The following is a 72,089-nucleotide window of genomic DNA, read 5'->3' as shown; positions in this document are numbered from 1 at the left end:
GGTTATGAGCCACTGGTATACTAACAAAAGGAGGAAAAAAACCCTCTCTTCTTCTCTAAAGGCCTCCTTTTTAGGATAAGGTGGCATAGAGGATATATAACTGCTCTTTACAATCTCTCCCTTTAAATATGTTCTAGTTGACAACATTGGCTGATAAGGCTGGGTGAGTTACGTTCCATATGACTTATCCAGCCTGTTGATAACCAAGTCTCTATTCATCTTCTCTGATAATAATACAGAGAATTAACCTAAAATTTTATAAGCCAATTCCACAATATTATGAAAACAATTGGAGGGCCCCATAATGCTGTCTCATCCTGAACCTGATGATACCTATGATACCACTTTAATTGCCTATTTCTTTAGCATGGTGAATGCATAATAAGAGTTTTTCCTGCTCTGCTTTTTGCTTCTAATTCTTACTGTAAAACTGTTGAAAAGAAGCCAGCAATATCCATGCTATAGCCTGAATGCTGTGCTGCTTTGAAGTTTCCTCCACCAGATTAATTAGTCTATCACCTCAAAACCTTTAAGCTCAGTCTCACACAAAGTTTCAGGGCATGGACAAAATGAAGACAAGTTCTGTGCCAGAATATATTAATGACCTCTGGTTCAGTAGAGTCTTTGTTCCCCAAGAAACCTCATCAGCACAACCTTTTACTCTCTCTCTTCTCTCCTTCCTTCCTTCCTTCCTTCCTTCCTTCCTTCCTTCCTTCCTTCCTTCCTTCCTTCCTTCCTCTCTTCCTCTCTTCCTCTCTCTCTCTCTCTCTCTCTCTCTCTCTCTCTCTCTCTCTCTCTTTCTTTCTTTCTTACATGACAATAGTGGAATGCCTTAAACTCATTATTACCCATTTACAGCACAAATTTTCTTAACTGTGTATATAAAGTGTGTTCATGCCAAAATGATGCCATTATACATGTACTCCTTTTTTGCATTACAATTCTTAATACACATATATACCACAGTTTTTCATCTCTGTTTATACACAAGGTATGTTGACACCAAATTCAAATCTTCATACATATATTTTGTAAAATGATGACCATCACATTCCCTCTTCCTTGCCAATCCCCTTCCCACTCCCTTTCCCTCTCACCCCTCTCCCCTATCTAGAAATAATATTCCTCCCATGCTCTTTTTCCCTACCCAGCTTTGAGTCACCCCTCCTTATATCAGAGAAAACATTTGGCATTTGTTTTTTTGGAATTGGCTAACTCTATTCCTCTTCTCGGACTATACCCAAAGGACCTAAAAACAGCATACTACAGGGACTCAGCCACATCAATGTTTATAGCAGCACAATTCACAGTAGCTAAACTGTGGTGACAAACTAGATGTCCTTCAGTGGTTAAGTGGATAAAAAAATGTGGCATTTATACACAATGGAATATTACTCAGCAATAAAAGAGAACAACATCATGGCATGTGCAGGTAAATGGATGGCGTTAGAGAAGATTATACTTTCTGTATTCTTATCAGCATTCTGGTCTCCTGAGTCCTTACTAGAATTTCCTAGTAAGCTTCAGTGACAGCATTCTAGAGTTTCTCTAATCTTCATCCCCAAACTATCCAAACTCCTCTCATGGACCAATTTCTGAAACTTCTGTGCCACACCATCAGGCATGTCACAACAATGACCTTACTCTTGGCACCATTTTTTTTTTTTTTTGTGTGTGTGTTAAGTCAGATTTCTATTGCTGTAATAAAATATTTGAGATAAACAACTTAAAAGGAGGAGATACTTATTTTGGCTTCTGGTTTTAGAGATTTTCAGGGTAACTTTACCCTGTTGCCTTTTGGCCTGTGGCAAGGGACATTATCATGGAGGAAGTGTTTTAGACGAAATGCTTACCTCATAACATCCAGGAAACAGAAACAGAGTGGAAGAGGCTCAAGGGAAAAAATACATCCTTCAAGGGCACATTCTCAGTGATTGACTTCCTCCAAAAAGGCTCTATTATCCAAAGTTTCTAACACTTCCCAGTGGCCCATTAATCCATAAATGCATTAATTCCTTTCACAAAGTCAGTGCCTTTATGATCCAATCACCTTCCAAAGGCTCCACCTCTGAGCATTGCTGCTTTGGGGATCAAGGCTTTAGCACATGAGCCTTTGGGGGACATTTGAGATCCAAATCACATCACCAGGGAAATCTATTGTAGTTCAATCTGATCCATTTTTGATGTAGGAAAATGGTTTAAATCATGAGCTGAAATCTATAACTAAAAAAATTAATAGGAAGTCACAGATGGGGTGAACTTTTTAGAAGGTAAAACAGAGCTATCATTGCTGTAGAAATGGTATGATTTATTTTTTCTGTGACAAATTGTAGTCTCCCTTAGGGTAGAGAAGCTTTGTAATCATTTTTATTTTAAAGAGAGAGAGAGAGAGAGAATTTATTTTTAATATTTATTTTTTAGTTTTCGGTGGACACAACATCTTTATTTTATTATTTTATTTTTATGTGGTGCTGAGGATCGAACCCAGCGCCCCGCACATGCCAGGCGAGTGCACTACCACTTGAGCCACATCCCCAGCCCTGTAGTCATCTTTTCATGCATAGGAAGGACCTGAAACAAGGTTAAGAGTATCAATAAGTTTACTAATACAAATCTCCTGAAATAGGATTTTGGGGAAGAAACAATAGTTCCTATGTCAAAATACATGCATGCCTATGTGTGAACACAGTGAACAAATAGGTATAATTCAATGTACAGGGTCAGTCATAGTATAATAAACTATGTGGGGTATGTGGTCATAATTATAAAATTAAAAAGGACCTTAGAGATCTTCTGTTTTATAATAATGAAATTTTGTTATGATGAGAGAACATAACTGAAGATCACATCCTCATTCTGTGTTAAGTGGGGGATGAGACAAAGTTTATGTTTAACCTTTCTGAGGGAATTATTAAAATAATTTTAAATTCTTGAAGTATAGAAAGGATAGTGCCGAATCTTTCCACCCCCATATCTTTTAACTTTTAGAACTTTAGGAACATCTTGTGCTTCATGGGGTAATTTTTGCATATTTTGAGAGTGTAGTTGAATGCTTTTCTGGTTGAGCTGATGCAATTTGAGGGTGGAAATTGGTGGTGTTCACTGGAATAAGACACAATAATTTATAAAGATTGTTAAAATTTTATTAATTTGTTCAAGTACAAATTGAATATTATAAACCATGTCTTTAAAGAAAGTTAAACAAACAGAAATTTGAGGAAAACATTTTCTGTAAATTCAATAATGTTGAGTGGATATTATACTCTGAGGAAATGTAATATTTCGTACAAATTTAAGGTATTAAACAAATCATCTTTAATTTTGGTGAATGTAATATTAACACACATTCTATGAGTTAGGCACTGTTCTTGGCCTTTTAAAATGTGTAATTTATTATTCATAACAGTACTGTTATCACCTTTGTTTTATATATGTGTAAAGAAAATGAGTATCCTTTAGAAAAGTCAAATACTTGCTCTAGGTCACAAGGTTGGTAATGTATGAACTATAGCTTGAATAGAATTTTCTTGACTTGAATGCTCTTTTCATAATAGGCTTCTCTCTCCCTGGTGAGTTTCAGTTGAATTGAATTTATTGTACAGGGGTGAGTAGATGAAGGGTACTATCTCTGGGACTAATGCTATCCTTTTACTAACTAGCTGTGACAGGGTCAAGGTATTATATCGCTCTGCTTTTTAATATGTACATCTGTTAAAAAAAAGGAGTTTTTAGCTGAAGTTTCTTATTGCCCTAGAAATATATTTAATTTTTCCAAAGTTTTTCTTACTTTACACCTATCTAAAAGATAATAGATTTTAATTATTTTCTTGGTATTGGAATGTGTCTTTATAATCACTGCTTTCCCCTAAAGCAATTGTCTTTGTTGCTCAGTCTCATAGGTTATTATTTCATAATCTCTGGACAGTTTACACAAGTACAAACAGCGAGAAAATTTGAAAATATTGTACCTAAGGGTCAGTAAATAGTTTAGATTTAAAAATATATCCTGTTTATTTACACTTATTGCAACAGTGCTTTGTGCTATGACTAATGTGAAATCTAGGTGCTGAAAAACATGAAAGAACATAACAAGAATAATAACATCTTACATTTATGTTCATCACATTAATTATATAAATACAAATTGAGGGAGAACTGGCACACTTCAAAAAATAGAGAACTTAATTTACCTATTCTTATATAGTGCCAGAGTTGTGGCAGGCTAATAAACCTGCAAAGAACAATTAGAAAAAAATAGAAAAATGAATCTCAAACATGGACTTTAAGATCACTGTGATCAGCAACTTCAAGAAAATAGTGCAAGATGAAGACTTACCAGAAAAATTGGAGTCTTAAACATTAATGCATAATTTATACACCATGAGAATCACCTCCTTAAAGTGTATAATTCAGTGGATTTTGAGTATTCACAGATATGTGCAGTATCATCACTAATTCCATTATATTTCTACCACTCCAAAATGAATCCCAGTGACCATTATCAGTCACTTCCCTTTCTCCCATTCCTTCCACCCTGGACATCCACTAAGAGTTTCTTTCTCACTAAGTTTGTCCATTTTTGACATTTCATATAAATGGAATAATATAAGATGTGGCCTTTTCTGTCTGCCACCTTCTGATAAGCATAATCCTAATGTTTTCAAGATTCAATCATATCGAAGCATGTATCAGTACTTCACTACTTACTATGGATGAATTGCATTTTATTCTATAGATAATATTTGATTTTGTTTTTTCACTGATAAACAGTTGAATTATTAACATCTTTTAATTATTGTGAATATGTTGTTACAAACATCCTGTTAGTTTTGTGTGAATATATTATTTTTCATAGGCATATACTTAGGCATGAAAATGCTGGCTCATATGTTTATATGAGGAATTCTCAAACTATTTCCCAAAGCACCATGCCACTTTTTATAATTTCAACCAAGAATACATGAGAGTCTTGTTTGGCAAATCTGTTGTTACAGCAATTTAGTAGGAGTGAAGTGGCATTTAATTGTGGTTTTGATTCACATTCCCTTAATTGTGAATGAAGTTAAGCATGTCTTCCTGTGTTTATCATTCATAAATTTACCATGAATAAATACCTATCTAAATCTTGTACTGATTTTTGATTTGGCTTGGTTGACTTTTAAATCCTGAGTTAGAAGGGCTCTGTAGAGATTATAGGCATGAATCTTTTGTATAATTTTCAATTTTTTTCTCACATTCTGATTCTCTTTTGTTTTCTTCATATGGTTTTATAGCATGAAAATGTTAAATTTTGGTGAAAGTAAATTTATCTTTTTCTTTTGTTTGTGGTTTTGGTGTGTGTCTAAGCAATTACTGTCTATTGAAGCTTGTGAAAATTCATGCCTACCTATCTGTCTAAAACATAGTTTATGTTTAAAATGTAGTTTCAAGGTTAACATGCCAAAATTACTTGCATTTCTATAAACAACCAAGGGAGAAACACACAATTATATGTTTAAACTGACGTTGTCTACACTATAATAATAAAATGAATTTTAAGAAATAAGTCTATTACTAGATGTACTTTCCTTGCAAACTAAAAACTAGTATTGAGAGAAGTTAATAAAGCTAAAATATGGAGGGCTATGCAATCTTTATGGATTGAAAGCACAATAAACAAAAATGTCAATTTTGTAATGTGGTCAATTCTTTTTAAACTCTGCAAATATTCTATATACTCAATATACTATGGATAATTTGCAGCGCTTTTTGTAGAAATTAATAGATTGATTCTAAAAGTTCAATGGAATTGCAAAGGGTCAGGCAAATTTTGAAGAATGAATTTTGTGCTTACTTTATAGGGTTTGAAGATTTATTATAAAGCTACAATAAGAAAAAATGATATTAGAACAAAAAATATGATATTAGTGTGAATTGTGAAATACGAAAGTAGATCCCCCAACATATGGTCACATGCTTTATTACAAAAGTGACATGCCAGTATAGGGAGAAAACCTCTTAATTAAATAAAATTTTACATGATTTGCCAAACACTATTCAACTGTTCATTTATCAGTGAGTAAAACATCTTAACCTCAAATCTGATTCCAGTAGAAGGAACATGTATTTCTTACTTGCCTCTATTTTTGACAATATTTTTGTTCTATAATTTTAAAAAATAAAGGTGACCAAGCCATAGGACCAAGCAAGAGCTGACAATATAAAAAGATATGCTGTTCTTAAGAAAAATCCAAAGTAATCCTAAATTGATGGTTGTATTGGTAAAAGATGATACACCAAGAGAAAATTTAGAATGATGTTAGATGTATCTATTCAATGTAGCAGGAAGTGCTTTATGAAAAATTAAGAAAGTTCTATTTATTTCTAACTTAAATATTCAAACTAGAGATGCATAATCTGTATGTGTATTCATTATATTCATATACACATTTTTTCACGTCACATAGCAAAGGGATATTTTATAAAGCATACTGATTAAGTTTGGACTGAACAATAACTTAAAGGGTGTAAAAGTAGATGGATTTTTTTTCTTTTAATGCAAAGAATCAAATAATACTTTTGATTATCAAATAAATATTTGCAGGTATCAAAAATAATAATCAGATTTCAGGTTTCTAAATTTTTGGCTCATGACCCCAAATGAAACTTTACATACTCTACAAATGTAGATATGCATAAATTTAACATATGGTTTTAGACCCTTTGTTTTTTATCTATAAGCACTGCAGACTACAAACTACAGTTGCAAATTATGAGCACCTACCCTGATAAATTAATATAGCACACAGCTGAGACAACTAAGCAACACTGATAATGTTACTGGCTTTGTTACAATATTAAACATCATTAAGCATCCTACCCTGCATGGTTAATCAGTTAATTCATTAAATTGTCGCAATAGACATCAAGTATTCATTATCACCCAACACTGTGCCAAGTACTGCGTGCATAATCTTTGAAACTTTTGGAAAAATCCATAGTTATTGCTGAATTTTAGCATATATTAAGTAACCCAAATTACAGAAGATCCTTAAAAAAGTGATTCACATATCTTACTAACCTACAACAGATAGGGAAAAATGTTAATTTTTTTCATACTTATCTGTATAGAATCTGACAGTAAAATCCTAGGAACTCTTAATTTTCCAAAATAAAATTTTATTTCTATCCATACCATATGTTGTTTCATCTGATCTTAAACCATGATTTGAACTTACTGACAACAAGGAAGGAGCAGAATCAAGTGAAGAAGGCAAAAAAATCTTCTAGTGATCTGAACTAATGGTAACATCCCAAAGAAATATTTGCCCCTAGAATGCAGCAATGTGAAATGACTCTAAAACATTGACTGCAGTTCTTCCTCTGATGTTATTTAGATGTATACATAACAGGTTATCAAAAGCATGCATTGATATTTACTTTTTACTGTGGAAAAATCTGGTCTGAACAAAGAGTAGAGGTTTTTGTTTAACAAAGTATTTTGGAAGATGGAAAATTTCCACATTACCACACAGGTATAATCATTTTATAATAATTCAGAAGCTACTTTAAGATTTCATATTGTGAGCATCAAATTTTACTAGTTGTAGAAGAACAGAAACAGCAATAAAAATATTAATAGGACACTAGGAAGATGAGAGCTTATATTAAATTCATTCATTCTGCCTATGACCCATCCATTCATTAATCAGTTTGTTCATCCATCAATCTATTCATTGCTCCATCCATTTACATACTATGAGATGCATGGAGATATAATGGTGCACAAAAATGTATGTGAGAGAGTCGTGGGACTCTCACAAGGAAAAATGTAACAAAATACACAATGACTATAATAGGTGATGGGATTTTAAATTATCTTTATCCTTATAGACTTTTTATATATTTTATTTGTCCTTATTAGTTATCCTTGATAGTAGAATGTATTTTAACATTTTATACATAAATGGAGTATAACTTCTTATTTTTCTGGTTGTATGTGGTGTAGAATTACACTAGTCATGTAATCATATAAGTACATAGGGTAATAATGTCCCATTAATTCAACTGACCTTCCTACCCCCATACCCCCTGCCTCCCCTTCACTCCCCTCTGCCTAATCCAAATTACCTCTATTTTCCCCTGCCACCCTCTATTGTGAATTATCATCTGAATATCAGAGAAAACATTTGGCCTTTGGTCTTTGGGGATAGGCTTATTTCACTTAGCATGATATTTCCCAGCTTCATCCATTTACCTGCAAATGCCATAATTTCATTCTTCTTAAAGGCTGAGTAATATTGTATTGTGTATATGTACCACATATACACAATGTGGTACATATACACAATGTACTTCCTTTATCTGTTCATTTGGTGATGGGCATCTAGGTTGGTTCCAAAGTTTGGCTATTGTGAATTGAGCTGCTATTGATATGTCTGCATCTCTCAGTATGCTGACTTTTAAGTCCTTTAGGTATGAACTGAGGAATGGGATAACTGGGTCAAATGCTGGTTCCATTCCAAGTTTTCTGAGGAATCTCCATACTGATTTCCAGAGTGGTTGTACCAATTTGCATTGCCACCAGCAATGTATGAGTATACCTTTTCCCCCACATCCTCACCAGCATTTATTGTTACTTGTATTTTCGATAATTGCCACTCTGACTGGAGTGAGAGGAAATCTCAGTGTAGTTTTAATTTGTGTTTCTCTAACTGCTAGAGATATTGAACATTTTTTCATATATTTGATTGATAGTATTTCTTCTTTTGTGAAGTGCCTGTTCAGTTCCTTTGCCCACTTATTGATGGGTTATTTGGTTTTCTTTAGTGTTAAGTTTTTTAGTTCTTTATATATCTTGGAGATATGCTCTATCTGAGGTCCTGTTGGCAAAGATTTTCTCCCATTCTTTAGGCTGTCTCTTCACATTCTTGATTGTTTCCTTTGCAGTGAAGAAGCTTTTTATTTTGATCCCATCCCATTTGTTGATTTTACTTCTTGTGCTTTAGGAATCTTGTTAAGGAAGTCAGTTCCTAAGCTGACATGATATAAACTTGGGGGTACTTTTCTTCTAGTAGGGATAGAGTCTCTTCTATTGCCTAAGTCCTTGGTCTACTTTGAGTTGAGTTTTGTGCAAGGTGAGAGATATGGACTTAATTTCATTTTGCTACATATGGATTTCCAGTTTTCCCAGCACCGTTTGTTAAAGAAGCTATCTTTTCTCCAATGAATGTTTCTGGCACTTTTGTCTAATATGAGATAACTCTATTTATGTGTGTTTGTCTCAACACACCTTCATGTTTAAAACACTAGAAAAACTAGGGATAGCAGGAACATACCTCAACATTGTAAAAGCACCAAACAGACAGATCAACAGTATAGAATAGAAGACAGAGACAAATCCTAATCCACTTCTAACCACCATACTTTTAACTGATATTTACATTTTTATTATTTCAAATTTGTTTCATGTATTAATTTATTTGATACTTGTAACAAATCTTTGAGAAAGGAACTATTAATATTTCTGTTTTATAGATGAAGAAATAAAAGCACAGAATACATAATTACCTAATTTCATTTTCTTAATAAATTGAAGAATCTGAGCTTAGGCAGTACATCCAAGCACTGCATTTTCAGATCCCACAGCTGTATTTTCTTTTAATAATGGAAGTATGTTAATTCAATTAGCAATAGTCCAATGGAATCCACAAAAAATTAATAAACATAATTTTTACTGCTTATGATAGACTGGTCAGTACTGATAACTGTTTATGGACATGTTCTCCTTCAAGCCTCTCAATAATCAAACAATTAAGCATTTATTCCTAGAATGAAAAGTGAGCTATGGAATAGTTAGATACCCTGGCTGAGATCAAACCGCTCAGAAAAAAAGAGCAGGCATTTGAACCAGGTCTGTTTTATTCTAAAACCCATATTCTTGACCACTTTATCCGACTTCCTCCAGTAAAATATACTTATTAAAATAAATATTTGTGTCCAAATGTAATAAATGTATCCAACAAAAATGAACCCAATTAAGGATTATGTAAAATTTAACTACTGAATGAGGTAGAAAGAAGTGATGGGAGGGGAGGGGAGGGAATGGGGGGATAAAATGAAACAGACATTATTATTACTGTGTGTATACATGTGACTTCATAACCAATATGATTCTTCAACCTGTATACTCAGAAAAATGAGAAATTATATCCCATCTGATTCAAATGTATGATATGTCAAGGTCATTGTACTGTCATGTTTAACTAATTAAAACAAATAAAAAATACATAATATCAACTATTAAGTTAATATTTAAAATAAACTTTTGATGATTTGCATTAATATAAATACAAAATAACCTTGAATTTTATCTTTTCCTTAATTGTGCAAACCAATGACTCTGGACTATCTACACCATATCAAATGAGGTTGCACTCTTGGATGGATGCCTAAGTCTTTCTCACCTGGTGCTCTCATCTTGAATAAAAGTGTGTATAAGCAGAGGGAATCAGCAGGCATCTTTGGTTAGTATGCCAACATTAGAATACTAGCAGATTAATATTTAATAATTAACAAAGTAAATGGCAGCCACAAGAGTCAATATTTTGCAGGGAAAGTAACTCAGCCTTCTCTGAAATGAGGATGTCACTGGCTGCCAATAAAAGATTTAAGATATCTGTCTGAAGCAAGAGTCTCATTCTAACAGGATGAAGGAAAGAATGTGGGCAGAAGCCCTAAAGCCAAGCTTGCAAAGATTATTCCCAAGACTTCCCAATCAATGACTAAGGCTATTAAGGCAATAGCCATTATTGCCCCTCTCTCTACCATGTGTTAGGCTATTAAGAACATAATCTGTATTTTATATTCAACTTTATAAACTTAGGTCCCTGATATCAAGGAAGAAGTAAATGACATTTGCTTCACAAATAAATGATAAATTTCATAATAAAAACATCACAGGCTTGCAGATTTCCCAGTCTTGAGGTTTTTAAAATAATAAATGTTCAGTACAAAACACTTACATGATTTCTAAAATCAGATAGTTCATTAAGGATATACATGACTCTAGAATTCAGGCTTATTTACTCCTAATACACTGATTAGCTATACTTTTCATTATAAAATGCAGATACTACGAGCACACATTTTGTCAATTAACAATATCTATCTCTAAGAAGTTTATAATATATTTTTCTTTCAGCGCTAATGCTGGAATCACCTACCACATAAGGTAAGAATCCTGTTGGTTATTTAATTTCAGTTTCCTCGAGTGTGAAAGGAAAGGGTTAGATCTGATGCTTGCTTGCTAAGTATCCTTAGAGTTCTACATTTTTGTAACTCTACATTTATATGTCTTAATTTTGGCCAAAAGAGTTCAAAACACATTATAAATTCCATATGAAATAAACAACTGGTACTGAATATTATACTAGGTTTTTTTTTTCCTTGAAAATTAAGTTAAAGAATTGGTATGCTATTCTTGGTGGCAAAATTCTTTTTCTATAACATACTCACTTACTTATACTGAATTGTTTAAGTCTCTAGGGAATAAATGACACAGATTTTTAAAAATTTACTTTTATCTGGTAACATTTTCATTACCTGCTGATTTACCTATGCATGTTCAAGTGGCAGATATGAATATTTTCAAAGATTTTTTCAATGATTAACAAATCTGTCCCAAACTATGTTTGGAGTAGTATCCTTTTATAACAAACTTTAAAAATATCAAATATCATTATTAGTTCTAAAGAGATTGCATAAGTCATTCTTATATCTTAGATAAGCCATCTCCAAATAGAAATATAACAGAGTCCCTGAGGGAGAGACAGGATAGTTTGAGGTATTATAATCATCAAAGGAGGTATAGGTTGAAAAGGTTGAGAGACCCTGTCACAAAGAAAAATTATCTGGACAGCCCTGGAGATCTTCCATTAAATGGAAGAAGAAAGTTCACAAAAGTTAATTATTAAAAATTAAACCAAGTCTAGAACAAATGAATTTTAATAACTACTTTCAAAGAATGATTACTTTGTTCATTATGAATTTCAAAACAAGAGTTTGACATATATATGATATTATGTGAATCTTGAATATTTTCATGAGAGAATTGAGTTCAAGTCTCACCTCTGTCACTTGGATAGTTTCCTTCATTTTTCTGGATTTCAGTTTTCTTATGTAAAAATAATAGCTAAATCTTTGTTCACTGCCTATAAAGTTCTACGAATATAAAATTTTAATAAAATTTTATGCCAATTTTTGGTAAAAGTATTTTATAGCTTACATATAAAAAGAGCACATAATACTAGAGAGCTAAAGTTGTCTTTATATGGTGAATGGAAGTTCCTGAGTTTAAGGTTAGCAGACAAGTCATCAGTACTTTAAGTCTTGCATCAGAATCACCAGTGAGAGAGCATCATCATCCTGAAAATGTTACTCTGTAGATCCAATAGTGTATCTGAGCTTCTGTAGTGTGAGCATTGCTATGCATCTCTAGTTAAGAACCATTGTTCCACATTCTCTCTTGAAACATTTCTTGAGTTGAGATTGCAGACAAAACCTATGCTAAAAAGGAAACAAATACAAAGTTATAATTAATATCAAAAGACCACTTCTTTCAGAGACGTTTGCAGATCAATTCAGTTTTTCTTGTGACTTTCACTGGATCAGAGCTTATAGATCTTAAAAATTTTCACTGTTTTTGCATAAATGTGTGATAATAAAAATAGCAGGTAATAAAACAGTTTGTACTGAGATAGAATATGCATAAAGAGGAACACACATATTTTAAGTTCTGAATGTTTACATATATAATGTATAATTTTTTATCATTATATATAAATTTGATCTCATATATCTTCTCAAAATCTACTCACCACCCTTTTTACCCTTTTTAGAGAGCATCTGCCTTAGGAAGCTGACATGAATGACCTATAAAATCCCCTGTGCCCTCTGGTCAATGGGTATCCTTGTTAAGACATCATAGAAAAGAAGAATGAATTTGATGTATTTTGCTTTTGGATCACTTTTGGCAAGGTCATCTCCAGTGACTTTGTCCCTTTACATGTTCTTTTCCCAATAAACTCTTTATGGCACATTTTTGCTTTTGAATTCTAATAATTGCTCCTTTTCCTTATCCCTTGAGGGATGGCAATAGCTTTGGTACAACTGGCCTCAGTTTGTCACACTACCCCTTGTTGCTTTTCTGTCTTTACACCCTTGAAAATAAACCCTCCTGGAATTATCTAGGCCATCTATGTCTTATTCATTGGGATCCTGACTTATCTGTCTGTTTTGTTAAAGCTGCATTTGAGAGCCAATCCCCCATTTTTTTTTTTTTTTAACAAAAATCAGGTTGGGATGGATGAAGATCCCAAACTTTGTAAAAAAAAAAAAAAATCTCCTGCTCTGCCAAAAACACCTAAGCATCTGAGGAAGAGTGTAGTTCAAGCTATACTGAAATTGAAATGGTAGTGGATATAAGAAAATGAGATGTCTATCTGATCTGATATGGAAATAAACAAGGAGTTGTGAATTTTAACTAAATACAAACATCAAGTCACAAAGCTGAGGCTAGTAGTGTTTGTTTCTTAGCATGCTCCAGAGACACTTGATCTGCAACATTACATTCATCTGGCGGCAGCCCATTAATAGAAAAATAAAGGAAAGCTGGAAGGCATTCATAGGGGAGAAGCAAAATGATAAAAAGCAATGGAGTGCTGCCACGTGACAAGAGATGAAAAAGATGCTATCCCTGTGCTTTAGCTAAGTGGTGAGGAAGGTGGACATGACAACTGTCTATAGTCATGTAAAGGCTGTAAACTCCAAAAGAGAGGCACTGCTCTTTGTAGAGATGGATTAAAAAGAGAAAAGTTTAGATTAAGTAACAGGACTATCTCCTAATGCAGAGACGGTTTATGATTTGTAAAGCTAAATACTACATTATTTAATCTTTGAAAAAGACCAAAATGAAACAAGTTACAAATAATTTCTTAATATTATATATGTAGATTCCCTATAGCACATCTATCTTTCCACCTGCCTTCATCTCTGCCTATCAAAATCTATTGATATATCTTATAAATTTGCCTTTCACAAACATAGGAATAAGAATAATGATTACTACCTGTAATGATTACTATAGATTTTGTGCTAGACATTTAAGAAGCTTCTTAATTTACTGTAAACATTGTCTTGGAGCAATCAAGAAAACTAAGGATTAGAAAAATTGAGCAACGTTCTATAGGTTGTCCAAGTAGTAAGCAGCAGAATTTATGATATGAACCCTGGGGTTTTCATCTCATTGAATCACTGGATAGTACCTTATTACATAGTGAATTTTCATCATTCTATTATTTATATGCCTATATGGTCTCTTTTACAAATTCTATGAAGTATTTGGTAGCTAATTAACTTGACTACATGCAATATATTTAGGTATCTTAGAATAGGTCTGTTTCTGGTTATCAAACTTGCAGGCAAGAGTAGCCACTTGCCAATCTTGAACAAATCATGTATTCATCATCATTCTAGCTACGAGGATAAGGTAAAGGCTAAATAATTTCATTTTCTTCTCTTCCTTGGTATCATCCATTTTTCACTTTGAAAAAATAATTTCTTCATCAACTACTATATGCAATGCAAATTATTAGTTATAACATAGTTATGAAGTTGTATTTTGAAAGAAATTATGCCATTGGGCTCTTTCATTGAAAAAACATTCATCACCTCTCACACTTCATATTTTTTCAATTTAATTTAATTTGTAAATACTTGAAAGAAAATCATACTCATGACTAACATTTCAAATACACAGACTACTGTGGAGAGCAAGGAATAGACAGAGCCATGTTTACCTTGCAATCTTCAACCTCTGTGGTTAGAGGTGAGCATGGCTAACAATTTTATTTGTGTGTGTGTGTGTGTGTGTGTGTGTGTCTTTCCAGGGATTTTCTATGCATGTATCTGTGTACATTTTTTTTTCATGTAGCTAATTATCTTGGTTATCTCTTCATATCAGTACATAAAGCACTATTTTAGTCTTCTAATGACTGTTAAACATTCAATTGCAATGGAGTAACATTATTTATTCAGTTTCCATTAATTTATATTTAGATAGTTTCAAGAAACTTAAACAATCCTGCTATGAATATATATCTACATTTATTTTTGCATACTTCCCATACTGATAGGACAGATTTCTTGCTGGAGCATTTCAGGGTTAAAACATATATACATTCATTTTTTTACATGTTTTTCTCAAATTGCCATCCGTAAAGTGGGTTTTTACATTGGCACAAATAACATGAGGGTCCAAATAGGCTGTTCACACTTTAAAATTTACAATGAACTCCAGGATGATATGGTTTCAACTTCTATATTGTGGGCATAAAATGGCAATTTGCCAAAGATGAATATTTTATTTTACATTAATACTTTATTCTTGAGGTAGACTAACCTTTGTCCACTTATATTTTCAAGTCAATAACATGACTTATGTGTATTTTTCCATGACTTAATGAAAAGAAACTAATGTTTAAAATAACAGATTTGGTTAATTCTTTGTTCTGGCTGCTTCTCAGACTATTTCTTCTACCTGGAAAAATCCACTTCAGTCTTGCATGTCTAAATTCCACCTATTCTTTATGGTTTGTTTCAAATGTTCTCTCCTTTATCTAAATAATGTTTCCTTCCTCAGAAATTTCTACACTTCTGTTTAACCCTTTTCTAGTAAACATTTTACATTTTAAGTCTCCAATCACTGTTGCTATCATTATTAACAGACTTCAAATCTATAAATGTTCTTATACTCCCCTGTCTCCCTTTCCCGGTTCCATGGATTGATTTAAATTAAACTATAAGTTTAGTATTATTTTACTAGTTTTATTTCCTTTTAAAATGTTCTAAGTTTTTGTTTTTAAGATCAACCAATTAAAATATTTTCATCCTAAATTTTCAGAATTTCTAACAGTGAACAATGTTCTATAAGTGCCTCTTTGGAATTCAGTTAATAAACAAATGCAACTTTAAATACTGAGAGTTAAATCTGACACACTGGCGAGAGCAAGCGTGGATGCTATCATATTAAAGGCTTTTGGAGGCAGGCTAGCATAGTTTACACGCCATTGAGCCTATTTATAGAGCTGACTCCTTTTTGCAATGTCAACTGTAACATTACACTTATTTTAAGCCTCAGTATCTCAAATATCAGCCCCTACTAGTTGTATAGTTCTCTCTTATTTGATATCAGAGAGCCCAATGGAGCCTTCTGAAGTACCCAGTCAGATTAGCAAAGATAATTTTTTAGAAGTTCCTAATTTATCTGATTCTGTTTGTGAAGATGAAGACGTTGGAGATAATTTCAAGCCTGGCTTCTCTCCTCAACCCAGTAGACGAGGTTCTGAATCTTCTGAAGACATGTACCTGGACACCCCAACTTCAGGTACCAGAAGAGTTTCATTTGCTGACAACTTTGGATTCAATCTTGTGTCCATTAAAGAATTTGATTGCTGGGAATTACCGAGTGTTTCAACCAATTTTGACTTAAAGAAGGATGTTTTCCATACTGAAGAGTATGTACTATCTCCACTCTTTGATTTGCCTTCTTCAAAAGAAGATCTCATGCAACAACTTCAAGTACAGAAAGCAATATTAGAGTCAACTGAATATCTTCCTGGGTCTACAAGTATGAAAGGCATTATTCGAGTTTTGAATATTTCTTTTGAGAAGTTAGTATATGTGAGAATGTCCTTAGATGACTGGCAGACACATTATGACATTTTAGCAGAATATATTCCTAATTCATGTGATGGTGAAACTGATCAGTTCTCCTTTAAGATTTCATTAGTTCCTCCTTATCAAAAAGATGGCAGTAAAGTTGAGTTTTGTATACGTTATGAAACTTCTGTTGGTACATTTTGGTCAAATAATAATGGCACAAATTATGCACTGGTTTGTCAAAAGAAAGAACAAGAGCCAGAGCCTGTGAAGCCACGGGAAGAAGTTTCTAATAGACAAATAAAAGGCTGCTTAAAGGTAAAATCAAGGTGAGGATATATCTTGCAATTATTTGTTATTCATCATCTTGAAAGATTTTAATGCTGTCCTTTATATCACATGCTGTAGGAAATAGTTACTTTAAAAAAGATATACTGCCTGCTATGTAAAACAGTGGTGTCAGGCTTAACAAGGTCAATGCTAGTCAAATAGTTCTGTTATTTCTTCTATAAATGTGAAAAAAAATGGGTATAAAGTAATAGATGGTAGGGGAACTATAATATGTGTATTACTTGCTTAATGAGTTATAAATTAATTTTAAACCACGAAATTCAGACTCTTCATAAGCTATTTATTTTGACATTTAAAGTATATTTATTTTTAGTACTTTTAAAGTGTCTGTGCTCTACTTTGAAACATTTCTGATTAACATAAAACTATATATTCAGTATGTACATAGTTCTCAGAAACTTGTAGACCTTTCCCAAAAATGAAAACAAAATATTTTAATGACTAACTGAGGCATATAGGGAATTTTGGAGTGATACATGTTAAGTTAAATCATAAGAGATAATACTTAAATTATAAACTAGCAGAATGATGTTAAGTATGTGAATGATATATAAATTACATATAATTTATAATTATAACCAAATGTAAGATTATGGGACCTAAATTAGTATAGTTTACTAAAAGTAAATGGAGCAGAATAAAATATGACCCAAATAGAAATAAGGATATTCAGCTATATAGATTAGAGATTTGGGATGTGACCCCTCATTAGTAACCCTGCTCTCCTATTAATGTGAAAAAAAAAATTCCCTGGCATTCAGTTCTCCCGATAGTGCAGTGTTGGCTAAGTTCCATGACACTGGGTTAGTAGATAAAGTATTCAGGAGGAGTTAGTCTCCTTCTGCTCTGCACAGTGTCCCGAAGGACAAGTCCACACTGCTCCTCTCGCCACAGGCAAATATTTGATTATCCTCTGAGTGATCTATTCTAACTGTCCCTAAACATAAAGAGTTTAGTAACTGTATCAGAAATAATGTAATACGATGAAAAGGGAATGGTAGTAGGAATGAAAACACCCAGATTTTAGTTCTCTATGTAGAATTTAGTGAAAAAAACCTATAAGCTATGACATTGGAACTTTTTAACCTCTTTTTGTTTTAATGTATACAACAATAAATAGTAACTACTAAATGTGTTGTTTTAATGCATTAATGAACTAAATGTAGTCTAGGTTGAAGCAATTCCGGCATATGAAGTATTTCTACTTTCATTTTCTTTTAAAGTCATTTGAAAGAGTAACTTAATCAACTTTGTGAATTGTGTCAACTCTCTTAGTCCAAATCCAACTTTTTCAGATTTTAACTGATGCTGTTAAGAGAGCTAATAGAATCATAATTGTATTTATGTGAAAACAATAGTTTAAATGTTTATAAACTTACTCAACAGCATACTCACTGTAGAAACAAAATAATGGTATTTAGCACACTAATTTCTCTACATACACTTGCATATATTAAATACTTTATGCATGAGACAGTCATCAGTGAATATCTGTTAAACATGCTGCAGGTTGCTCTGTAAGTGAGAGAAAACAGAATTTAAGAAAGGTATAGCCTTATTGTCAAAGGGTTCATAAAAGAAGCAGCATTTAACTCAGTGGATTTTCCTGCAATTTAAAGATGCAGCTTTATAATGAAAAAGAATCCACACTGAACTGTAGTTTAGGTAGGGGATTCCTTTGATAGATTAAATTTGGATACCAAGAGCAAAATAGAGGCCTAATATTCTACCTCAGTCATGATATTATTGGAACTTCTCCTGGTTGAAGATATGTACAACTATCTATACCTGCACAGACATTTGTATTCAGAACAGTCATCAATGGACTCATAGCGGACACCATTCAAGTTTTAATATTGCTTTGGGGAAAAACCTGAGAAGAACTAAACCACAAAATGGTCTAAAGGCCTGTAAAGTTTCCTAATGAGTTATAAAAATGGAAAAAAATCTCTCTCCTTCAAAACCACAAATACATTTTCTGCACTTCTATAACTTAAAAATGACCAACATAATTCAAACCACACTTGGAAAAAAGCATTTGCCTCTGGAGGAGGCTTTTTGTGCCGAGTTTCAGTCCAACATGAATTTTTACATCTGATTTATATACCACTCAAAATGGAGTGTATAAAGGAAATCCTGACAGATCCTAAGAACAGCATGTGCCATAATAGAATATTTATACAGCTTTTCCATGATATAATTTATATGCAATGGGGTTTCAAATATTCCTAAAACTCACACAAGAGAGCATTATCAAATTTCTAAATGAATATAGCAGTTGGATTTCATTGTGAAGAATTTGAGAATAGAGAAAAAGAGCACACCTTATTAGTGTTATTTCACAAAATGTGTACTTGGCTAAAATTAAAGTGAACAAACACACTTGATAAAAATTATAGATTCTACAATGTCTTCCTCCTTCCATATAGTTACAATATCTAAAAGTGTCTCTTATTGAGTGTTTGTACATTTGTTATGTAATTGGAGGTCATTTCTTTCAAAGTATAAAAACAGAAGAGAAATGTATGTGAATTTTTGCTTCATACATGCAAGTAGATTAATAATATTGTGCAACATAAGTCTGAGTTAAAATGAAAATTGTCTGTCCTGGTGCACAGAGCAACATCTAACTTCAATTACTCTTAATGCCAAAGTTAATTTGCTATCAGGATCCTGAGATTGTATCTTCTGAAAGTGTCAATAATCCCTTGTAATAAGTATGGGATGAACTGTGGGAACACTATGCGGTAGGATTTCTGTTATGTCAATCATTCATCCAAGCCTTGTGTTTTCTCTATGGAGATTTTTCTCAGGTCAAGTTTGGCAAATTTTCACATTGGTGTGGACTTTCTATTTTCTTTTGATGCTTGTTAATTTAACCACTTTGGACAGAAAGAAATATATATAGGGAGAGGAAAGCATAGTCTGTAACTGAGAGGCATGTGACTGAGAATGACCCAAAGGTATTTAATTGCACTGAAAGGCATGCATCATGAGATACTTGTTAAGTATCACCACATATCCAGCACTGGACTATGTGCTAGCAAACAAACTAAGCTACTAAACGGATCTACATTCCATGGGGTTTGTTTGAAAATGTATGACAAGAAAAACATAGATATAAATCACATTAAATGCACATAGATAAATAAGCAAAAAATAGCATGCAGAAATGGTATACTCTCAAAATGAAAAATTATAGACTTCATAAATATTTTTGTGTTTGATTTCTAACTTTACTATATGTGAACTTGGGCAAGTTAAGTTTGGTTTCCTTGTCTATTACTTGGGAATAAAAGTGGCTGTGCCCCATAAGGGTTTGAGATTTCCATGAGGTAATACACATAAACTTTTGATGTAGTGTCTCAAACATAGGAAGTTATCAATGAATATTGGCTGCCATAAAAAGGCAATGCTAACTCAAACTTTAGGAATATTTGAGAAACTCTGTTAAGGCTTAAGCTCCCTCTAAGTCCATTTCCCATTTCTTTTCAGGTTTCCTGAATTTTCAGGTTTGAAAAGTCATTCCTTTGTCTTTTGCAAGATTTTTTTTCCAGCACTGGGAATTGAACCCAGGACTTTGTGCATGTGAAACAAACACTATATCACTGAGCTACACCCCCAACCCTCTTGCAGCTTTGGAATCAACAAGCAAACTGAACTGTAAATTTTCCTGAGATATGTGTGACCTTATGTCTGGAGTACCTTAAAACTGGAAGAGAACTTAGCAACCATTAAAATTTTACACATGAAAAATGAAGTAACAGACTAGAAAGTGTAAAAAAGGCATTACTTTTGGCATGGAAAGGATGTGCGTATTAATACCAGCAAAACATATGCTTAATAACTATGTGGTTACGGACCTATTTATTTCTCAAAGCCTCAGTTAAGTTACTAGTCAAATAAGGGGTTCTAAAGTCTGTGTTGTGATGATTAATGTAAAATGAGATTATATTTTTAAAGTTTCTCATAAGAGTGTTGGTTGCATATAATCATCAAAAGCTAACTATCACCATGGTCATTATCATTACCAAACCTTGTCCAGCTAACTAATTTCCTGATTCTTGGACTTGCACTGTTTCTCCAGACACTGTAGGTTTCCTTGTTCAAGTTCCAAAACAAATTGAACACATGTTTCTTAAGGACCTGTGTGCCAGGTCCTATGTTTAGGCAACAGTGTCCAATTGAGAAGTGTGCCTAGAGACATGGGCCTATGAGGACAAGGAAAGTCCCCAAGACAGAGGAAAACAACAAACCCAAGCTCAGGTTTTCTGGGTATACAATATAAGCCACATATCTCAAAATATAATAAGAAATACTTATATTTTAGCTTTTCTCGAATGTGTGATCTATAACTGACCTTGAGTGATGGCTAGGAGAGTGGCCTCCTCAGCACCTTGTTTTTTTCTCCTCCACCAGCTTAATGTATGTTCTCAACTGTTGGGTACACAGGTTGACTTCATCTGGTTTTGTATTTTATTAAGTGAAACCAATTTATTATTTTAAGCAAAGAAACAGCATGATATAGGTGTTGGATGGTTTTTATAACCTGGCCAGGTTAATGCAAATATAACCCTAGATGACTTTAATGCCAAGGGAAAAAAATGATTAGTACTCAATATTTCTTTTTTTATACTAGAGTAATAGAACCAGGCACATTCAGGAAAGGGACAAAAAATTTTTCTAAAGCATATTTTAAGAATGTGGAGAGTTTATCTTCCAGGATGGTAAAATTGTTAAAACGAGGCTAAGAAAAGCATTGGAAAATGGGGCACAAGATATGGCCATGTTACAAGTTCCAGATAGAGCCATTGGATTGTGAGACTTCCTTCATTTACCAGTATAGCATAATCTGGGGTCCTGGAAATAGTCCAAAGAGGTGTAAATATCTCCATGAGACCTCTGGGACCTAAGGTATTCCATAACTAACTCATTTTGAGTCCCTGCTAATTGTGGAAGCTGGGTCTGTTTAAGGGGGGGGGGAGCTTTGGCAAGGACTTATGGAAACATAAAACACAGCTGCACAGGCCCATCAAGAGGGTGTTGGAAGCTGCCAGCTGGTTGACAGCAAGAAGCCAACTAGCCTAGAATTTCCTTGGAGGTCTACCAGGGCTTCACAGCTTCCTGGTTTTGTGGAAATCTGTACCCCCATTAGCCTAGACTATTGTGGGATTAGTATGAAACTTTTTGGAGAGAAGAGGAATGAGGGATTCTTTTCATTCAGGAATTCTCTCAACCTCTTGCTGAAAGAAAGTGCTATGGATGCTGTGGTTGGAGTGGATGCTCCTTCCTGTAAGCCTAACTTACTCACCAGAAGCCCATCTGCAGCCTGCAAAAAAAAAAAAAAAAAAAAAGGAACAGGGTCCAAGAACTCTGAGCCAAAAATGCTCTAGGCAAAGAAATGATGGCACCATTGTGAAGTAAGCCAGTGTAGTTTTTCAGTTTCCTCTAATTCTGTTAGCTGTGATTCTTGTACCTATTCCAGGTTCTTGCCCCAAACCCCTACAGGAATAATGTATGGGAAGTAACCTCAGGGTAGATTCCTGGTGGGCCTGATTGCCCAGTGTCCTGTCAGATTTAAGAGATAATCTATACTCTGATACCTCACTTTGTAATCTTGCATGAATTTACGTGTATGTGTGTGTGTGTGTGTGTGTGTGTTTATGTATTTGGATGTGTGCACACACCTCACCCCTCCCTTAAGTGCAGACATCTTCAGAATGGCAGGGACTATCTCTGTCTTACATACCTTGAAATTGGTTTCACAGAAGGGTTCTGAGTGCATTTTGAAACAATGGAAATGGATAATTTTAGAGCAGAGAGTACCATAGGGTACAAGGCAGGTTTGAGTATATAACTGGTAAGGGATCCAAAGGCTCTGGGGTCTGGAGTATGTCTGTGTATTGGTGCTTGTGGATTCCAAAACTAATGAAGCATAATGGGAATAGCAGAGGCTTTATAGTAAGGCAGATTTGGGCTTTAACTCTAATTGCCAATGATTCGAACTTGGATATTATATTTTGTATCCATTTTATTAGGGTGCAAAACAGGTATGATAATTTCTACTTGACAGTGCTGCAATGAGAACCATATTAGCTACCATATATGTGCATCTATCCCAATGTTTGAATCAGTGACAATGTGATAAACTCTTGTATGCAGCTGGTCCTACGTCTAAGATTAATGGAGAAATATTTTCTTCCCTCATTATCATTTCAGCTGCCAGGACCCAGGCTAATATAAATAGTTTCAAAATTAGTCATGTTCAATAAGCTCTTGGGCACTAACCAGGGAAACTAATGTTTATGCTTCTGTGGGGACAAATGATTTTTAAATTCCAGCAATTTCTAGGTTACAAAAACTTTGGAAAATTACCTGTTCAAAAGTTAGAGACTAGGTCTATTTTTAAAGGAACTACCACATGGTTTTTCTTAAGATGGTTCTTTTAAAGAGGATTCTTTTGGACCAAAACATTGGCTTCATACAATTCAACCTACCATAACATTATACCTATGGCTAGAATATGAAGCTTATATAGTTCTTTTCCTCTAAGAAAATATATGCTCTATCACTGCATTTTGGTTATTCCTCTATTAAATTCCTCTATTTTAAAGCATTCTTTGTATTCTACCACTATATGAACAGGAAAAGCTTCTCAGGACACATCTCTCAAATCTTTTCAGCTTTCTGTTCTGTTGCTCTGATAACTTTCCAAGGGTAAGCAGCATGGTGGTATCATTATCCATTAGATAAATAACAATTGATTTTGAAAGCTTAATATAATGCCATCCTGCTGTTTAAAATTTTTTATGAAGAATAGAAATAAATTACTGAACTGGACTGTTTCACTGTATTGTTTGATGATGTAGACTGATTGTACATTAAACAAACATGTCTTAGGAAAATTTAATATCCCCACCCCCAGTTACTCTGAAAATGATCTGTGTTGTCCATTAGTGCTATTCAATTCACAATTATAATTGTAATATTGTAAGACAGTGGCTCTCTTTGCGCAGCTGTGCACTTGAGTTTTGCCCCTTTTGAAGTCTGAAGTAGCAAATGGTCAAACTACTTCCCCTCCTCCAAAGAGATATTTGTTAATCATGCTGGATAGTGACAGTGCTTTTCCTAACCATGTGAAAACACTTCCCAACCCATGATAGTATCAGGATTTCTAACCCTAACTACCAGTGGTATTCTGATTTGTTTTACAAAATTAAGCCAAGGTACAACCCTAACCTGTTGACTCTAATTCTAAAAGAAAAACCTCAAGCTAATTTTCATTGTTAAAATAATTACTGCAGATGTCTTAACCCAACTGCAAACCACAGAATTTCTGTTCAGGTAAATTTCAGCTTCACAAACTGTGCATGGAATGAAGCTAGAAAAATTTATTTTACCAACAACTCCTTTTGGAGATTAAAATTTGTTATTTCATAACATATTGATACAATTTAGTTTATTTAAGCACTTAACAGTAGAAAAAATCTTTTTCAGATGTAACAGAAAAAGAGATTGCCTTCCTCATATATAATCTTAAGGAGGTGCATAAAAAATAATTATCAATGTTTCTGATCTTAATACAGCACTGAATTTCTCTTCTTTTATTTTTCCCTCCCTTCCTTCCTTCCTTCCTTCCTTCCTTCCTTCCTTCCTTCCTTCCTTCCTTCCTCCCTCCCTCCCTCCCTCCCTCCCTCCCTCCCTCTTCCTTCCTTCCTTCCTTCCTTCCTTCCTTCCTTTTCTTTCCTTTTTTTTTTTTTATCAGTACTTAGGATCAAACCCAGGGCCTTGTGCATGCCAGGCAAACTCTACCACTGAGCTACATCTCCAGCCCAGGGCACTTGATTTCCAAGCAATTTTCCTTGATTCATATTGTAGAAGAAACTATCTAATTCTGTCCTTTGCTTTCAGGCAGAATTATTCTGAAAACCACTGGAGTCAAATGATTGTATGTCTCTTTTTAATTATCTCCTGGACAATTGTATTCTTTAGTAATGCATTCTGTAAGGAAGTTCTATGTCTCTACTATAGTCTTTCATATTATTCTGTCTTCAGTTATTCATTTACTCTTTCAGTTGAATTAAATGTTGAAATTCCTATACTTTATACTCAAAGCTAAGCAGAATTACATGGTTTCTCTCATTGATTTCTACTTTTCCTGTCAAATAACCTCAATAACTTTAGATTTCCCCCCAGAGGCTTAAGCTAATAAACTAGTAAACTAGTTCGTGACATTTTAATGCAAAAGTCAGAAAGTAAAAACCCATCACTAGCTGAATTCTTCTAGGGGTGAATAATATCCTTATTACAGGGTCTTACATTTTTTGGCTCTGCTGTGTCAGGGGCAGCCAATGGGTTAACAGCTGGCTGGCTAAGGAGCTTTCCTAATCCAGCACACTTAGCTTTCAGTTCTGAGTATTGAAGATATTATTATTATGCTATTTCTTTGGAAGCCAGAGAATGGAAGGAGACCATTTTATAAAATTAGAAATTTAAAAATACTTCAGAATGTTATTGTTTTTTCTTCAGTGCTATCTAAAAATATAGCTATATTAGAATTCCTGAAAACCTCTTAGATAAACAAAGAATAACTTAGAATTATAGTTATGCTATTTCTAGACATCTAGTTATTAAATAAAATTCCATTTAAGAACATAAAGATATTTAAAAAGAATTTGAGTAAATTTGAAAAATCAAATGTAATGCAGAACAAGTGAAATTTAAATAAGCTTAAGTCTATTCTTTTGTAGAAAAGGTTAATATTATTTACAAGCACAAATCATTTGAATATATGTGAATTTCCTGATTGCATGTGTATGATGTGTCTGTATATTTGTATACAATTTTAAGTAACAGCTCTTTGTTCTAATCAGTGAATATATGTAGATAACTAGAGCAGCCAATCCAGTTGATAATTTATTTAGGAAATTCCACTGCTTTTTCTGTGGAAAATACACTCATACACACATATGTACATGTAAGATCTTCATTCAGTTTTGTGTGTGTGTGTGCACATGTGTGTACAGTGCATATAAAACATTATTCAAATAGTGTATATTTTCTATATTAGTAACATCTCATTCAAAGCTATCTTTGGTAAATCAAGTCACATTTGCTGACAATGGCAGTTATGCAAACATTTGAGTTACTTGTTTACAAATCTCATAAAACTTATTTAGCTCAACCTGAGCCCAAGGCCTATTGTTGATCTATCCACATTTTGGGGCTTGCATTACTTTGTTATGCTTCTTTTAAATTAACAATATTTCTGGCAGGATTTCCCTATAGAGTGGCAGCCTATAGAATACAAATTTAAAAAGCTATCCTTAGATGAATAGGTTTATGCTTGCCATTATTATATCTGATGAAACATATTTATAGATAAAGAAAATAATATTTAGCAAGAGATTTACTGTTTAATATTATAATTGTATGTCTGGAAGGAAGAAGACCTTTGATGTACTGTCCTCTATATCAGTTTAGTCAGAATGTTTACAATGGTGGCATTTCTAGGTACTCCCCATACATGACTATTTTTTTTAGATCTTCACATTTTATTTTTATCACTTTTGAATTTTTTATTTAAATATGTGTAGTTTTGATAAAAGCAAAAATTTTTGTGAAAAAAATCCTAAAATTATTTTACTCTAAAGCATTTCCGTAAATGCTTAGGCTATTTTCAAATAAGATCATGTATTACTACACTTAAATCATGAACCAAAAAAATACAATTCTGTGGCTATATTTTGTTGGTCATAACATAGGCAGGGTGCTGAGAAGAAGCATTTGGACTTACTTGGTTAAATTATAAAAAATTATATGTAAAGATGGACAGAGCCAAACGTGTATTTTTAAAGTTTTCAATATGTAAACTCTAGCTCTTCCACTTGTTTTTACTGTTTCAATCCATGCCACTAGCCTACTTGAAAGCTGACTTTTCTTGTCTCTGACTATCCTATTCCTACTTTCTATCAAGGACAAGTTCAAATTTTTATTTTTCCTCCTGAAGCTTTCTTGGTGTCTCCAAATTATTCAGATTCTTCCCTTCCTTAAGAATGGCATTTAATGCCTCCATCATTCATCTGGTGTTTAGTCAAATATTGCCCTTTTCTTCACTTAAAAAAAAAACCCCAAAGTTATAATTGTCCTCTTCTTCCCAACTAAATGCCAGGTTTATGAGGTCAGAAATGTAATGTAATGTATATAACTTTTTTTTTTAACTTAAGTCCTACAATGAGGTAGTGATATGTGTCTGCCACACTTTAATGAATACTATTTAATTTTTATTTTGATATAATTTATATTTATAGAAAATTCAAGAAGAATATAAATAATTCTCACATTTGTGCATATTAATATTTTAAAACTATATAGTAGAGGAATTCAGTTGCTTTGATTCTTATAGGCAATTTTTTTTTTACTTTTAAAAACTTCAAGCAGTGGTTACTTTTTAGTTTGTAGCCAATTGCTGATTTTGCTGAATATAGAATATGTTTAAAGTATTCTGAAAAATATTAATGAGCTTTCTGGACATAGTGGCACATACCTGTAATCCTACCTACATGGAAGGCTTAGACAGGAGAATTACAAGTTCCAGTCCAGCCTCAACAACTTAGCAAGACTCTGTCTCACAATAAAATTAAAAAGAAGAAGAAGAAGGAGAAGGAGAAGGAGGAGAAGGAGAAGGAGAAGGAGAAGGAGAAGGAGAAGGAGAAGGAGAAGGAGAAGAAGAAGAAGAAGAAGAACAACTTGACTGGAAGTGTAGTTCAGTATCAGAGTGTCCCTGGGTAATCTTCAGGACTACACTCATGTGCATATATCTAAACAAACTCAAGGGGAATACTGTTGGTACTACAATCATTAGACATAATGCTTTAAAAACTTTTAAAATTATGTTTTGCTTTTATCATAATAATAAGAAGCAAACATGTATTTTAGGACATTAGCATAAGGTCTGAATAATCATAAAATTTTATTGCCAAAATAATAACATGCTTCATTTTTAATGATATATCAATTAACTCTTATATCACCACACTTAACTTCTCAGAGTTCATTAATAATTTTACTGTAGTCCCCAATACCTTCCATAACTCTGTGTATAAAACTTGAAGTCCCTATCCAAAGTACAAATGTATTATTGAGGTAGCTGATGCATGACCTTGATAAATTTTTTTTCACCATTTCAGAATAACTGTTTCAATTAAATTAGCTAAAAATTAAATTACAGACATTTTGTATTTTCCCATAAACTTTTAATATATAAATCTGAATAGGTTTCCATTGAAAATATTATTTGTAAGTTTGGATTAAAGATTTTCTGAGAAGAATTTTCTATTGTTTGGGTCTTGCTGAATTGTTCAGTGTCTTGCTAAATTGCCAAGACTTGCCTCGAACTTACAGAATTTGTGATCCTCTTTCCTCAGCCTCTCTTAGCTGCTGAGATTGTAGATATGCACCACCACACCTGCTTGAGTTTTAGATATTTCATCTTGCAATAATAGTCCTGTAGTAAGGGCTATTTCCTGTTGTAATTAATTTTGATCCAAATTCTTTCTTTAAAATCTAAGGTTAATATTTGAAATTAATATAAAAGACTAGTCCAAGAAGTTTGGTCTTTATCCTCTTGGATGGATCATGGAAATTATTTAAATATGTTTTCTTCTTTAATAACAGTGACATGAAAGAAAAGAATTATCAGAATATCAGTAGAGCTGATGCTCTTCAGCTTGCAAAATGATAGTGAAAAAAAAAAACATTCATTCAACAAATATGTATCAAATGCATATTACATTCCACGAACGATCCTAAACTCTGTGGATATATCCATGAAAAAAAAAATGACATCCTTTGTCCTCATGTAGCTTATATTCTAGACAGGAAAACTAATAATAGACTAAATAAGAAGCAAGTTATGTTAGAAGATGATAAGTGCAATTGAGAAAATAAAATGCAGAGAAGAGTAGGTAGAATATGGAATATCTTCTTCCTTAACTAAAGGATGTGCTTCATTGAAAGGTGATGATTGATCAGAAGCTTGAAAAGAGTCAGCCATGAAGTTATATGGGAAAAGAGAGCTCTGTGCTTAAGGGACTGGCTGGTGCAAATTCTCTGAGGAGAACATGAGCAAGAGTGTTTAAAAAGTAGCCAGGGGGCCAGTGTGACTGAAGCAGAGTGAGTGAAGGTGAGTAGGAGATGAAGTCAGAGAGACTATCTGGAGCATGTGGACAGCATTTTTACTCACTATAGTGTTTAACTGTTATTCTGAATGTAAATGAAGGGGTCTTTGAAGAATTTTAAGCTTACCAGTGACAGGATATTGCTTTTATTTTAAAAAGTCTGATGCTGGCTGCTGTATAGGAATTATACAATGCCTAAGTGTTGGATTACAACCTGCTCTGCTTACTCATCAATAAATCACACACTGAGGCCAGTGTATAGAGTTGGGAATTGTATTTTAGAATGGGGGAGTTGTCCATCTTTGGTTCCACCATTTTCAAGTGATGAGCCTTTCTCTTCTAATTTTCTTTGGGTCTCCTGTGAACTCCACAAGAGTCATTTTCCATGAGGGTGACTTCTACCCAAAGGGTATCTGAGGGTAAAAAGAGTACAGGAAAGGCACAAATGAACACATACAATTAGGGGTGGTTTGTCTTTGACACTAAACTCTTCTGAGCCCCTTTTCTTCTTTCCTCTGGCCTTCTGGGAGTTCAGATCCTTAAAACATGTCTTATAGGTCCATCTTTTTGAATGAAGAACCTGGTTAATAATTGTTAGAGTAAAGGTGGAGTTGTGTAATAAGCTACTCAAAGAAGAAATCCCACAATTAGGTTATCTTTAAAAAGCACTAAATCATTGTAGCTATTATTTTTTTTATTTTCAAAATATTCTCATTATCTTGAAAATAGACTTTAAGTACTAGACAGATTGAATAAGTTTATGTAAATTGGTATTTATAAAAAAATTCCTTAAAATCAGCACTATGTACATAAAAATCAAACTAACCATTGAAAGTGATTCTGAAAGACAGCAAATATAATCTTGCAAGTGGTTTCACTTATGTACCATGTCATGAAAAGACTAGAATATGTGTGGTTATGGCATTTTTGTATGAAATATTATCTTGCACATGATCAAATCCAAGCATATTACACTCTTAGTATGTCTGTGGACTTGAATTTAAACCATTATATTCTTGTTCTGCCTTCTTTTTTTTTTTTTTTTTTTTTTTTTTTTTTTTTAGCAACTATCATCTCATCTCTATTATTTTCACCCAAGACTGATTGTTTCTTTTATGAGAGCTAACCTACTTGTGCACATGACCATACACTTTAGGGCGATTGCATTTACCATAATTGTTTGGGCAATTTGCCACTTAGTATACCAACTGGAAAACATTTTGCTAGTCCAAGTACAAATCTTCATAAACTTAGCCGATTTTATAATAAGTAATAATTGTTAACATAGAAATGATGAATATCTTTTATCCTCTCCCCCCAGAATGTCTAGGTTTCTTTATAGTTTTTTTAAGCAAGTTTAAATTCACTGTGAATATGTAAGTCACACAATGAATGAAAATTGTTTTACAGCTCCAACAGTAGCAGAAATACAATTGGTGTACAATTGACATGAAAGCCTGTGCTTTTGATTATGTATACCCGTCTCCTCCCTAACTCTATCCCAGGATATTTTTAGCAAGGAACTTAATTTCATCATAACCATACCTTCATGTACTGAAAATCAGTTGTGGCATAGTAGTATAAACCAGTGCTTTTCAAACTCAGCTGTGTAGAGAAAAGGGAAAAATAAACCACCCATCCTCAGGCCCGACCACAAAGACTTTAATTTACTTGGTCTGGGGCAAATCCCTGGCACAGGTATGTTTTAAAGTCTCTCTGCATGTTTCTGAGGAGCGCCAGGCTAGGAATGGATGGAGTAAACAACATAAATGGTGTTCTGAGGTATAATTTTAAAATACTGATAATCTGTTAATTAGTTGCAATATCCACCAAAAGAATAATGCTGTTTATGTCAAGGGAATTTAGTAAATCTGAATGAAATCATACATTTGATAATGTGGCAAGAAACATCATAGACATGAATAGCAACATTAAGAACAGTGAGATGTTGAGATACCATAGATACGCTTAATAAAATATTTATTAAAGTTCACCTCTGTGGTGAATTGGAGAAAAGAACACATTTCTTTGAGGTAAACAACACTATTCAGCATGGTAGGGTTAATTTCCATTTAAAAAGGAAGCATCCATTTAAATGAAGCAAACATCAGTATTTATTTTTTCTGTTTGGAGACATAAAATGGTAAGGACAGCTTTTAATCACTAATAGACTATTGCAATAGAGAAGAAAGTGTGAACTGAACTGAACTCAAATTTGTGCAGAGTAGACTGGACATTTTTAACAGAAAATGAATGAGCAGAGAGGGAGGCAAACAGGAGCTTGGAAGAGTTGGTCTATATAAATGCCGATTAGGTTAGCTGTGTCTGTTTGTTGGCAATTGTTAGGATTCTGACCTTCCACAGAGACTGGGAGAGGCCCTATCCTTCTGGATGATTACATTGTAAAGGAATTCGGGTCCTGGAGCAAATGCACTCTTCAATCAGAGGGGATGCACACACATTTCAAAAGGGAGAAGGAAGGATTCAAATTTGTGAATCCTTTGTAGTAAATGCTCTAATAAATTGTGAACAGAGGCTCATCTTCAGACTTTTGGCTAGAACAAAGAGTAAATTCTTTTGGCAGTCTTGATCTTTCTCAGGCAAACTACGTTTATCCTAGGGATGTGCCCTTGAGCTGATAGAAACTATATTAGTATTTGCTTAAGTTTTAAATCTGTGGAGAAGCAGGTAGACAGAATCTCTCTCATCAAATGCCTAATGGTACTCCGTCTGCCTGGAATATTCTCCTGCTCCTGCATCTTCTTCTGAGTAATCATTGAAGTTTCATGTCTCAGATGAAATATTTTCTCCTCCTGGAAACATTCCATGATCACCTCCCTTCCCTAAATTTGGGTTAGTGCTCTTATTATTTTCCTCTAGAAGGAAACATACCAGTTATGAGATATGCAGTCGTGGTTTTCAAATACTGGTTTGTTTTTATCTTTTATTAAATTATAAACTTCATTAAGGCACAATTCTTTCAACTTTAACCTGAGCTAGTGGTGTTTAACTTCTAGCCTAATATCTAACACATTTTAAATATTTGTTGAGTGAATTCGTGTTGAGTTGGTTCCAACATTATTCGGATTTAGCATGGTGTTCAATTGGTGTACTGAGTCTTTTAAATGCATTTGAGAGCAGTGTTCTGCACAGTGTTGATTATAAAGTCCTGCTGTCTTGCTCAAAGTGTGGCCAAGATGTTCATTTTGTTAACATAACTGCATCTCAGCAGAACTTGGCTCCTGTACCCAACACTTTTAGCAGTTTCAGTATGTGGCTCAACTTCCTCAGTAACCTGATCCTTATTCTTCCCATTTGTATGTGGTTTCTAGCTTATCTTTCCTTAAACAGCATATTTTTTTGGTGCTAATTTCCAACCACAGTCCCTTTTAGCCTTCCCCACTTCATTGTCTTAGGATTTTTTTTTTTTTTTTTTTGGTATGAACTTTGCTCTGTTTTATCAGGGACCCAAAATGCAGTCTTGGTGAGCCATCTTGCATTTTTGAACTCCTTCTTACTTCCTCTATCATATCCAGTGGTAGGATCTAAAGAAAACGAGATGGTACTGTGACCTTTCTAAATCAGTTGGGCTTCTTTCTTTCAGTTTACATATTCATTCATCATCTCTGAACCTGGGTAGGACCAATAACTGTTGGGTGTTTTCTGGCCTTTAGTTATGAAATTAACATTAGCCAGAATACAAACTATAATTAGTTGCTTGTGACAAGTATATCAAATGTTATTTATGTTAAAAATAATATTGCCTCCTATTTAAAGAATGTTAAATAAAAACTAGGTAGTATCTCTTCAAGGCAGTGAAGTTAATTTAAAAGTTATATTAATGATTTTTATGGGGAAAGGATATTAAATAAATATGAACTTCTGTAAACAAATTGCAAGAGTTTAGGCCATATGGAGTTTACAAGGAACTGTTTCTTCTGAAATTTAGTAGAGAAATAGCAATAAAAATTATTGTATTTTAGATTAGATTCAAATAATAAAGTGGAAAGAAAGTGAATACAGGCAGTACATAAAGTCTCAGATGGAAAGTTATGCTGTAACATATTTTTCATAATATGGTATGTGGATAAGCTTCAAAAGACACTTTAATACCTTTCCATAGATTCTGTAGGTTATTTTTGCAGGAATAAAAGTTTGATCCCCTTTTTTATAGAGTATTTTTTCTAAGACTGAACATCTTCAGTGATATTATTTTTCATATAGTTTGAATAGCAACTGTGAACATTAATTTCATTATTTTTGCATAAATGCAAAATCTCATCACAATAATAAGAGCTGATACTTATAGACACTGCTGTGTTCTGGGCACAAAGTGATTTAAGTCCATTTTCTCATTTAATGTGTGACATGGGTATAAATATTTACTTTTCCCTGGCTTAATTGCTCTTTTTTTTTTTTTTCTTATATTCTCTCTTAAGCTTCTCTCTGTTTTCTTCATTCTTTTTCCTATTCCATTGCCCTTTCCTCTCCTACTTCAGCCCAAGTTATTCAGCTGCTGGTTGTATTACTCATGTTTCAGAATTCCATTTTTTAAAAAACAGTGCTTTCTTCATTTTGTTCTGTCATAAGCCAAAAGTCAATTTGACACTGAATAAATATGTAAAATCATATTTTATCCTAAATTTTGACTGATTTAGTCAAAATGCTTCCAATGGTTCATGTGTACAAATCTGCCTTAAATCAAAGAAACGGGCTGAAGGGGAGGAGGTTTTTGAAGGTGCAGTGGTAGGATTCTACACACGAGTTGTAGAATCCTTTGTGAAGTGTCTGTGACAGAAGATGGAAGAAAGACAATAGTTCACAAAAGGTGAGGGTGAGGGGTTGGCAAAGAAAATGTGCAACACAAAATGTGGACATTTGAGAGGTATGCCTCAGTGCTTTGCATTAATAATTTGTATATTAAGAAGTCACAAGTCTTCACATTAATGAATCTCTAACTAGTCTCTGACACAATAGACTGATATGTCCCTGGAGGAGTCATTATGGCCTATCATGTCAATGATCCGCATATTAATGACTCTCTTATATGCTCATCAACAGGTAGCCTAATAGACTTCCATTGAGCTCTTTTTCATTTGCTTTTTAAATGTGTCCTCTTCTCCCTTCCTTTTGTAATACTATTGTGAAGAATTGACAAAAAGGTGCATTAGGGTAATTTTAACTGTGACGTAAGTTCACAAAAGCATTAAATTTAGAAATAATGCTTTAAGACTTACTGAGCCTGCCTAAAAAACTTTTCAAATGCTGTTAAAAACAAATCTAGTGTGATAATGGGTCTCTTATTTGGATCTTAATGCAAACCATCTAGCCCAATTTACCCTATTTCTGTTTTCCTTGATGTATTAATTTATAATATGATTAGCATAAGTAGAGCTAGTTTAAAAACCTGTTTTTGAAATGGAGTTAATTGAAAATGGAATTGAATACCAACATACTTCATATCATAGAGGCTACTAAACACTTATTAAAACTAAAAAGCAGTAACTAATTGTATAAAAAATTAAAAGTATTACAGGAAATACTATATATTCATTTATTTGATTGCATAGCAACCCAGAACTGTCTCATGATCTAAGAAATGATTTCCTAACGTTTAAATCAAAATAACCACAAGGCACTGAATATCTTAACATTTCCAACTTGCTTTGCTATATTTTAATTTTTGTTAAAAATTTCCTAATCATTATATTGAAGAAATGGCATTTTTTTAATACAAACACAAAATCTGTGATCTACCATAAAAGCAATACTGAAGAGTTGTTTTCTAGTATTCATCACTTAAAAAACACTTACGTTTCTGTCCATAGTATTGGCAGGTTGTGGCTGAGGAGTCCTTCATGCCAGATTTTTCTATAGGTCTTTCTCCACTTAAAATTCATGAATTCTGCTTTTAATTGCATCTCAGTCCAAAGCAACCTGCAATTTTTTTGGTGGGGAATCCACACTTTTACCTTCATGATTCCATTTAATCATGCACTGGCTCTTCACAACCTAGTGCCTCATTAGAAAGCACGCATCTCCCAGAATTGTACATGGTGCTCCACTCAATGACAGAATAAAGTACCAGAAGTATCTTTCTCCCTGATTCTTTGGGGTGCATTACAAAAAATAGCACCTTCCACTTATGTTGTAGAGGCTTTAGCCCTGTAATTCTTGGTAGAAAATGAAAAGTTAGAAAATGAAGACACTTTGGAAAGGAGAATTACCAAAGACTTTTTTCCAACAAGATGATGTCCTTCAATTTCTTTCTCTGCTATTGAAATTTCCTGCATCAAGAAAGCAAAGTACCATCATTTTCTAGTGCAAGCACCAAGGCAATATAGTGTTCTAATTTATAAATTGAAAGAAATGAGTTTTAGAAATGTAATAATTCAATATTATGCAAAATAGGCAGATGACTCATATAGACACTGAGGTAGTAGTATGTTTTTAGCTACTTGAGTGCTTGAGCAGTTCAGTATGGTCTCCACAAAGAATTTGTGGTCTCTCATGGTTTGTGATTACATTTTAAATGTAATAAATTAACTCAAAGATCTTATCCAATACATTTTATTTATTTAATTAATTGCAGAGATTGATAATTCTCCAATATTTGAAAAGTTTTACTTGGCTATAAATAAAATGATATGGAAATACATCTCTGTAACACACAGCAGAAATAATAAGACTACGTCACAAGTTGTACAGGTCAGATTTCTGTGGAATTAAATTTGAATTGATAACAATGACTAGGATTTAATTGAGAATTTATCTTTGGCTACATTGCAGTTTTAAATTAGCAGTTATTTCCATTGATTCTGCCAGCAATTGTGTCTTAAAATTAAGGTATTTTTAAATTAACATATTCTAAATTATACTCCTATTCGAGCTCTCAAGCAGAAAAGTGTGCTATTTCATGTTAAAACTGAGAGGAAAATTTGATTCCATTTTGAACAATACAGGGTGATGGGTAGTGGCTGCCTAGCTGTGTTAAAGTCATGAGTTCAATCTGGGTTTAGCAAAGGAAGCCCCTTTATCTGTTATCAGTGTCTGCCATGGGTGCTGGAGAGGAAGGTCAGCATGAGCAGAGTTGTATTTGTGATCCCTAATCTAATCCCGAGCTTTCACTTTAAAGATAAGGAATGTGAAGCCCACAAAAACCAATGCCCCTTACCATGTCAGATATTAGTCCACAGTATCAGCATATAAAGGGAATAATAAATCCATTAAAAATTCTGGTGTTTCCCCCTAGAGATTATTTCCTGCTTCTTTCAATGGCTGTTAATAATGCAGAATTATATTCATTCTGTTTTCCTTTCTGGCATTATCATCAAGGAACTGAACTTAATGCATCTTTTCATCCTAAATTCCTCCTGCATAATGCCTTTAAAGTTTTTCCCTTAGACACTTCTGTTCACAATTAGACAGTTATCTCAATTATCTCTCTTTTGATCAGATATTTCTCTTCTGTTCTGTTTTAGTCTTGATCAAGAGAACACTGCTACTATGGCACCAAAGGAAAAACCTTGGTAGCTGGAGTACCTGGCAAATATATTATGAACTTTACCTCTCGTTAATTATGTCTCCACTTTCCTTCTTCCTCCAATACATAAGCAGTTAGGAAATGTCAGAATGCTAAAACACCCGCTTTTAGGAAAAAATCAACATAAAAGCATGAAAAGAAACAGTAAGCAATAAGCAATTCTTATACCCTAGGAAAGCTTTTCAGTGTGTAGATTTGTATGTATGCAGTTAGGGCCAAATGCTTATATACTGTTCTTCAATGACTATTAAAAAAACCTTAAATGAGTTCATAATTTCTGACTTAAATGATCATTTATTTTCCTTTCTTTCTTGGGAGAGAAGAGGGCAAAGGAAATCAAATGAGACCTTAAACTTTGAACAAAACTCACAGGTCTGAATTTCATGAGTATTTTAACATTTACTGTCTAGTTGTTTATCATGGAGTGAGAGGTGATGCCCAATAATTCCAAGTTTGGTTCTCTTTAAACAGTTCTGAACATTTTCAGGCAGTGTTAAGGAGTCACAAATGCACCATACATTTCTCACTTGGGAAATGATCTCTATTTATGCCAGCTTTTTGATTCACTTTGGAACAGAATTACATTTCGCTGCTCACAACCTAATCTTGCCCTTAGCTCTAACTGGTTGGGTAATTCTATCACATCAGACTTAGATTTCATGGAACAGGTCTGTAAGAGGTTTCGCTCATACTTTAAGACACATATGGGGTTTTAGCATGATGGTTTATAGAACCTTAGGAAAAAACATATTAATTATACTAAAGACTGCTACATTTTGACAGTGTTAAAATTAACCATAACTCCAAATGAAGAAATACAACACACCCAGACACTGCAGTAATATTAACATGGTGCCCAAATCCTGACACTGAATAAATCAATTGAATTATAAAGGAGGTGTGAATTAGCATTCCAGTGCTCACTGTATTTGGAGAGGATACTTTTAAATAAAAGTTATTTTTACTGGAGATCTACTCATTTCTTTTTAGAGTGCAGACTTTGATTCTAAGCATATATTTAAAAAGTCTAAACAAGTATGCTATCATGGGCTATACATTTTACTCTTAAAAGTACCTTGTGAATTAAAGATATGAGAAAACATGATGAAAATTAAAAATACAGAAAATTTAAAGAAAAAGTGGAAGGATGATTATGGGTTTCTACTTTAATATAAAGCTGATGATAAGTGTGGTATTTACTATAGTTGGCTAATAATAAGTAATAATAATAGTAAACTCGTTAATTACTTCCACATATTGAAAACTATACTTAGTAACTATTCTGTGTAAGAGAGTAAGCAATATTTTGGAAAAAAATAAAGCATAAGCAGATGAAATCTGTGGTTCGACATCACATGGTCAGTAATTGATTTAGAAAGTATTAACTATTAGGAAAGAAACATTTGCACACCAGTTTTTCTGCTCTTTTTCAAGTCTCTTACCCTCTATGAAAAGAAAACTGACCTGCGGACCAAGACCCTTGCATTTATAGCTTTGCCGGCTAGATAACTTGTATAACTTCTGCCACATTGTTTAACCAGGCTTTAACTTCTTTTTCTGTAAAATGATGGGATAGGACTATATAAGTATGAGGTCCTTTACAAATCTGAGATCCTATGTAAATTAGAAGAATTTGGCTAACCTTTTTGAAAAACAAACAACGTGGTACTCAGAGATAAAGAATCTATGATATACATTTTGAATAATTAACAGCTGACTGAGAAATACAGTTATTGTTTGCTTATTCTTGTGTTAGGTAGGTTGAAAACCTCCCCTGTCAATGTTTTGTCATTTTATTCTGGGGGCCGGTACCTAAGATTGGCCTATTCTTCAGTGTGCCTCTTTTCTGGGTATGTGTGAGTTATGTATACAATTAATTTCTTTCACTCATAGAACTAAGTTCATTGTCTATCTTTATCATAATTGAGTATGTCTTACTGGAAGCCTGAGGCATAGGGAGGCACTTTCTGCAGCTCCTTCATGATGTCTCAGAAGTTCTGATTGCAACCCTTTCTACACATGCTCTTGCACCAATGTTTCCAAACAGGAGTGCATCTCACCAGATCTAGTGATTCAGTTGAAGATGCGGGTTCTCATGTCAAAGACACTAATTCATTAGATCTGGTTTCAAACTCCTGAAGCTTTGAAACAAGGACCATATCGTTTTCAAGTAGGAAGCCTATGAATCATATTTTTGGAGGCAATGTTTGGATTTAAATTTATGCCTTTTAAGTGAGATGACTACCAATTGATGCCCTGGTTTTTCATGGTTCACTTTTTTTCTACACTGTAGCTTGAATTGATGTAGTTGGAATAATTCTTTTTCCTGATAAGGTATATGCATATGATGCCTTAAATGTGAAATTGCTGCTAATGCTACATCTTATTTAGGTTTCAACTTAGAGGTCAAATACTACTGGAAACTATTTTTACCCCCACTCTGCTATTCACTGAGCACATACTTATATACTTGTGTGTTATTGCTTTAATTGTTTACTCTCCCCACTATTGGGTAAGCCCTTGTGGGAAGGGACTCCATCTTATTCACTGTGGTCTTATGCAACATTGGGGAATTTGTAGGTATTCAATATAATATTTGTTTAATGATAATTGAGTGGACAAATAAAAATGGATTGTTATGAATTTAAAACTACTGTGATACCTCAAAAGCCTAACTATTGGCTGGAAATAGTTCACTTCTCCCTATAATAGCACATATTTAATATTTACTGCATATTATTACATTAAATTTCATTATTATGTCCCACTTTAAAAAAATAGGAATAAATTCACCTTCAATTGTAAAGATGATACAAACCTGATATTGTGAGTTGTAAAGGAAAAAAGACAATATTGGGAATTGTTCTTTCAACAAGCACTAGTATCCATTTCTAATGTGCTCAAATACCTTTTAAGATAAAGACACTTTCTGCAATAATACTTGTCCTGTTACCTTTACCTGTGCTTGTCTTCCTAAACTCCCCATTTCAAGTTATGGTGGCTCCATCCTTTTAAATTCTCAACCTAGAAACCTCTGTTCATCTTTTCATTCATCCTAAATAGTGGCAAATATGTTGCAGACACACTTTGTTATTAAATTAGTAATAAGTATGGGAGATGGGTTTGGGGCTAGAAGTTCCATCTAAATAAAGGAAATAATTTCCAAAATGCCAGTCATTAGAGAGGGAAAGTAGGCATCACTAAATTCAATGGACTTGGTGCTCTGAGCTACATTGTTGCTTATGTTGCAAATCTGGCCTTCATCATATTAGGAGATTTTCAACATCATAATACTATATTCCATCTCCTCATCTCGTGAACAGGTACATTATTTTAGAAGTTACAGAGATTGGGTTAGGGGTTCTGATTGAAAGCAATTCTGGGAGCTGTTGTAACATTTGAGAGTGATAGCATTTGTGGGAGAAGGTAGGGAGAAGGTTGCAGGGCTCCTGAACAATTGAGAGGCTTAAAGTTCCTATGTGATCTTGGTTTCATTTCTTGGAAACCCATTACTGTAGAATGCCCGAATCTAGTAACAAAAATTTCAAGGACTACTTAGAATTTAATGGACTTGGGTTAACAAATTGTGGATTGGGAAGCATTTTATTTCCCTCTGTGAAGGACTAGAATAAAACTGAAAACCTAGGCATAAGTTGCTGATCCACTGTAAGGGCTGTGAGCCAGAGATGAGGGGACAAGCCTGAGTGTGGTGTCTACATCTGTGCCTACGCGTAGGTCACTAACCCCCTAAGACATCAGAAGGCAGCCTGCTGACTAACCCAACACGTTGCTGACTTGTAATGCAGGAATTCTCAGTTAACCACCAGACTTAACTTTCCCTGTCTTAGGTCTTGGCAGAAGCAACACTGCAGATTTCTAATTCTCATAAATGCAACCAAGGTTAGGCACAGAGAGGAATTTTTAAAAATTATACATAGGAAATTGATCAACAAGTCATATTAATGCCGCATTAAAATTTGTAACTCAAATTTGGTTCTTCTCCTCCCTCCTCGTTACCCTCATTCTTAATTCTCATTATTCCTGCCTGAATTGTTGCAGGTACCTGGTGACAGTCTTCCTGCTTCACTGTGGCCCATACATGGCTCTCCTTTACAGTATCTCTGGGGTTAGGTGCCTTACCTATCTCTTCCTCCCTCCTTCTTTGTCTCTCTCTTGCTCTTACTCTAGCTCTTAAGTTTAACTTCTTTACTTCCACTCCATAGGTTAAAAAAATACCTAAATAATTCAGCCCCATTTTGTCTGTCTGGTTAAACCATTTACTGTCTGGCTCAAACTAACTCCAGTGGAGTCCCATGGATGCTTCCTCCACAGTTCAAACCCTCTGAACATCTTGCATCTGGGTGGCTTTTACTGTTGTGCTTTCTTACTCTCATGTTTAACCACTTGTTCTTTCCTCTGCCTAAAATGACCTTATCATTCTTCTCTAATTGGGAGCCTCTCACTGATTCCTAAAAACTAACTCAGAATGTTATTTCTTTGTGAATAATTTCTTGATTGTTCTGACAGTGTCTTCATTTCTGGCCTCTCTTAGCTCTAAGAAAGTCATTGTCCTGTCTTCTTTTTTGTTATTCTAGATATCACTTATTACAGTAATTATAATTGTCTATTGATCGATCTCTTTCCGTCATTGCATTTTAGATTCTCTGAGATAACAGGCTATAGAGTATTCATCTTTGATTTACCAGGGCTTGTTACAATCCATGGTGCACAGCAGGATTCAAAATATCTTTTAGAAAATGGAAAGATCCTCTTATGATAAAATAATATAACTATATGTATCATGATTTATGGTACACTAAACCATAAATATTTTGCTTCACAAAGTAATATATCTTTTCATAATTTTTAATTTCTAAATTTATAAATAATTTAAAGATTGTGGGCAATCATTTGAATCCAGAATTAAAATAATTATCCTGAACTTTGGAAAGGGTAATATTTTAAGATTTGGAAGACATATAAAAACAAATGTGCTTTAAAATACTAAATCCTTTTTTGAAATTCAACTTTAATGGAGAGAGAAGAGAAGACCAATATCATGATAATGTTGGTGAGAAGTAAAAAGGAAAAGGGAATATTATTCAGCAATAAAAGAGAATAAAATCATGGCATTTGCTGGTAAATGGGTGGTGTTGGAGAAGATAATGCTAAGTGAAGTTAGCCAATCCCCAAAAACCAAATGGTGAATGTTTTCTCTGATATAAGGAGGCTGATTCATAGTGGAGTAGGGAGAGGGAGCATGCAAGGAATAGACGAACACTAGATGGGGCAGAGGGGTTCGGGGGGGGGGGAGTGAGGGCGCAGGGGATTAGCAATGATGGCGGAATATGATGGGCATGGGCATCATTATCCAAAGTACATGTATGAAGACATGGATGGGTGTCAACATACTTTATATACAACCAGAGATATGAAAAATTGTGCTGTATATGTGTAATAAGAATTATAATGCATTCTGCTGTCATTTTTTAAAATCAATTAAAACTAAAAAGAAAAAGGGAGGGATAGAAAGGATAGCTTACTTATTCAATAGCACTTATGGTGCCACTATTATGTGCCAGGCACTGTGTTAACCACTGAGAATACAGAAAAGTAAAGAAGTCACCTGTTCAAAAAGGACTCAGGGAATATAAAGGGGAGATGGGAAATATTAAAAAATGCATTTCACTTTTAACACAATTATATATATATATATATATATATATATATATATATATATATATATATATATATTTATATATTTCTGGGTCCCTTTTATCATCAATAATCAAGTTTGTCATCTTCATCAGATTTACTTAAGGTGTTGAATTAAACTCTGATATGCTAGATCATATGACTGACATTTTGAATTTCAGAGTAGAATTTTATTTATAAGCATCATCTAATTTAGTCTAGAAAGCCAGTTTGAAAAATATTTTGACTCACATGTTGCCTAGGAGTAGATGCAGTAGTTATGGATTATATAAATATTAAATTTTAGAGAAAGGCACCTGTCAAAATGTTTTCCAAAGTAGATTTCACTATTTATTCTACCACCAGCAGTGTGCAAGAAGCCTGTGTCTCCAAATCATCTTCCACTTTTGGTATCTTTTAAATTTTTGCCAATTAAATGCATATAAAAGGCTATCGCCTTTTTATCTTGATTTTCATTTCTCTGTTCTCTAGCAGGGCCCATCATCTCTTTGTGTTGATTGATCATGTCCTTTCTGTTTTGTGAAATGTCTGCCCTCTCACTTCCAAATGAATTGTTTGTGCTTTCTTATTGATTTGGAGTTCTCTCTGTGTATACTCTTAATTCTTATTTGTGTTGACTTTGTGTAATATAAACATCTTCTCCTAGTTTGGAATTTGTGTTTTTATAAAGTCTTTTAAGACACCATATTTAAATTTTCATAGAGTTACACTAACTGATTTTTGTGGACTACTTTTTCTTTTTTCTTATGTATGAAAATATTTCCTACTCTGAGGTCTAAGATATTCACATATATTTCTAAGAATTTTAAGATTTTTGACATTTATGGTCTTAATCCATGTGGAGTTAAATTTTCAAGATGCATTGTGCCAGTTTCATCTTTTTCCATAAGGGAAGTCATTTCCCCTGTCTCCCTAAACTGACTAATCCTTTATTTCCCTATCGTTTGACATGCTACATTTGCCATATACCGAGGTTTTAGATAATGTCTTATTATGTTACTGAGCTCTAAGTACTGTTTTGTTGATCAGTCTGTCTTCCCCTTAACCAGTACTTACTGTTTCAGTAGCTAAATCTTCGTAGGAACTCTGAAATCAGCTAAGGGAAGTTCCTCCTCCTATTTTTCTATCTTTCAGAAATATTCCAGCTATCATTAGTCCTTTTTCTCCCTTTGGACTCATACTTCCAAATTATGCTATAAAGTTTTTAAATTGTGATTAGGATTGAATTCTTAGATCAATATGGGAGAGAACTAATATCTTCCTAATATGTCTTTCCTATCTATGAATATGGTATATTACTTAATTTTTCTAGATCTACTTTAATATATCTTAATATAATTTTATTCTTTTCCCTTTAAGAATTTTGTACACTTCCTATTACTTTTTGCCTACATGTATTTCATATAATATATAAATTTCATTTGTTTTTACTTTTCTTCCTTGTGTTTACCTCTGAATGCAAACTTTTCCCTATATATCTGTATTTGCATGTTTTTCTAAGACACTACCATAAATAAAGTACAGTTGAATCCCTAAACATTTGTCCCTAAAATGGGTTTAAAAGGCAGACTCCTTTCCTTTTGACTCTATTACTTTAAAAAAAATTATTTTAAAGAATGAATTAGGGACTGGGGCTGGGGGCTGGGGTTGGGGCTCAGCGGTAGTGCACTTGCCTGGCATATGTGAGGCACTGGATTCAATTCTCAGTGCTACATATAAATAAATAAAACAAAGGTCTATCAACAACTAAAAAAAAGAAAATATTAAAACAATTGAACATATATATATAATATATATATATAATATATATATGTGTGTGTGTGTGTGTATGAATGATAGTATTTTGGCTAGATAAAAGCAAAATCATTCATTAGATATGATTTTTCCCTCTACAAATGAGATTTTCTGTATTGTTATGGGAATAAAGAGGAAGCAGGAACAATTAAATGCTCTAAATATGGTCTCTAAATATTTTGAACACATATACATTATGTACTTGGAGAAGGAAAGGTAGGTCAGTTTGTTGTTGGATTCCATAAAAATAAATCATTTCATAGTTATATGCTTCATTAAGCAATATAAATTTATAGTTCAATTCAGTATCAATTATGAAAACTGTATTTTCTTATGAAATTATTTTTACATAAACATCATTTTCATTTACATTGCCACAAAAGATATTAAATGTTTTTAGTAAAGCTAAAATAAAACATTATAAATATATACAAATTTGAGATTGGCTAACTTCACTTAGCATTATCTTCTCCAACTCCATCCATTTACCTGCAAATGCCATGATTTTATTCCCTTTATTGCTGAGTAATATTCTATTGTGTATATATGCCGCATTTTTAAAATTCCATTCATCTACTGAAGGGCATCTAGGTAGGTTCCACAGTTTAGCTATTGTGAATTGTGCTGATATAAACATTGATGTGGATGTGTCCCTATAGTATGCTGTTTTTAAGTTCTTTGGGTATAGGCCGAAGAGAGGGACAGCTGGGTCAAATGGTGGTTTCATTTCCAGTTTTCAAAGGAATCTCCATACTGCTTTCTATATTGGCTGCACCAATTTGCAGTCCCATCAGCAAAGTATGAATATACCTTTTTCCTCACATCCTCACCAACACTTATTGTTGTTTGTCTTCATAATAGCTGCCATTCTGACTGGAGTTAGATGATATCTTAGAGTAGTTTTGTTTTGCATTTCTCTAATTGCTAGAGATGATGAGCATTTGTTCATATATTTGCTGATTGATTGTATATCCTCTTCTGAGAATTGTCTGTTCAGGTCCTTGGCCCATTTATTGATTGGGTTATTTATTTATTTATTTTGGGGGGGCTTAGTTTTTGAGTTCTTTATAAACCCTAAAGATTTGTGCTCTATCTGATGTGTGAGGGATAAAAATTTCCTCCCAAGATGTAGGCTCTCTATTTACCTCACAGATTGTTTCTTTTGCTGAAAAGAAACTTTTTTAGTTTGAGTCCATCCCATTTATTGATTCTTGGTTGTAATTCTTGCACTATAGGAGTCTTCCTTAATAAGACCTAATCCCACATGATGAAGATTAGGGCCTACTTTTTTTTTTCTATTAGACACAGAGTCTCTGGTTTAATTCCTATGTCCTTTGATTTGAGTTTTGTGCATGGTGAGAGATAGGGGTTTAATTTCATTTTGTTGCATATGGATTTCCAGTTTTCCCAGCATCATTTGTTGAAGAGGCTGTCTTTTCTCTGATGCATGTTCTTTGCACCTTTGTCTAATATAAAATAATTGTAATTTTGAGGGTTAGTCTCTGTGTCCTCTATTCTGTACCATTGGTTTACCAGTCTGTTTTGGTGCCAACACCACGTTGTTTTTATTACTATTGCTCTCGCCGAATGTTTTCTTTGATATAAGGTAACTGATTCATAGTGGGGTTTGGAGGGAGAACATAGGAGGAATAGATGAACTCTAGATAGGGCAGAGGGGTGGGAGGGGAAGGGAGGGGGCAGGGAGTTAGCAATGATGGTAGAATATGATGGACATCATTATCCAAAGTACATGTATGAAGACATGATTGGCGTGAACATACTTTTATACAGAGATATGAAAAATTGTGCTCTATGTGTTGTAAGAATTGTAATGCATTCTGATGTCATGTATTTAAAAAATGAAATCAATTAAAAAATAAATATATACAAATTTGAATTACCTTCTTAATAATAGAATGGAAAAATTTGCAATTTTCTCATGTTTTTGTTGAAAAAAAAATAGCCGTCCTGGGATTTGGATTAAAATTATCCATGCAATGAAGACTAGACTCTATTAGGCAAATTTATCAGCCATCACTAACTTTCCAGATTTCTTTTGTTGCAGAAAAGTCATTAGGAAAAGTCACTAGAAGAAATTTCAGCTAAGACTATACCAGAAAATATGGACATTTGGCCAAATAGTGCTGATACATTGACTTAGGACTTCACAGTGCAAATGGGCATTTTCACTAACAATATTTTTTCTTCTGCATGTTATAGAAAAACCAAATCCTAATGACCTCACAAATATAAACAAATGCACATCTAAAAAAAGTACTAATCTGTTGAACCAGTATACAGAATATAGTGGAAAAAGGGAATGTAACCTGAATCATTTTAAGGAAAGAAAATATCTGCTTGCATTTGAGCAATCTGCAAGTCTTGGTTATAAAATGGCCAGTGGCAATACACATATGAAAACTTTTAATGGAGTATAAATTTAGCTGCCTTTCAGTTTTTAGTTAGCTTTTTAAATTTTTTCCTTCTTTTCTGGAGTGAGAGTAAATGTTATATCAATTCAGTTGAAAAAAATTAGATAATATAAAATACAAAATCAATAGTTGATATCTTAGAAAGTAATTTCATGACAATAGCTGGACTACCAGTGCATAAGACTTCATTATTTAAACCAAGAGAGAAATGTTCTCACTTGTGCTTATTAAATTCATGAATGATAAAATAATTTACATTTATATGCATTTTCACTATAGTTATATAAATTTTAATGTGAGCAATGTAATCTTGATTGGAAATATGGCATTATTGGAATTATTAAACATTTTTACAAAGTCAGTATTTGCTATTGCATTATTCTAAAAGATCAATTTTATTTAAAAATATACAAAGTAATAAAAGAAAATGTGAACATGTTTTATAATGTTTATTTGGCTTGCTCTTGAATTGAATTTCACCCTGTATAAAAATATTTAGAAGATGTAGTCCCAGGGCAAATGTATAACATTGTGTTTTAATTTTAACAGTAAAGAAGAATCATCAGTAACATCAGAAGAGAATAACTTTGATAATTCAAAGATTACAGGTAATATTCTTATTTATTTTTTTAAACAGAATTTTTCTCTTTTTTGAAAGCCTACAATTGAAACAACCTTATAAAGGTGCCATTGTATCAACTTTACAGATGCTTATATCCCAAGAATCGTTTATTCTCATGAGGACAAGGAAGACTTGGAAACCAGTAATCAGAATGTAAAAGACGTAAACAGGGAACATGATGAACATAATGAAAAAGAATTAGAGTTGATGGTAAGTGTTCTGGTTGCCACGGTATTAGAGAAGATGAATCCATTTATGCTTCAAAGATGCTGCAATGCCTGCTTTTCAATAGCTTCAACTAATATAATTTGCAAATGTGAAAGCACTGTCTATTCTTTCCTTGCATCTCTAGCTTGATCAACAAGGCACTTTGATTTCAGTATGTTGCTTCTGGTCTCTGCAGTGGTAAATTAATGACATTCATTTCTTATCTCTGTACCAGAGGCTCTGAGTAATAGTTTACAGGAATTGTAGGAGAGGTAGCACTCTCCTGATGTGCATTTCTAATCTTTGTGACACGTGTACACTTAGCACAAACTCGTCTGTAAAATGAGAAGGCTGGACGAGATGATTGTTAATGTCCTGTCCAACTCTACAAGTCTATAATCCTTGCATTTAACAGCATTTCATTTCACATTTTACTTAGTTCCATCCTTGTGAGAATCTCAAAGTTCTATATCATTGTAAAGTATTAAATTACCAAGGGAGAAGAAAATAGCCTGTGCCATAATTTTTAAACAGGAAACAAATTCAGTGCTGTACAATTTTGTATTAAATTTGTTATAAATTTCACACTTGGAGAGCATTCAATCTATTGGGGATTTTTTGGGGGGATGGTTTAGATAGCACTTTTATCATAAAGGAAGAAATAGAAGTAAATGAGTCACATAATGCAATTTATCCCTTATTGTATTTGGTTGGAGCTCATATCATTGGGATACATGGATTCATAATCATCTAAGATTAAAATGACATTTGCCTCTTCGAGTGTCAGTGCTGAAACAGAAAAGAAATAGAGCTTATCTTTTCCCCCACATATTCCACCTTTTCTATAGTGATATGGCAACTGCATCACTAAAGTATGCAATTTACTTTGCTCCAACTTTAAGAAACTACAAAGTTGTCACCCATTCTGAGAATTCTCACCAGCTGAAAGTTAACATCACCATTTTTTTCAAACTACAGAATATAATGAAAGTACCCTGAAAAATCACATACTTCACCAATACACCTCATTACAATGAGCCGACTCAAATAAAAAAAAAAAGTTTGTTTAGAAGTTACTGAGATTGTACGTCCAATAAATGAACAGGGAGCAGTAATTTAGATGCTAATTTGCTCCATGCTGACGTTAATGCATAAAACAATGAAGCTCTATAATAGATGGAAATACAACCAAATCTGTGGAACCCACAGGCATTGGCTTACAAGACAGCTGTGCAGTTGACAAGTAACATGAGCCTTATGTGAGAAGAAGGGGAAAACGTAAGATTTGCATATAATTATTGAGATCATGCAAATGTCAGTTATGAGGAGGAAAAAAAAAAAAACAGGCATCTCACTGTTAAATCCTGACAGTTGGCATCACTGAAGAGCTCAAATACATTTGAGTACCAGTTGGCAGAGGGTCATTAAAACAGAATTTGCAGAGACATTAACTCCCTCACTTTTCTTTGAGTGACGTTTTGCTATTAATAGTTTGCAGAGGCTTTGCAGAAAACATATTAATAAGAGAAACTGTAATGGGGGCACCTACAGCAAGTGTAAATGCAGCAAGGGGCACCCAGGAAGCTGCTCTCTAATTGATTAGCATGGAGCTATCAATGTGTATATCCTAAGTGAGGAGAAAATGCAATGACAAGCAAGAATAGTGAATAATACAATGTGATATTCGGAGGCTGGGAAGGAGAGTGATTAATTTGGTCCCCTTTTCTTACTAATCTCATTCCCAAGTCATAGCCTACAAGGATCTCCCCAAAACATCAGGCTTCCAGAGTTGGTATAAATTTTGCAAATGAGGTGCATCAAGGAAATCTATCAGATAATTACTAACCAAATTAATAAAATATATTTAGTCAGATGGTCATTATTTTTGTTGTTTTTATCCCATAAGATAAATCAACGCTTACTAAGAACTGGAAGTGCCACTTCAAGAGACGAAAAGAACACATTTTCAACAGATCCAGTTGATTTCCCAAATAAAGCTGAGGGGTTAGAGAAGAAGCAAATTCATGGTGAAATATGCACTGACTTGTTCAAAAGATCTTTGTCTCCAAGTTCATCAGCAGAAAGTTCCTTAAAGGGAGATTTTTACCACAATAAAAAATATTCCTTTGGAAATGAGGATAGTCATCCAGCTTCAGAGGAAATTGCTTCAGATTTGGGAAAAATCAAGTCATCACTGGGAGAAACCAGTAGTGATGAATTAGTGCAATTACATACTGGCAGCAAAGAAGTTCTAGATGATAATGCCAATCCAGCCCATGTGAGTGGCAGAGTACAAATATTCTGTCCCTCCTCAGATCGACTATTGGCAGAAAACCTTAATAAGAATCATGAAGGAGGAGTTAAGAAAATTGAAATAACAGATTGGGAATGTTCAAGAAGAGATTTCCATTCAGATACATCCACATATATGGAAGAATCAACAGAAAATGTAACTTCCAAAGAAGGTTATAGCAACAGTATGGATGAGAAGAAACAAAGAATACACTTAGGTGTTCATGAAAAACAAAGCAAAAAATTTCAGTCAATCTTACATGACCAAGAAGGAAAGATGGGCCACCCTGAAATAAGTGTAGAAGGGTTGGAAATTAGGAACAGAGACCTGGTTCCTGTGCTAGGCAAAGATACTACAGTTCTGGCCCAGACAATCACATTAGACACTTTTCCCTCACCAAGGAAAAATCCAAATTGTGAAGACGCTGTATTCACAAGTCCAGAAAGAGATGAAGGCACTCCTTTAGAAGGGATAGCCAGTCAAGCTTGCTCACCAAGAAATGGAAATGGTTTAAGGGATGATTATCGTTTCCAAATTGAAGAAGAAAAATCAGGTTGGATTAATCCTGAAGATCAGAATAAGAATAAACAGCCTAAACAATATTGGAATGTTCTGGAAAGTCAGGAAAAAGCAAGAGAGAGTGAGACAAATATAGCTGAGCAGATCAAAGAACAAGCAGATTGTGAAGACATGTGCAGAAAAAGAGATAACATTAGGAATTTGAAAGCTACTCCTAGGGAAGAATTGTTTACCTGCCAAGAAACAGAGCGTTACGAACTGTCTTCTCTAGCTGATCATGGTATTACTGAGAAAGCAGAAGCAGGAACAGCTTATATAATTAAGACAACATCAGAAAGTACTCCAGAAAGCATGTCTGCTAGAGAGAAAGCAATAATTGCTAAGCTACCTCAAGAGACAGCACGAAGTGACAGGCCCATCGAGGTAAAAGAAACAGCGTTTGATCCACATGAAGGGAGAGATGATGATTCACATTATACCCTTTGTCAACGAGATACAGCAGGTGTAATCGATGACAACGACTTTGAAAAGGAGTCACGTTTAGATATTTGTAACGTACATGTAGATGAAATGGAGAAGGAGGAAACCACATCTATGTACAATCCCGGGGAGGCACACGACAGGGAGAAATGTGGCACTGGAAATAACACATCGGTTGAAGAATCTTCACAGGCCATTACAGGCAATCAAAAAGAAATGTCAAAACTGAATTTACAGTTCGGAACGTTGTCAACAGACAAAAAAAAAATCCCAGAAAATAGAGATCTTGGACAGGTCCAAGGATTATCAAAGAAAACAAATTTAGATGCTCTGGTTTATTCTGCTTTTAACTCAGACACTAGCAGAGCTTCTCAGAATGTTTCTAGCCACCAGACTAAAGTGTCAGTGCCATCTTGTGAACAGGCAATTGCTGTAGAGAGTACAACTGCGACCATGACTCCCCATTCTATTCCTACCAAATCTGAATATAATTGTAATCCAACCAGTGAAACCCAGGATCACACTGTGTCTAAACCCAAAGAATTTTCCAAAAGTTCAGAAATAATGATATCAGATGGTAGAAAAGAAAGATGTATAGGCCAGAATTTTCAACCAGGAGAATGCAGGATGGGAAAATCTCTGGGGCCAATGATTTTAATCAGTGAGCCTCTGGAGAACACAGAAGAGGAAAGGCATGAAAATGAAGGATTAATAAACTCTGGACAGTCGCGATGCTCTTCTAGTAACAAAGAATCTGATAGCTCTGCTTCTGCTAGTCTCTCTGTCCAGGAAAGTCAAGCTCAAAGCAATGAGTCTCTACTCTCAAAATACACCAGCTCTAAAATATCTTATTTCCTTTTGTTTCTGATATTTCTTGTAACCATCTATCAGTATGACTTAATGATAGGCTTGGCATTCTACCTTTTATCATTGTACTGGCTGTACTGGGAAGAGGGGAGACAAAAAGAGTCTGTCAAAAAGAAGTAACCTTGGCACTTATTATTATTCTCTCTTAAAAGATAAGCTATTTAGCCCCAAACATTTGGATTGGTGAAAGAGACTATTCATTGTTCAAAGAGCCAGTGCAGTTTTTCTCTTGAAGGATCATTTAAAAAGGAATGCGTATGAAGTTTGCGCCTTCATATCAGTAATTATTCTATATAGGACCATTATGTTTGGATCATTAAATACCTATATGAATATGAGATCTGAAGCACGTCAAGTTGAAATTAGGTACAGCTGTTGCTCCTTAGCAGGCTATGAAGTCGCAATGCTTCATGTCTCTTCACTACTTAAAGTGCTATTTCTTGCATTCATTTCTTTTGCAGTAAAGCTTCATTTTTTTTTTTTTTCCCTGAGAGCACTTTTCCCCCTATGGCTTTTAAAAATAGATAAAACATGAACAATGAAAGAAGATTTTTTTTTCTTTTGGTCCTTTAAACTTGACCATGAAATTTGCATTTACTGCTGTATCATTTATCAGTACATATTGATAGATCAAATATTTCAAATTTCATTTCATAATTATAAGAAAAAATCATGCATATTGAAATATGTAAACTTAAATTGAAAAAGTACACACATTATATTCACATGAATTAGACTTCATACACACACCTTATACCTTTTTATGCCTATGAAGTCAGGATGTTTATAAGCCAAATTTGACCAAGACTGAAACAATTGGAAAATTATTTCTCTATTCTGAAAAATTTTGTGGATGGCCTGTCTTTAAGTGATGTTTTTCTCTTATAAAGAGAGACTGTAATATAGCTGAACAATTTCAATGTCAACTATTATTCAGAGTGGAAAATTTAAATTAAAAGTTCCACAAGCATTGTTTCAGAATGACTTTGTACCTATAAAACATAAGGCATTAAATGATAATAATAAAAAGATATCCAAATGAACTATGTATTCTATGTGTTACTACTTTTGCCTTCAAACAATTTTTTAAAATCTTTTATCTTTTCTCATGGTAAGGCAATGAATTATTCCCCAAGGTGCATTTAGAGAACAATCTCTGGTGATATTCATGATGTGATTAGACGGTTTTAAGAAGATAATTCAAAATTTTAAGTAGGTAAATAGTTAAGTGTGGAAATCTACTGGAGAAGAAATGAAAGTCAAGTATAGCATTGACTTTGTCTGTTGTAGTTTCCTATGGCAAAAGAAGTAAATAGGAGAACTAGTCATTTTAGTTAGGGATAATGCAAGGATTTATATACAATCTATTTCAACAACTATTTGTTGAAGGACTATAATCTACAAAACCCTGTGTTCTGTTCTATGGTGGAGCTTTTCCTTAAGTATTATCCATAGCTACTCCTAGTTTTAATTACGTAGTATGGTCCTTTTAACTTGGCTGCAGGGATGAAAGCAAGTCACACAAAAGGAGCCTATGGAGATGATTCCTTTTTCATAGGAACATGTTTGATACAGCACATAATATTGATCTTCAGAGGAAAAGAGATAGTCTATTCACCTGTAATGGTAAATTCAGTGAGTAAAATCTGCATATATCAGCCCACTATCATAAGTGTATTTTTGAGAAGACGAGAATCAAACACTTAAAACTGACTTTTAGCTGGTAGTAAATGATTTTCTTAATTTTTATTAGGTACACAACTATTTCCCAATCTCCTAATGCATGCAACTCTCAAGTCCCATTGAAAATAAATGCTTGACTTTAAGTTGAGCAAATATAAACATCCTGAAGTAGAACTTAGGGCAAATATTTGATTGTTTGATAAAGCATATTTTCAGTTACTACAAGGGGAATACTATAAATGTACCTGGAAATTATCTCCCAAACTGCTGTCCTGATATTATGTTGACAGGTCCAAATTACAATGGAGTTAAGTTTAGCATTTTTCCAGTTCTTACTGGCTTGGTGTTTGAATTCTACTTTTTAAAGAGTTTTAGTCAATATGGCATCTCATTAATGCAAAGAATACTACATTACTTTATGAACACAGGTGCCTGAGTTGAAATTATTCCCTTCAAAGAATAATATAACCTCTTTTATCTCTCTTATTTGACTTTTCATAACATTACTTACCAAATCTTCTCATATGTTTGTAATCAAACAATAAGAAGTTTCAAAGGGTTAAAAATAGTTGGGTAATTCTTTGCATGCCATAGAGAAATAATTGATGATTGAACTGACTTTCCAAACATTACTAACAAAGAACTTGAAATATAGTCATAAGAACTTGGTAAACTATTGATTGCTAGATGGAGAGGTAGAATTTTGCAAGCTATTTTAGTCATTGCACTATGTTAAACAAGAAAGGTGGGTCTCAGGAATAACTGGCAGACCCTGGCTAATAAATATTTGGCTGTGAATCATCATGGGAAGGGTCATCATCTTTTAAGCATAGCTGCTGGCACAGTGTCTCATAAAGTAATGATAAAGAGCCAAATGAGGGTGTGGCAGAAGAGTCAGCCCAGAGGTACCTTGTATGTCTCCTTTATGTATTGAATAAGAAACTGTCACCTTTCATCCTGATGGGCTTCACACTTTTAGAAACAAAATTCTAAAAATTAATTGATATGTCAAACAAACACTTATTTAAAAAGAAGCACATTTGTATAAGCCATAATACCACAATGTATGTCTCAACTAAGAGAAAATGAATCAACAAAATTACATTTACCCTAAAATATTAAAGAACATTGGGTTAAACCTAGCCCTGCCTTCCTGATGAGCTCCAATAATTTCATAGTGAATTATTTCAAGGAATACGTATATCTATATATTTATCACTTTTTACAAAAGAAACAGAACATTTTTGTTTCTGGTTTACAAGGTAAACCTAAAAGTATTCAGACCAAATTTTGGGGGAAAATAAATGTTTTATTTTCCCCCAAAATAGCATTCATAGTACTTTCTTCATAATATTTTCCAAGCCATAAATATTATGTTGCCTTCTCTATTAGGTTCCCTTTTGCATATTGATAAACTTAAAAAGCAAACAAAATTATAAAAATGAAACAGCAAAACTAGTAAAGATGTAAGCAGTACCTTTTATCGATTTGTTATAATATCTGACTTTGCTTTCAAATTTTCACTGAGTGAATATGTAAACTGAAGGACACAATAAGGATTTTTTATTTGTTGAATCCCATCTTAACCAGTTCCTATGAAACTGAGCGATAGGATAGACTTTGATTCTGCAACAAGGTATAAAAGAACTATGACAGCTCATGTTCTCTAGATGCTTCCACAGTTGTGCACCTACCTGAAGAGAACAGCTGAAACTATTCCTTTTATTTATTTGATTAAACTCATTTTATTTTTTTTATGTTTTGGGGAAAAATTGCAATAAAAATCTTGGCACTATAATATTCTTTTCCTTCTTAAAAATAGATTTGGTCATTAATCCAATGTTTCCATCACTTTATCCAAACCACTTTAAACTGCAAATTAAATTTTCATAAGATTTTTCAACCTGGCTTTGTGCTTCTTTTGTAAGAAATGTCTTTAATTGTAGTGTGCTAAAACCTTATTAAACAAACAACTCTTTAAAAAGTACAGGATTTTTACTTTGTATCATTTATCTATTTGTTAAATTCATGCATATTATATTCATTTTTCAAAGATGAAGCAATACTTTGTTTGAAATTTAATAAAAAAAATCCCCCAAGTCTTTCCCTGTTATATCCCATTCTTTATATTCAAGAAGATAAGGTGGCAGTGGGGTAAGTCAATAGTGGATTACAGATATATCATTATTTGGGTAATACCTTCAAAATCTGATTTTGCAGTAAATTACAATGCCTGATTAAATTACTGGTCTTGTCTGAAATTGGTAAATCTTTCTTCTTATCATTAAACCCAAACCATCCAACCTTATTTCCCACTGTCCCCTGCCTCAAATACTCTATTAGTCCGGCAAAGTACATTGTTTCACAAAATATGCTATACCTATCTGTTTCTTTGTGACTTTAAATATGTACCTCTTTGCCTAGAGGACACCTGTAGTTGTCTCTATTTTACTCTTCCTATCATTTTTTCACACTTATCTATGTACAGTTCAAGTGTCCATTCTTTTTAAGTATCTTCCTGTTTCAGTTTTTGGGCTGTGTTTCCATATGGCTTATGACATTAACCCTCTTGTTGCATGCCCTGAGACCTCATCATCCTGACTGAACCATCTGCTTATCCAGACAAGAATACAGTTCTTCTCTTTCTTCTGACCACTCTCTGAGGAGAAGTTTGTATTAATCCTCAGTGAATACTTGTGTATAGAACTGAAGTGTAGTCATACCTCCTTTCTTTTATTCTTGAATTATAGTGATAACTGCCTTCTTTCCTGTTGCTGCAATGTAAACAGGGTACTCTGAGGTCTCATTTAAAAATGAGTGAAGTTAACCAAATCAAAGCTGGGATGCTTAGGAAACTTCTGAAGACAAGGCTTAAAAGGCAAAGAGAATGTGGAGAAGCAAGACAGAGGTGCACTAGATTTGGGATGTAGGAAGGAGAGAAACAATCCTTTTTATTTCTCTTAATAATTAAATTGACTTTCCATATTTATGAATTCTTCCTAGTACAAGAAACATTCCCTTCACTCCGTTTTTTTTTAAAATAATATACCTATTATCTATTGAAATAAAAATAATGCATATCTTAATTCAGTGGCTAAGGTGAAAATGAAAAGAGCAAGGCATGTTTTCAGAAGAAGTAGCTCAGTAGCTTAAAAACCAACAAACATCACAAGGTATAAAGTGTAAGAAATTCAATCTTCTCAAATGCTCCCATGCCCTTTCAAATGGCTGATCTCTCAATTTCACACCTGTTCTGCATGTCAACATTTAGGGTAAGCAAATAGAACTGGGGGGAAAAAAACAGTGAGTTTTTTAAAAAGAAAGAATTTGCCTGATTTATGTATGAGAAAATACAAACACAATATTATCATTTCAATAAATTACAGTCATGTAGTAACCTACGAATACTGTGTGTAGTGATATATGTAATATGTGGCGATTTATTCTTTCCTTGATAAGGATTCTTTCCCTTTCAGATAGAGAAATAAAATAAGACAAAAACCTGTCTCTTTTAGAGGCTGAGTCTAAAGGAAAGCAGCACATAGCCTGTGAATGTAGAAGCATGTCTGATCACAATTTAAGATCATCAACAATTAGTCTCTTAAGACTTAAACAAAAGCCAGATATATGTCTGCTATATTGTAGAATTCATTAACTTCATGCGTTGGTTGACTTGATTCTGAATGGAAACAATTTAAAATTTCCTAAAGACACACTCTATAAACCATAATATCAAACAGCAGAGAGATAGTACTTAAGTGTCATTATAAAATGCTACAAATTCTCAGTAAACACTTAAATAACCCATAATCTACTTTTAGTAATTTTATGTAGGAGGCTTTTATGGTAGAGTTTATAAAAATTTTTTTAGCAAGGAACATTTATGAAAACATCAAACCATTAAATTATTTTTATACAATCTTAAGACCTCTTTTGTTTTTACATATTAAGTGAATTCCCAATTAATAAATCCATCTCTGGGAGATCCAACTGTATTTTTTCATGATGCATATCATTTTTTTTCTCTTTCCAAGTGAAATTATTCTGAGTCCTACCTACAGAAGGGAACCAAGATTCAAGAAAAGATTGTTTTCTGCCTTCAGGAATAAGTGGAAATATTATAAATGCATTTCTACTCTTTGAAATTTGGAAAAGAAAGTGGGAAATAAAGATGAAATATAAATTTTCTCATTTACTTTATAATCTTTACTATATTAGATCAGGTCTTTAGATTATAATTTAAACCAATTCCCAAGTGAATTATTTGAGCTACCTGGTCCTATTGCCATATCTCAATTATTGTTTAATTAAAGTGCAATTGTTATTTTGTTATTACATGAATAAGCAAGGTGTCACGAGGCTGTAGTTTGAATCTTTGTGTATAGCAACTACATATATGCCTTCACGGATCTGTGCATGTGAAGCTCAATCTTTTATATTAATAATGATGACTAATGAAAATGATGATAATAGTAACAGTGCAGTGAAACAGTCATTGACTTTTTTTTCAATTGTTCAACTCCTCACAACATTTTATTTCTTTTTTATAGTTGTAGATGATGGACACAATTCCTTTATTTTATTTATTTATTTGTATGTGGTGCTGAAGATTGGACCCAGTGCCTCTATATGCCAGGCAAACACTCTACCACTAAGCCACAACTACAGCTCTCAATCATTGGTTCTTGAGTATTTAAACTGAATCCTGTTTAAGCTCATTATATAAAATAGCACTTATTTTAAAGACTCTGCATCATATAGCTAGAGGAATGAGACGTTGTGCTCCATTTGTGTACAATGTGTCAAAATGAATTTGACTTTCATGTATAATTAATTAGAATAAATTTAGAAATTTTAAAAAAGAATTTCATGAGAGAAGTATTATTATTTTTCATTTTGTAGATGAAAACAGATGAAAAAAAGAGATTAATTTTTCAAGGTCAAGGAGCTACAAGTACTTGGCAGAGTCTAGATTCTGACCCCAGCAGCCTTTCTTCTGAGTTTCTTGACCATTGCATCATGTTGCTCCTTCAATCCAGGTGCAAGGAGCTTTCTTATGAAGTGCAACATTCTACATCAACATGCAAGTGGTGCTATAGGTATATCACAGATGACTCATGATGTACAGATAATCCTCATTATCAATGTTCCTAAAGATGGAAGTTTTCTAAAATATTCTATTCCTTTAAATTCTTTTTTATTCAAAGTATTTCAATTAGAAAAAAAGAAAACCACGGTAGATTCCTTTGAGACCACAAACCAATAATTGCAACATCTTGTGACCAGTTCAGTAACAGAGGTAACATTTAGGAACTTAAATGGCCTAAAGGAAGGACAGTTTGATCTTGAAAGCACTTTACTACTTTTTTCTTTTCTATTTTTACTATTTTTTTTTTTACTTTTTCTTATGGATATTATTTATTTATTTTCCATATATGAGAGAAAACATGTGGTACTCGTCTTTTCAGGACTTATTTTGCTTAGCATGATGTCTTCCAGTTCTGGCAGCACTTTCCTTGATACTTTTCAGAGAGGATCCATCTTTTTTTTCATTATTAGAATTTTAGGAATCAAGGAAATAACAATAAACTCCTTCAAAATTATAACTAACTTTTACAAATATAATAGCTAGGATGAGGATACATCTTGATGTTATTGGCATAGTGTTTATTATGATGAGTGTCACTAATAGCACCCCTTTAATATTCAAAAGTAATATTGTTTGAATGACAAATTGTGATGTCACCCTAAAAATTCAAGAAAATAATCTAGCTAGTAGATTTAAAGAACTGTGTGTCATATGAAAAAACAAACAAACACGCTTTCCAATTCAAATGTCATTTATAATCTACAGACAGAATTATTTTCTTTAGGGTTACAGGATATAATTGAAACCACTAGCTCCTGATCAGTCCAGGTAAAGTAGAACAATATTTTGCAGAAGCAATAATGTAGAGAGCAGTGTTTAAAAAGTAGGAATATTTTTTGAAGAATATGCTCCTCAAAATGTATTAGAAAAAAGTCATTTACATACTAACAACAGATAATTAATATGGTATGACCAGATACTCTAGCCTATTCAGAGGACTCAGGACTATATAAATTCCTTCATTCAGGATAGTCAGGAATAAGATGAGGAAACTTTTGTGAAAGCTGTGGAGGCCACTGTGTGTTAACCAAATTACAGTGGTGTCTGTTGCTGAAAGTTGTATTATGTCTATATGTTTTGCTCATCATCAGGAAGAGGAACCTTATGGAGAAATAACTAGATTCTATTATTGAGATTTAACAATAATGAGCTAAGACATCACTATTAGAATAGCAAGATAAAAGAAGATGTAAACAAATGATCCAGATATCTAGTAAGAGTCAAACATATCTTAAGGCAGAACCACTGTCACTCCATCCGTTTTGGCTTTTGCAATAACCTTAACTTTTGGCTTCACTTCCTGTAGGTATCCTGTGGGAAGCTGTGAATGACAATGGATCTTTTCCTTCACATATGCTTAAGGGATAGGTGTGTTGGAAGCTCATTCAAAGAACTACTTAAATTACTGAGACTTGCAGAACATGTTCATGCTGATAAGTTGGCAAAGGACCAGCATAATTGCCATAAAAGCTTTAGCCACATCTCTACTGGCTTCAGCTAACCTTTTCCCCACCAGCACAGAGGAATGATTTTTGAAAACTGCTCTTTCTAAATCTTCTCTTTGTATATTCCAAAAATACCACTGGCTTCAATTTTATGTATCTATAAAGCTGTTCTATCATGGAGGTGTAAGAGCCTATGATATTTTATAAAGTTAAGCATCACCAATTTTTATTATTAAGGCCAAAGGCAATTTGATAATAGTCAAACTGTATCTGTCACTCAAAGCTCTTTGGTTGGAAAGAAACATAATTTCTGAAAGTAGTTTAAGGCAAATATGGAACATACAGCAGGAAATATAGGAAATAAAGGACTCCAAGCCTGGAAGTGAAAACAGGTATCACAAGGAATAGGAGTCAGGAAATGAAAAGCTGTCAGAAATGGAACCTCTCCTGGTTTTCATGTTCTCACATCTTTTATTTTTATTTTCTTCTACTTTCTGCATCCACTTCACTTTTCTGCTTTTATCAGCGAGTTTTCTCTCTCCACTTACTCTTTGAGACATGTGATACCTAAAATAGAATTATCCAACAGTGGACTAACATACCAATTACACACACCCAAAAGTTAACTGGCTTTTAGAAGTTTAGATTTTCCTGGGTCTTAGATCTAAACTACAAGGAGACAGAGATTGGCTTGGTTTGGATTCAATTCTAAAGGCAACCCATTTTTTTTTTTCCTGGAAACTGGAAGAGAAGGAGTATGAGGAGGAGCTTTTTCTACTTCTTCCCAGTTAAAGAATTCTCCACAAAGGGAGCCACTCAGGTTCTCAAAGGGCTGATGGAATGGTAGATTTGTAAAGCATGTCTATTAATTTTTTTTAATATTATATGTTTATTTTTAATTTTTTAAATTGATTTTTTAAGTGACAGCGAAATGCATTACAATTCTTATTACACATATATACCACAATTTTTCATATCTCTGTATATATATAAAGCATGTTGACACCCAATTCGTGTCTTCATACATGTACTTTGGATAATGATGTCTATCACATTCCACCATCCTTGCTAATCCCCCGCCTCCTCCTTTTCCCTCCCACCCCTCTTCCCTATCTAGAATTCATCTATTCCTCCCATGCTCCCCCTCCCCACCCCACTATGAGTCAGCCTCCTTATATCAGAGAAAACATTCAGCATTTGGCTTTTGGAGATTGGCTAACTTCACTTAGCATTATCTTCTCCAATGCCATCCATTTACTTGCAAATGCCATGATTTTATTGTCTCTTGATTTTATTGAGTTAAATTCCATTGTGTATATATGCCACATTTTTTTTTTTTTGTCCATTCGTTCACTGAAGGGTATCTATGTTGACTCCACTATTTAGCTATTGTGAATTTAAAAATCATCTTGACACAAATACAGTTGTGGTTAAATCAATCACTAAGATTACAGTTAGTACATCCAGCTTGTTGTCTGCTTTTGTTTCTGGGCTCTCATGCCATCTCTCTTGGTTTCCTGCTTTTTCAGGGGAAGTACATCAAAGTATTGAAGCCAGATTTAAAGTTAGGTAGTCAGTGTAGTTAGATAAATCGGGTCTAATATCGAGTGAAATCTAAAATGGAGACCATGCGGAGAATGACTCAGGGAAAACACAGGACAACTCATGGAATGTTAATGAAGTCCCGAAAAGGCCCTAGGCCAAAGTCCACCTCAAAGAAATGTTAATGAACAGCCCCCAGCAAAAAGGTGCTGACTCAGAAGTCCTTCCTGACCAGATTACTTATTTGGCCCACCTGTGTCCCACCCCTCGGGCCTTCCCACCTACATTCCATCACCAAAACTATAAAAAGGGGAAACAACCGCACTTCCACGGATTCCACCTCTTGGGTCCCCTTCTTCCTCCGGGAGAAGTCTTTTCTGCTGTCCTTTAATAAACTTCTAATTTCTACTCTGACCTTGCCTCGGCGTGCTTCTTTGGTGTTATTCTTCAACACTGGGGAAGCAAGAACTCGTCACCGGTCAACAGCGGTAACAGTATCATCCTTTTAGTGAGGATCTTTTAGTAAAAATTTCTTTAGTCTTTCTAAATCTGAAAATGTCTCTTTGGTGATTTTTTTTTTTTTTCTGAGCTTTGCATTTTCTCTTAACTGGATAAACATCATAGAGTCAAAATAATTGTTGATTTTTCTCCTTAAAATTCCATGAAATGAAATTAAAAGGACAAAATAATATAGTTACAACAACAAAGACAATGGAGAAAGACTGTAACAATACAATTTTGGAAGTTCTAACATGTATTGATGAGTGATAATTTATTTACAAGCCCAAATAAGGTTGAAATTTATCCTAGTATTGACAGAAACTCACAATCAATTCAAATGTACCACATAACATCAGAAATGCTCAGCAGTTAGAAGTACTAAAGTGTGTCAGAAAATGGAAATGCTGTTAGACTTGAAAATAATAAATCGTTAAAAGACTCTGCGAAATGTGTTTGGACCCCCAGATTCCCTGGTCTTCTTATTTTACACAGTTGTGCTTCCCCAACCCTGGCAGGACTGGGATTTTACTTTTTTAGTAAACTGATCATCCTAACAACAAAGGAGGAAAATAACCTTTAGGGAGAGAAACATTTGGAGATTCCTTAGTTGGAGATCCATCAATGAAGTAACTCAGTTAATGTCTCCCTACATGACAGGCATCAGCCAATGAGTCTTCCTGCTTCTCCCAACTGGTATAGCCTCTAAATTAGCTTTTTTAAAAAAATTTCACTACACCTCTAAATATTATTAGAAAGCCAGTACTCATAGGTATTTGAAGAAAGTTTTTATCATAAAAGGAGAAACAAAAAGAGAAACATGGGCCAGATGAACTAAAATAAAAGAGAAAAAGCCAGGAGCAGAAATAAATCTCAAAACAACTGTGTCTATTCTCACAGAAAAGAAATTATCAGAGACATTCAAAAATAATCTCAAGACGTTTGAAAGACTAAACAGCGAACAACAAAAATAAAAATAATAGTGGGAATAAAAAATTAGAAAGGGTTGAAAAATAAAATTGAGGAAATTTCTGAGAGAATGGAATGAAATGACAAAGAAGTGAAAAAAAAATAAAATGGAAAAATATGAATCATAGGCCCAGCATCAAATCAGAAGTCCTCACATCCAAGAGGTTCCACAAAGGCACAAGCACATGAAATTGAGGTGACAAAATGTCTAATAAATAGTGGAGAATTTGTTCTGAGACTGAAGAACATGGTTTTTCATATTTAAAAATTTCACTGATATCCCAGTAAAAGAATGAAACTGATGCAGAGAGAAATGATTGAGTTATAGCCTTAACCTAATCAGTGAATCATTCCCGGTTGGGATTAATTGAGTAGTAGCTGGAGGCAAGTGGGATGTGGCTGGAGGAAGTGGTTCATTGTGGGTGTGGCTATGGGGGTATATATTTTGTATCTGGAGAGTAGAGTCTCTCTGCTTACTGATCATCCTGTGAGCTGCTTCCCTCTGCCACACTCTTCTGCCATGATGTTCAGCCTCACCTTGAGCCCCAAGGAATGGAGCCAGCTGTCTGTGGATTGAGATCTCCGAAACTGTGAGCTCCCAAATAAACTTTTCCTCCTAAAATTGTTTTGGTCAGATCTTTTAGTCACAGATGTGAAAAAGCTGACTATAACACATGTAAAATGATGATGCTATGGTTTGGGGTCTTGGGTATCATAGGGATAATAGAAACTTTTGTCAATTGTGAGATCAGCTGGTTGGATTGTGCTGTTTAGGGAAGCTATTTCTGCATTTTTCCTAGGCCTGAAACTTGTTAAATTTGCATTCTAGGTCTTAGTGTTTTTTGTTTTGTTTTTTTCTTAAAAAAGGGGCTGTTATATGGTATAGTTGGGTTGATTATATATTTCTGCCAATATTAAGGGTATCTAATCTTTAGCTTCAAATTGTGAACAGGTCTTGAGTTGCATTATTGAATGTTTTAAATTATTCTGATAGTTGTATATCATGTTGCAGAAATGGCAGGAGTGGAGGACTAGAGGGGAGAGAAACATCCCTGCCATATTAGATAAAATGGCCATTAGAGGGAGAGGGAGATATTAGTTACCCTAGTTTTCTCTGTTTCAACATGATTTATTTTGGATTATGTCAGTCTAGTTTACTCCAGAGAAAAGACTTTGTTTAGAAGGCCTAGTTAATCAATGTGAATTTTAGCCAAAGAAAGTGATATTGATTGAGTATATATACATTTATTCTCTTTGATGGACACTAAAGAGTATCTGAAAATAAATAAGAATTTAAAAGAGATATTGTGTAAAATTAATTTCTCAAAAATTTATGATTTATCCATAAATTATACCACCACATATTCTTTTATGAAATTCAAAATATGTAAAACACATATTATGTTCACATGAAAGGAAATGATCCATTATATAAAGTTCTTAGACATTTGATAAAATCTTATTTCATTGTAATACCAGGGGTTCTCCAGGGCTTGAATGGTATATGTCCAAATAACTGATAAAGTGAAACCGTATTGCCTATAAAATCCAGGTACATGTATTTGAGAAGTTGATATTTTTTTGTTGTTTGCTTGTGTTTTTTTCATAAACCACACATTGTAGCAAGGAAACTAATGGTGGCCTGTACAGGGACATGCAGTTGCATTTAGAAGCCTGAAAACGAACTTTATTTCTGGACTTCAAGCTTTTTATTTTCCGTTTTCATTTTATATCTCATCATCCCCTCTTTAATTCTTCATCTTTGCCACTATGAATATTTTATTGTTACCTTGAGATAATTTCACACACTTAAACAAGGAACTATCTCACAAAATTTTAGGACTAGGTTAAAGCAGATTTGTGCTTCCTCTTACCCCACTAAATTATGAAATTACTAAAAAATGAAATAATACTTAATGTTATAAAGTTTATTTCTACTAGAGTAAAGAGATGAAAAATTATTTCAGTCTTAAAAAACCACATTATACAATGATTAACTAAAAGTACTGTTATGTTTTAGTTTCACAAGCGAAGACCAAAAGGTAGCAATATTGAAATACCATATTGACACCTCTCCTCTGATTATTTATGTCATTCTCCTGAGCCACATTGTGGAGTATGGCTGACCCAACAAACTATCAGGTTCTGAGAATTGTTGTAAAATCCTTTTGATCTTATTCAGGGAAAATGTCTGGTGTATATTTGCTTTTCATTATAGGAAAATGCAAGTTTATAGATTACCTCTTAAAAAATGACCTAGAAAATTGAGTAGGGTTCTTCAGATACCAAACAATTCCTGTATAGGGAAAGATTGAATTAAATTGGGATTTTTTACTAGTATATTGAATAAACACTTCATCTTTGATATGTTAACACTACCTGGGACCTTGAAAGATTTTTTTCCTCCTTCCAATTTATAGATTAGAATTCTGATGCAGGTGTGATCAAATATAAAGTTATTCTTTTGTATATTCTCATTCAGGTCTTTCAAAGTCTCCTGTCTTCTACAAGAATATTTTTTACATCTTTAGGTATGTTTCTGATAAAATTGGATCTAAAACATAAAAGGTAATATGATCTTTAAGTTAGTCAAATTTTCATCACTGTCACCAAAATGCCTGAAATGAACAACTTAGAGGAGGAAACATTTATTTTGGCTATGGTTTCTGAAGTTTTAAACCATGGTCAGCTGGCTCCATTGTTTTGGGCCTGAAGTGAGGCGTAACATCATGGTAGAAGGGTGTGGTGGAGGAAAGCTGCTGAGCTCATGGCAGCTGGAAAGCAAAGAGCATGGTGGGGATGGGGAGCACAGAGTCATGTGGGCTGCAAATGGGAAGGCTGAGGGGACAGGACTGAGCAAGCTCTTGACAACTCACATCCTGACACCATGTGGCCCTGATACAGAATGTGGAGCTATAAGACTTAATGTTAGCCAGGCACAGTGGTGCACTCCTGTGATCCCAGCATCTTGGAAGGCTGAAACAGGAAGATTGTGAGGCAGGTTCAAAGCCAGCCTCAAGTAATGGTGAGACACTAAGCAATTCAGTGAGACCATGTCTCTAAATAAAATACAAAATAGGGCTCAGGCTGGGGCTCAGTGGTTGAGTGTCCCCTGAGTTCAGTCCCTGGCACCAAAAAAAAAAAAACAATGTTTGCTCTCCTGGGTTTTGCTTGATTTGGCCCCAAACTTCCTTTCTATTTCCCCCTTTTTTTTTTTTAACATATTTATTTAGTTAGTTAGTTATTGGCAGACACAACATCTTTGTTGGTATGTGGTGCTGAGGATCGAACCCGGGCCACACGCATGCCAAACGAGCGTGCTACTGCTTGAGCCACATCCCCAGCCCCTCTATTTCCCCTTTGAATGGGAATGTTTACCCTATTCATTATATATATATATATATATATATATATATATATATATGTATATATATATATATACGTATATATATATATATATATGTGTATATATATATATATATATATATATATATATATACGTATATATATATATATACATATATATATATTTAATAAGGCCTTCTAGTTAAGAGTTTGCTTTAAGTCTCAGAAGAGACTTTGGACTTAGACTCTGGAGCAATGATGAAACTGTTGAAGCTTAGGACATACTTGGGGGACTCTGTCAGAAAGTTATGGTTCACATATGTAGTGTCCTTCCTAAAATTCAAGTGTTGAAGGCTTGGTCCCTAGTGCAGCAATGTTCAGAGATGGGGTTGGGGGGAAATGACTAGATCATGAGGGTTCTAAGTTCATCAGTAAGTTACTGTATTTGCTGGACTAATATTTTTAATGGACTGTTGGGAGTTGGTAGAAACTAGAGGAGGTGGGTCCTATTTGGAGAAAGCAGGTCACTAGGGGGTATGGCCTAGTTTTTCTTGTCCTTGGCCAATACCATCTCTCTCTTTCTCTGTGCTTTCCAGTTGCCATGAGGTGAGCATCTTTCTTCCACCATTCCCTTCTGCCACGATGTTCTGCCTTATATCAAGTCCATGTACTGAAACCACTGATATTAGGAGTCAAAATACAGTTGTTTATGTCAGGGGTTTTGGTCATAATGACAAAAGCTGACTAACACAAATCTGATTTTCTAAAATTTATTATGAGTAAAAATTTATAACCAATTAACTATTTCTTACATTATAGCCAACTATAGATATCCATAATATTTCCAGTGGCTAATGTATAGTTAGCTGCTATGGAAGGTTAGAAGTGCACAATGCTGTGATATAATAATCTCATAGACATTCATTGGGAATGATTTCTTTTTTCTTTCTTTTTTTTTTTGGTATCGGAGATTGAACCCAGGGTAGCTTATCTACTGAGCCCCATCTCCATCACTTTTTATTTTTATTTTTTTAAATTTTGAAACAGGGTCTTGCTAAGTTGCTTAGGGCCTCACTAAGTTGCTGAGGCTGTACTTGAATTAGCAGTATTGTTAACTCAGCCTCCTAAATTGCTGGAATTACAAGCATGTGCTACCACATTGGGCTGGAAATGATTTTATATAGGTTGTTCCTTAAAGCTGCACTAGGACTGTGAGAAGAGATGGGAAAGCAGGAAACATTTTACCCAAAAGGGTAGAATTAATTAACTCAACAAATACTTAGAATAAACTACAATAAATAAGAGCTAACTCCTAGTCTATACTGTTTTGGACTAAGCATACTGAAAGTAATTAACACAAATAATCTAAATCTATCAAAAACATACAAGTTAAATACTATTTTTTATTTTATTGTTGAAACTCTGAGGCACAGAGTTTCACTGAGCAATTAAATAGTAGAATAAGATTGAGTTCAAAGTAGCCAACTCCAGTGCCTCACAGCTAACAACAAGGACCCTGGAGCTCCTTGACTTCAAATCCTGATTTCATTTATTGTACCTAGCTCAGTGCCTGACACTGGGTAGTACCTAATTAATATTAACTATTTCAATGATCAATAATACACTGCTCAAACATAGCTACTTTTCTGTGGCTATGTACAATTTTTTCAATGTACCACATATGACACAAATATGATAAGTAGAAGATCTCATGCCTCAGGGTACTTTCAACAACATAGAAGATATAGATACATGCCCCTGATGTGTAATGGAATGATCATGAGAGACATTAATTCCAACTAGGAGAGGAGAGTTCGGGAAAGACCTAGAGGAGAATGTTGAACAGAATATAGGACAGAGAAGCTTGCAGTTCAAGAAATAGAGAGAATGAACTAAGGGGGACAAAAACAGTGCACCAAGGCAACATAAAATAAACCAGTATTTATTGTTCCAGAAACATTCAGCATTATGTTGAGAGAATAGCTTGGCTTGTGTTTAGTTTACACAGTGGGTTGAGAGGGTAGTAAGAGGAAGAAAGAAGCAGGAAAGCGGCCCTTAGTTCAGATCTTGTGGAGCCTTGAAGAGGTCTTTAAACAACTCAGTGAGAGATCAAAGACATTTTTGGCAAATCATTTGGGTAACAGGACCTAAAATGGAGGAAGGGAGGATAGAGTCATTACTATAAGCATGAAAACCAAACCAGTTTTGTTACCATAATTTAGTTCTACCTTCATATTCCTGACAGCACACTAGATGATTAATTTCTTTTTGGTCACAGGATATATCACTTACTATTTTCATCTTTGTTGTTTCCTCCTTTCAAAATAAAGGCGCCAAAAAGGTAAATATATGATCCTGAGCTTATGGAAGTCACAAACCCTCTGTGTTTCACTTTATGCTTAAATACTGTAAATACCTAATACTTAAATACCTATATTTTGCTCATGATGGTCGTTCATAGGTGTGAGAATCTTCCCTCTTTTGACAAATTCTTACTTTTGTTTAATATCTTCATTCACTGGACACATAATAATATATTATTGATTACGTTATTTGCATTTCTTCTCATAAAGACCACATTTTATGCCTTAATCTCTAAATAGTAGTAAATAGCATAGTTTCAAGTAATATTGATTTAATTGATTAATAATAATGTGAAGTTCATGCTTTGATAATGGTCCTTTTCTAGTGGGTTGCAAAATTTACCAGATTCCATTTTTAGAACAAATTTGACTTGTAAAACTAAAGTCATAATTTGTCTTACTACCCTGATTTAGTAAACCAAAAAGACATCAATTTTATTGTGCATTTTTATATTTTATCTCCCAAATCAGAACACATGCCACCAAAAAGGTGGAAGAGGGTGTTTTTCTTTCCTTAAAATAGATTTATTCCATAAAGTAAGAGATAGTTATAACAAAACTTTTTAAAAATTTTTGAAACATCTCAATAGAGAGTATTTTCCAAGGAAAGAAAGCTCATCTTAAGCTATTTGACTTTTATTTGGAAACCTTTTTTGTGACTGTTACATCATATTTTCACATTGCTCTTTGGGATTTAGTAAAATGTATCTCTTAATATTTGAAGCCTGAATGTCCTCTAGGTATTTTAAGATGTTACAGCAAACAAAGACCTGTTGGTCCAAGAAGCCACTAGAAGTTAATCTTAAAACTAATTATGGTTCTCCTGCTGAGAGTGTCTTTAAAAGCCACTTTCAAATTTCTGTCAAACATTTGCAGTTCTAGTTCAAATACATTTATTTTTTTTTCAGAATTAATTCACTTGCATTTAAACTTCAAGATACTGTTTGCTTTTCATTGTGAAATAGAGAAAGGTTATGGAGAAATATCCAAGGAATTAAAAAATTAACTCTGAAAATCCTCTTTTAATTTTGCAAAAATTTAATGAGTTCAGTTCTAACAATCATAGATAGAGTTATATAATTTTCTTAAGGATTTGGGAGTTGTCTCATTGCCAAGTCAGGCTTTTAAGGAAAAAACAATCAATTCTTAAAAATAAACCCAGTGAGTTGATTGTATTGCAATTATAAACTTTATTGGAAAGTTATCAAATGTCCTTTCTTCTTTGGTCACATTTATTTTCTTTCCCCATGAAAAACAAACACAGCAGCAATGAATTTCCCATACTCTTCTCCGACCAGCACAGATGAGGTGTATTGCCTGCGGATGACACTCTCCCCAGTCAAGGGTTGCATGCAAGCTTTTTACAAGTAAAATGCCTTCTTGCCTGTAACCAGCTTTTTTTTCCCCCTAGAAAATAAAGTGGATTAGATTTAGATTATCTCTTTATCTTAACATTTGTTTAAAGAGAATAACCAGGGTCAACCATAATTCTAATTGGGCCATTTTTGCCAATTAGAAAACATTTAAAAATCAACATTTGTTTCTTGGGTAAATACTATATATGTAGTAATTAGTTTCTGAACAGAAAAATTAATTTTTTTCTTAGATTATAAAATACTGGTTTATTTTTAACAATTTACCTTCAGAGAAAGGGTCTCTTATACCTTCTATGAACAACCTGAATGGAATGAAGGCTAATTTACTAGTAAATGTTAAAACGTATAACGTTAGTTTCATTAAGTAGGTTTACATAATTCATTTTTCTTATGACAACCATATCCCTTATGACATTCAAGGATAAATATGTTTTAGAAATTTTAGATAAATTACTGTTTCCCTGGGTTCATTGTCATTTGACTGAACCCCACAGTTATATCCAATAAGAAGTTAAAAATGAAGTTACTGTCAACTATTTTGCACTGACAAACATAGTGACTCACTCTCCAAATAAAAGCATATCAACATGAGCATTTCCCAAGGGTATATTCTAGGTCATAATCTTTATGTTAATGAATTCCTTACTGAATAGTAAATTGTAAGAATATATTACCTTATTCCCATAATACATTACCTGCCAGCAGGTAATTACCCATCAAAACCTAAACAGAGAGGAATATTGCCCTGTGACACCAGTGACCCCTGCAGGTAAAATTAAAGAAGAGAGGACACTGCAATGGGACAAAAGATACTACCATATATTAGAATGCAGTTAGATAATGCCAAAGTATTAGCATTTTTAAGTAACTACCAATGAGGTTTGTTATAATTATTTGCTAATTATTACTGGAGATTTTGTGACCTGTAGAGTAAGTAAGCATATGTTTGGGGATTTTATTAGCTGTTGTTGAACACAATTTAAATTTTGCATACTAACCATAGTTTTTAGAGAACAGTGTCCAGGTAAGGCCTTTTGAAAAGCTGTTGGGAATTATTTAATTAAGGAATTATAGAAGACTACAAATGGCCATCTGGTCTATTAGCTAGCCTGAAGACTAAAGACTTCACATGAACAATTAGTCTATAACACCACCCATGAATTGATCTAAATGTGAACTGAAGCCTGAGTAATTATAAGGAGCTAGCTATAAAGAGTTGAGGGAGCACCAGAGTGGAGGCTGAGGGAGGGAAAGGACCTGTTCCTGCTGAGCAGGCCAGTGTGAGCTGCAGAGTGGTTGGCGGAGCTCAGACATGAGAGGGTGTGTCAGGTAAAAACAAATGGACTTCTCCTGGTGTTAGGTAGTGATAAGAAAGGAACATAGTACACTGGATAAAAGCTAAATCTTTCTATTAGAACAAAGTCAATTGTTTTCTCAGGTTCCTATAAATAAAGCAGGTTGATGACAATTGTTTTAAAAATATCAAATTGCCATATTAATGCTAAAATAAAAAGGTTTGTGTAGATTAAATTGAATTAAATTTTGGCAACCAAATAAAGAAAGATATCATCATGTGATAATGCCTTCAGATCCTGAGTATGTTCTACAATTGAGAAAAATTAAAATATATTAATTTTAAATAAAAATGGGTAGATTTTCCTCTACCAAGCTTTATAAAAAGTAATAGAAAATTAATCTTCTAAAAGGTAAATTAAGGAGATTTTTTTTTTCCTTTCTAAAATAAGCACAAACTACATTACAATAGTAATGAGTTAATCTGTATATTATGCCAAAAGAACAAGTAAGATCAGTGAGGAAAAATTAGTCAAGTCACTTATTTGGCTTAAGGGAGCATTCAAAAGCCGGGGGTCGGGGGTCTGCATTTAACACTTTATAAGAAGTCGTTGGCCTCAAGTAGCTAAAATTATTTTGTTCAAGTATGTGTAAAATGGATAGAATAATGCCTAATGTAACAGGATTTTGCAGCACATTAGCTGAAAATTATATTGCCCAGAGCCT

General features: G+C 33.7%; 1 protein-coding gene across 1 annotated transcript; it reads left to right on the top strand.

Annotated features, from left to right (window-relative positions):
* Nucleotides 1-16,239: 16,239 nt before the first annotated feature.
* Nucleotides 16,240-51,820, top strand: Ppp1r3a (protein phosphatase 1 regulatory subunit 3A). Its single transcript, XM_027926279.2, has 4 exons — nucleotides 16,240-17,027; nucleotides 47,262-47,320; nucleotides 47,420-47,544; nucleotides 49,448-51,820. The coding sequence occupies exons 1-4, from the start codon at nucleotides 16,240-16,242 to the stop codon at nucleotides 51,818-51,820; spliced, it is 3,345 nt and encodes a 1,114-aa protein (XP_027782080.2).
* Nucleotides 51,821-72,089: the final 20,269 nt, after the last annotated feature.

This window comes from Marmota flaviventris, chromosome 1 (genome assembly GCF_047511675.1).
Source record: "Marmota flaviventris isolate mMarFla1 chromosome 1, mMarFla1.hap1, whole genome shotgun sequence".
Classification (NCBI taxonomy): Eukaryota; Metazoa; Chordata; class Mammalia; order Rodentia; family Sciuridae; genus Marmota; species Marmota flaviventris.
Note: the sequence above shows the minus strand (reverse complement) of the source record. Positions and strands in the feature narration are given on the sequence as shown.

Coding starts and splice junctions, on each gene's coding strand:
- Ppp1r3a (XM_027926279.2), top strand. CDS start 16,240: ATGGAGCCTTCTGAAGTACCCAGTCAGATTAGCAAAGATAATTTTTTA. Junction 17,028..47,261: donor TGCTTAAAGGTAAAATCAAG/GTGAGGATATAT, acceptor TAATTTTAACAG/TAAAGAAGAATCATCAGTAA. Junction 47,545..49,447: donor AAAAAGAATTAGAGTTGATG/GTAAGTGTTCTG, acceptor TTATCCCATAAG/ATAAATCAACGCTTACTAAG.